Genomic DNA, 72,089 nt, shown 5'->3' with positions numbered 1-72,089 from the left:
TTGCTCACCATTTAATTTGATATGCCAATTTTGCTCATTGCGCACAAAAGGTTGGGGACCCCTGATCTAAGGCAAGCATCCTAGTAAACTCTACATAAATGGAATTTCTGGGAGGATTCAACATTTTGACATAGGCATTCATTTGGCACCATAAATGGCGCAAAGACAAACTTGACAAACCCAATTCTATGTGTATACACGCATTCGGAACAGATTTTGCCAGATTTAACACGTGTTTCCAAATGCGCCAAATGTACGGAGTTTATCAAATCATCAATGTTATGCAAGCATAAATCCCTATGGTACAAAAGTATTGGTTCGATCTTTAATAAGTAGAACTGAAGTGTAGGATTTAATGTGAATTTGCAAAATTTTTGACAGATTATTTTTAATAGTGAAATTAAAGGTCTGACTTTAGAAATATAGTTTAAACATTGTAATAAAATGCATTGGAAATGTGTTTTCATTTTGTGTTTTAGGATAAGTAATAACTTGCAGCTTCTTGCTCACGTGTTAAACCTCAGCAGTGCACAAATTAAACATTCTTCCGTAAACTGTTCCTTAACAATTTATTGCTGTAAAGTGCCACAGAAAACTATTCAACAAGCAAGGAATTTTAAAAGTGGGTCTTGCCTTTAACTGCTGCAGTGACAGCTGGAGTTCAGCTCTGTGCTAGCTCACGCAACAGGCATTGTGATGTCACAACTGGAGTGTCATAACTGATTACTAACCAGGTGTGTTGTCATTTTCCCATTACAGGTCACTTGCAATGTCACAACTAGCCTGTAATAAGAACATTGTATCCAGGCTTTTATACAGATATTTCTACAACTACAGAGTGTGACTGCACTCTGCTGCAAAGCTGTTTATTTTCCCAGAAGATTCTCCTTCAAGCAGCAGAGGTGCACGCCAATAGTGTTTTCTTTCATGTAACAAAAGGGTCTTGTTTTGTAAAAGGCACAGATCTAAGCAGAGGGGGATGGGGACATGGTGGAAAGAATGCCCACAGAGAAGGCAGAGAGTGCAGGAGGACAGGGGGAGGGACAGGCTGAACGAAGATACGCAGGGCAGTTGTACATCATGTGTACACGCTGGGATCATGTACCAGATTGATACAGTGCAAAGACTAAGCTGTTTGCAGAGACATTCTTAGGCCTGGGGTGCTGGCAGAGCTCATTATCTGAGGACAGTAAGATGAGGACAACTTTCAGTGGGTCATTTGCATGAGAAGGTCTAGTGTTACGAGGCTACACCTATGGCACGCTGGTAGAGCAGGCTCAGAATGTCTTCCATGTTGGTGTGCTTCTCCATCATTGCATCTTGTGGAAATCAATCAAATATTATGTAGAGAAATGTTCTGAGATGCCAGGACATGAGAAAGACCAGAATAGCTGGTGAATTGCCAGCCACATTTCTGGAGTGCTTCATGCATCCTTACATTCATCCAATGGAATGAACGATTTGCATTAAAAATAAAACTGTAGCAGAGTAAAGGTCTATCCAATGCGCCTACCACTCCCATTCTGATACAAACATTGCAAGTAAGTCCTTAGTTTATCAGTCTTAATATTTAATACAGTAGAATATTTTCATAATGTGCTTGGTCTTGCCAACACGTGTTTCAACCTCAACCCATTCAGGTCTTCATCAGGGCTGGTACATATCATAAAATAATATACAGTCATAAATGATTGCAGCAAACATTGCATCACCAGGATTTCACAGGTTATTAGATACACATATGACCGACCAGTCAGTGGATCAGTGACATGTCACACAGCAGGGGGGAGGGGAAGGCAAAATTAATGAAAAGAACAAAGACAGAAAAATACAATCATATTTTTGAACAGTAATATCTCATCACAAGTTCAGTATATTATGGTCACCACGGTGTGGTTGAAAAGACATTCTATTATTTCTACTAATGGGTGGGCATTTTGATTCACAGTGGTTGTGTGGTGCACCACACCCTGGTGACCTTCATGACTGGTATCTGGTCTGTTTTCTAGGTGGGTGTTTGTTGCAAGAACACCCACCTATGTTATGATCCCAAGCAGTTATTAACGCTCATGTCTGCCCCATGGCCTTGGATAAAGTAGTGCTCTGTTGGGCAGTGTGATGGGTGGAGCACATGGTTATCTGGGGATTGTTTGAGCAGCTGTAATCCTGTACAGTTTGCAAATGATTGGTCAGTGGCTGGTGAATGGGAAGTGGGAATTGAGAGATACCATTAGTGGGACATGTCGAGCGTGAGGTGGTCAAGGTGCTGGACTATCTTGGTGATTAATTAGGTGTAAATGTGTCTGGTACATTTTCCCCCAGTAATAATCTAGGATGCAATTCCTGGCAATTGATTATCATTCTAGGGCTGATGATATATGTATAGCTGACTGGGTAATGTTAAAAGGGACAATATCATCAGATCAGCTCTGAACAGGAAGTAGGGCGCGTTCAGTCATCCGATGTCATCTGTGCCTGACTCAGAATGTCATCCTCCTGAAGGGAGTACCATGAGCAGCAATGAGGTGGGTACTATTAAAAAGGGATTTGTCACCACAACCTTGAAAATATAGAACACTGGCAGAGCTGCCTGGAACATGGGCATGTGTGCCAGCTCAACCTTTCATCCTTCGGAGCACAGATGAGTAGCAATGTGTGGGATGGGATTTAAATGATCATAAATGTTGGATTCTGTGGAAGGCCCATTGTATGCACATGAGTGCAATGTTAATGGTAGCACTAGCATCCGAGGTTGCATGACTTTTGCCTCTGAAACTCACGTTGTACATGGCAGAGTCAGCCACATATATGTGCTTACATGAGAGTTATACATCCTCAGAGGGGTGTTTTAATAGTGGCTCGTGTGAAATGGTGAGATTATTGGGGAGGCTGGTATGAATGAGGAAAGTTGAGTCATACATTTGATGCTGCCTTCCAACTTGTGAGTTTATGAATGTGAGTTTCATTTAGGTGTGAACTATTACCATTTTCTATCTAAAGAAATTAATGACAATCATGTTTCTGGGATGCTCCCATTATATTTCTTTTTGTAAATAGAACTACCATGCATGAATTAATTAATTCAATAATCTTCATAATCCATGCATTCATTTGTTCGTGTTGTTGTGCGCTATATATATGAAGAAGCTTCGTTTTGCTTTTAAAAACGTTCTACTGTCTGCACAGCATTGCGAGCTATACACAGCTCCTGCTGGTGAAATTTTCATTCCTTGCCGCTTCCTGGAGGAGGCGGAGCCAGCCCGCAGCACGTGACGGATCACGTGACTTTACAGGACTATTTCAGGAGCCGTGAGTCGCTTGAGCAGGGTGACTGCAGCTTGAAGAAGCTTTGTTTTGCTTTTAAAAACGTTCTACTGTCTGCACAGCATTGCGAGCTATACACAGCTCCTGCTGGTGAAATTTTCATTCCTTGCCGCTTCCTGGAGGAGGCGGAGCCAGCCCGCAGCACGTGACGGATCACGTGACTTTACAGGACTATTTCAGGAGCCGTGAGTCACCCTCGCGGCGATAAGCCCGGCAGCGAAAAGGGCATTGCATTTCTGTTAGGCTGTTGGGCGGTTGAAGGGTGAAAGGGCAAAGATAAAACCATCACGCTTTACTGCTTCGGTCGATAGTCCAAGAGTGTGGTGAGTGCCTAGTTGTCCGTGCTCCACATTGCATTGAAGCCACTCTTGGCTATTATATCTGTTCCTGACTGCTTGTGCCTTGTAAAAATGAAACGAGGCATCAACTCTTTAAAAACAGGAATGCCTCCTGCTACTGCTGCTCTTTTTACGAATAGCATCCATGCCGTGCCAAACGTGGCTGCGGAAACTCTGAACAAAACGAGATTGAGTTCAACTCCTCGTGTGAGGACTCAAAAAGTGATGTCCAAAAGTAAAGCAGTGTTATCCGATGGGATGGACATTCGATCTTTTTGTTCTAAATCCATTTATGAGATCCCCTGTGATTCTAATAACAGGGATAACACTTTGAAAATAAATGACTGTTTGGTTGAATCTATTGCAGCTATAAAAAAGGATTCTTCACATCGACAACAAAATAAGAATAGTGTAATGGAGGATGTTTTGACGGGAGAGGTTGCAAAAGCTGTCTCTTCAACTGAACCTATAGTAAAGTTTGCCAAAGAAAATGTCTCGCTTACAGATAGCATTTTGCTTAATAACGTACTGACTGGTGCCGGTGTGCCCTGTGATAAAATAGCTTATAGTCCTGTTATATCTATAAGTGATGCATCAAACTTTAAGACATTTATTTCAGATAAGGGCGAAGTGCCAGTAATTGATCTTGACATAAATGCCTCTGGTTTATCAAATCATACTTTACCTGAAAATCTTTCCAAATCGCCCATCTTATTTACGAACATCAGCGTGGCAAATTCTGTAGCGAATCTATCCTTTTTAGCTCCAACTCCACGGAAAGTACCCTCACATAATATGCCAGAGTTTGGATGGGCAGAATCACAGAGTGTAAACATAGGATTTGCGCTTACCTCTTTGAATACGGCAATTATAGCGTTAGCAAAGTTGTTTGAAGTTTTAGTTACAAAAGCCGATGCACACTCAGATCAATTAAATCAGCTATTAGCTGAACAACTTGTACATTCTAACAAATTGACTGGTTTAGGGCATGCTGACTCCATCTCTAAAAAAAAGAAGTCTGTAATGTCTCAAACCTCGGCTCAAGTGTCATGTAATCTTCAACAAACATATCAACCCATACCAAGTTTTCCAGCACCTTTAGTTGACCCTTTCATTCCCACAATCCAAACTTTAGTTAAACAGCAAAAAAAAACACCATACCCATTGTTTGATGTCAACACAAGCTTAGCTGATCAAGTGAAAACAGGGCTGAATAAAGCTGTTTCTCAACCGAAAAAGACAAAAAACATCAAATCTGTGACTAAATGTGCCTTACAAATTAAATCTTTTGTGAAGAACCTGTCTATACCAGCTACAACCACTCTAGCTGCCGCTAAAGTAATATCAAAGAAATATGCTCTTCAGGCACAGTCAAAAAAAGCAAAATCAAATCCGGTGGTAGTTCCCCTGGTTGTACACCATAGTGCCCTAAATGAGCTGATACGTGTGGCTACTGACTTGTCTAAAAATAATTCCAAAAATCGGACACCCAGCGACTTTACTCTTACACCTGCTATTTTGTCAGGAGCGGGGGTTAGGGATGTACGGCTTAAAGAATTAAGGCAAGCAATTGATGACTATATGGTAGCCAGCCCTGCTCTTAAAAGTCTAACTTTCGCACCTTGTGAAACGGCTCTTGTTCATAAACCTGTTACGACGTTGATACAATCACCTCAAACAGCAAGTTTACAAGTTCCTACTAAAGTGAGCACAATACAAGCTGTGTCTCAGGCATCAGCCGTTAACGTACAAAACACCCCGGTACCTGAGCCCTTGTCTGCTAGTGACATCGAAAGGTTGATTCAGTCTTCGTTAATTAAATTCCTTGAGATTCCTCCCACGACCCAAGATAAAGTCTGTCCACCAGTCCAACCAATCTTGAACCCGCAGCCTCAGGTTGATACCTCAAAACGTGCGCGCATCTGTGCAAAGCGGCCAGCGATCCATGCTTTAACACTTAGTTGTTTGCCTGTACCTGTCAAGCAATATAACTTGAATCGTGCATCGGTGCTAGCTATATTTAGTGAGATTCCTGAGCTCGATGATATTGGGACGGTTGACATCGAGCTCGTTGAATTTGTTAACAACTCTAACTGGACTGCGTCAACTCTCTGGATTAATTCAAGGATTGTAGTAAATACACTCTGGTCTGTCAAATCACAATTGTTGGATCTGGGTTTCTCCCTTCAAATTAAATCTGATTTATTAGACTCTTCTGTACACTTACAACAATCGGCTAACTTAAAACAAACACCAAACAAAAATCAAGCGCTGTCTCATCCCGCATGCACTTGTGAGTTTAAAATCAATCAATGTTAGCATGCTGAAATTACAGAATCTTGTTTGTCATTTGTAAGCTGGAATTCGAGAGGGAACAGACATCTGCTAAATAATGGGAGTGTACAGCTATTAGAGTATGACGTAATTATGAAACAAGAGTCATGGTTTACTGGTGTTCCCACATGGAACAATTATGATGTCACTCTGATACCAGCTGAGAAGGGTCTTTGGGGACGTCCTACTTCTGGTCTACTAACGGGGGTGAAACAGACCGTGGGTCTGAAAATTGAACCTTGGTTTTCTCCAAATGCTTTTCTACAGATGACAAAGATCGGTGGCAACGACTTTGTGGGTGCCGCTATCAATGTGTACTGGAACCCGTTGCGCATTTATGATGAGTGTTTCTTGGATTCTGTGGTTAAGGCTATCGATATTGTGATGCTCGAGGGCTTGTCTCATTTTATTATTCTTGCTGGTGATTTAAATCTGCATTGCCTAGGCCCTCCAGGCAAATTGGAAAAAAATCGCTTGAGTAAGTGGTCAACTTTAGTCAAATCTCGAAATTTGTTCATGTTAAATGGTGCCTTCCCGCAAGACACGCCACCAAGATCTACTTGGCATCGTGCTAACAGCGAGGGCATCATTGACTTTATGTATGTTAATGCACAGATGTTTAACAAGGTAACAGCATTCAAAATAATTGACTCAGACATGAGCGACCATAATATGCTATGTATGCTTCTGTCTGTAAATGTTAGCATCGACCAATCAAAACCTTTCTTTCTTATGGGCTTGCATAACATAAATCCGGCTAGAAATAGATTAATATGGACCGAGTCTTCGTTGGGAGCCTTTAGGACACACTATTATGCTCAACTTAATGATGGAGCATCCCAAAACTCTCTACCAGTTACACCATATTATGATCTAATGCAGACATTCCAACCGGGGTCCATCAAACAGAAAGTGAAACAAACCCCCCATCTGCACATATTTGATCACCAAATTAGACTTGAGAAAGCTAGGGTACGTTCTGAGAGGAGAGCAGCCCTTAAGCTCCCTTTGCATATGCGACAAACTGTTCTGTCCCGTATCAAAACTAAATATAGAAATTGGGTAAGAGGAAGGAGGGCAAAGCTTTACCAAATTGATGGAATTAGCATATTAAAAACCTTGGCTTCAAAGAACACTGCTCAGTCATGGAATATCATAAATCAAGTGACTGCAGGGCATCAGGTGGCGGTTCAATCAAATGATGTGTCTGAAGCAAGGTGGATACAGCACTATGCTAAACTATTTGCTGAACCTCCGGTGCATTTCTCGAACATCTCATTTGATACTCTCCCTCCTTTCTACATACATTTTGACAGAGAAGACATCATGTATTTTATCAAGCGAGCCAATAATTCCAGAGCCCCAGGTCCGGATGGCTTATCCAATGCTCACCTTAAACGGTTTCCGGACATCTGGGCGGATATCCTTTGTCTCGTATTTGATCATGTTAACACCTCACAGAGAATTCCCCTGTCGTGGAAGCAATCTATTTTTGTCCCGATTTATAAGAAAGGTGAACGGGCCAACCCAACAAGTTACAGACCGATCTCTCTTTTGGATGTCCCGGGTAAGATCTTTTCTCAGCTGATCTTGCGCGAGCTGAAAAACTGGACAAAAAAATGCCTTAAGAGAGATCCTTTCCAATCAGGTTTTGTAAGTGGACTTGGCACACTTCCTAACATGATCACATTAAATATGTTGAAGTCGAAATATGCACTTAGGAAGCAACCTTTATATTTTGCGTTTATCGATTTTCGTTCTGCTTTTGATTCTATTAACAGAAACTTATTATTTTATAAGTTAAAAGTTTTTGGTTGCCCTTCTTCTCTCTTGTCAATTATCATTCAACTACACACGGACACGTCTAGGCGTGTTAGGCTCTCTTTTGAAGGTCTTCTATCTTCTTCCTTTTCAACGTTCCTGGGACTCAAACAGGGGTGCAGCTTAGCATCGATATTATTCAATTTGTTCATATTGGATATGGGGAGTTATTTCGTGCATACTTTGTCGGATGCTCCTGAACTTGGTGGTCAGCGCATACCATGGTTGCTTTATGCGGATGACCTTGTTTTAATATCGCAAACTCCTGGAGGTCTCCAGAACTTGCTGTCTGCATTGTCTAACTATTCTAAGGAGAACCAACTTCTAGTCAACTTGGAAAAATCTCAGATTCTAGTCTGTAAGTCAAGAGGGAAAGCTAAGAGCTTAAACATAGTGTGGTATTTACAACAACAACCAATAGAAATTGTGTCAGAATACAAATATCTGGGCCTATACATTCAAAATACCATCATCGATAATAGACACTCGACTGTGTTACAGTCAAAACTGTCAATGCTGCTGTCACAGGCGAAAATACTCGTTTATAAGTACGGGAAATTTACACTGAGGCATTTGTTTATGTATTATGAGCAAAAAGTCATCCCCATCTTGTTATATGGTGTAGAATCCAAGCTGTATTCTAATGACCAAGCTTGGGATAAACTTGAGGCCACATTTTGGAGAAAGGTTTTAAATTTGCCAAACTGCCTACCTTTGCCAATGCTGCGTTTTGAACTAGGGCTCAAATCATTATCTAGTAGGGTCAAATGGAGACTGTGTTCTTTCTTTCGGAAATGCATTCTTGGTGGTGGTGAGAACAATATAATGAGTACGATTGCTGGCTACTTGACCTCCTCCGGTTTGGCCTTTCCTAGTCAATGGCGTGGCTTTGTATTAAATGCTATGTCTGAAGCTGATATATCATTACAGCTGCTGATGGAGAACCCAATTCGTGCTAAAACAAAATATTATCAATGGGAGTGGATCCAGAACTATGAACGTTGCAGACAATATAAAGATTTTAATTCTAAAATCTTTGGCATTTTATGCTTGGGTCAAGCGCCAAGTTATCTACTAAAATGTCCCTCTGCGAAAATTCGGTCCAAGTTCTTGCGTTTGAGAATGAACTTGTGGCCTACGAGAGAAGTGTTGGTGAGGCGGAAGACTATTCCTCCTGAACTAAACTTTTGTCGGTTTTGTAATCGTCACAGTGTCAAAGAGACTTTACAACACGTGATAGTTGCATGCCACGCTTTGGAAGACATACGGGCAAAACACTTTACGAATCTGCTAAATGTGCACATGCAATGGGACGATTTGGAGATATGGAGTTCTCTAATCAACAGTACCAGATTTTCGGTTATAAAGGCACTGGCGCACTTTCTAGAATTTATATTACCTTGTGAATTTTTTTTATGAACAGTCATATTAATAATTGGTTGAATGTACATGAGTTGATGTGGTTTTCTATCTTTTGAGATTGTTTTTAATAGGGTAACTTGTGCTGAAGTAATTGTATTATTCTGCAAATTGTGGTATTTATTGTCGTTCAGCTTTCTTTACTATATGTCCTTAAGTGTATGCTAACTATGTATTGGGACCTTTTTATGGAATTATCATGTAATTTTGAAAAGTTGATTTTATTCAGCTATAACAAAATAAAAAAAAATAAAAAAATAAAAAAAAAAAAGATGAAAGGCTCTGCTATACTGTATTAATATGAGTGCTGCCAAACCAGTTATGTAACCTGTTGGTCATAGACATGATGATGGACCAGGGTGAAACCCCCTCACCCTTCTATGTGTGTAAAGTGCCCCAGAGTCAGGCTGCACAGGACCCCTTTCAGTAAGCTCCATGCCAAGAGCATAGTCTGTCATGTGCCCTGCTGCATCAGTCTTCTAATGTGCTACTCCTTCTCTCCAGAGGCACAGAGCAGGTTAGGTGGTCACAGGAGCCCTGGTTGACTGCTGCTGTGACAGCCAAGTAACTGCAGTGCAGATGTCACATTTAAGATAACAACGCTGTTCCAAGTTCTATGTAATTATGATACACTCACAACCTTGTGCCAGTTTAATATGCACATATAAGCCATACCTCTGTTCTGGGGGAGATGATCTCGCAAATATCCTCCACCAGCAAAATGAAGATTGGGGGTGACCTACTGCTGGAGCTAGTCCTGCCTTTCTGCCTTCCACACCAGTACCCAGGATATCACCTGTTTGGCTCAACCACCAGCTCATAACAGGACCTTGATTTGAACCCCTGGGAGTGTCACAACATGCATCCGTCTGAACCAGGAGCTGCCAATGTCTCGCAACCAGCTCAACATCAAACCTCTACCTCATAAAACTGCAACTTGCACCATCGAGACCACAGCTTGCAACCACCAACGGACCTTGACTCGACTCCCTTGAAGCATCACTCATCGCCCGGAAGCAGCTGTGACGAGACATCTCAAACTTTGGACTGACCTTAAAGACCCCTCCTAACTGCACAGCTTGAACTCCGCCTTAGAATTGCTTTGGGACCACTTTGAATTGACTCAACGGCCACTCCCCAATTGAACCTCCACGACTCACTGCATCGAACCTGGTTCGACCCGCTTCCACAATGATTGACACTGTCAAACCACAATGAACTGATTAGGGTACTCTGGAATGCCCAGTCCCCAAGTTCCTTTTTTGGGAGCATAGAGACTGGTTAAGCCTCCACTTTTTTTCCTCAAAAAGCAGATCCTTTGTGAACATTGTGCTGTGTTAATACCTTTATCCTCCTTTCTTTTTCCAGAATGATTGTATATTTGCATTCTGCATTTCTCTGTCTGCCTTTACGAGGGGTGGATTTTGTCAATGTGTTTAAGTTTAGTTTACTGCATTTTCTTGTGTTTAATTACGGTATGTACTGTTATAGAACCTTGACTGAAGATTTCTTTATTTTGGACTGCTGTACTATTGATGTTTGGGTTGAGAAAATAGGGGTGCATGGGAAGGTGAGGGAAAATAGGATGAGGATGCATGCAATGATGTGAGGGAGAAGTTGAGCGAGTGAGGGCAGAGATGAGTGAGGGCAGAGTGAAAGAGAAAGCGAGAGAGAAAGAGAGAGCACATGTGATGAGAGGGATACATAAGGTGTAAGGTGAGAGAGATAGAGACAGAGCGTGAGGGGATAGAGAGTGAGAGAAAGAGGGGGAGAGATCAAGTGAACGGAGTGAGAGTGAGTAAAGAGCATGTTTGAACATTGGGCGATAGAAAGACAGGGAAGCAGAGTGCAGGGAGGGAGAAAGCAGAGAAAGTGAATGAGGGAACAGAGGTAGGAAGAGATATAGAAAACGCCTGAGGAGTCGGGAGACAGAGAGAGCATGTGTGAGGAAGGACTGACAGAGAAAGTGCAAAGAGAGAGGACAAGGTACAAGTACGATTAGAGAAAGACTGCATGGGAAGGAAGAGAGTGAGAGTGAAAGGGCGAGGGGACAGAGAGAAACAAAGAGAGCGCAGGGGTTACATAGACAAGGAGAGAGAGAGAGAGAGAGACAGAGAGACAGAGAGACAGAGAGAGACAGAGAGAGGAAGGTGGACAAAGAGATTCCATAAAAGGAAACAGACGCAGGGTCTGCTTTACAAAAACATGTTCAATGGGGCTTTCCGATGTTAAAACATCTTTGTAGATCAGGCCCATAGAGTGAGCTTGTAAGGAGATAGAAATAGCGAGGAGAGAGTGGCAAAGGAAAAGAGCACATGAATGAGGCGAGAGAGACAGCCTGCAGACAGAGAGAGAGAGAGAGAGAGAGAGAGAGAGATTGTGAATAAGGATAGATAGTGTCAAAGAGGGGCATTGATCCTGAGAGCATCATTGTAGGAGTTTAAAATAATATGCTTCTACTGTCATCTAAGAACACAATAATACTGTCTTTGCACAATATGTCATGGGCAGAAAAGATTTCCTTGCAGACTCCTTCAATATATTTTAGTATTGCCACATAAGGAACATACTCATTTTGGCTACGCCCATAATGTATTAATACACCTGGATGAAGTCCATTCCATGGTGCCTGCAATGTTGCAAAGCTGGTGCTTTGTTCTTTCCTCATTGACCCCACAACATTCCCCAATCAGTGTCCTTCTGTAATGGAGGCCAAGCCACATCACAGTGCTCCTTGGCCATATCCTGTCTACATATTACAATTTGCACTCACTGGAACCTACATGCTCAGTCATTCCAATGTCTATACATTCACATTGGAACCCATACACACACACACACACCTATGGAAACAAAGCCCGGGGCATGCATGCACACGCACATTACACTTTGTTTTCCCATGCACATATGCAATCCCTTGTTAACATGCACATACTTCATTAATGTAATATTAAAAACACACACATCCCTAGCACGCATGAACTCATGCACACACATAAATGCATACTTTCTAGCTATGATTTTTTTCCTTGACACCTACTTTCTCATAGCCATCACCGCCCCGGTCTTCTGCCACCACACACACTGTTCCTGATGGCTCCTTCTTAGTCTGCCCAAAAATTTCTGAAACACGCACTCGTTGACTGAAATGGCACAAAGCCCCAAGAAACATGCTTTCCGGTTGCATGGTCAGGCTTTGTCAGGTGCCATGCCAACCAGCTATATGCTTCCGGGTGGAGTACTGTGTTACTGAATAGCAGTGTATTGTGAAGGCATCATGAAGCAGACACAGGCAACTGAACTGAGGTTTTGGTTAGAAACAGAAAAAAGGCTGGAAAAAGGCCTAAGGTGGGATTTCCCTACCTAAATGAAAACTAAGGAGAGTCTGTGTCAGGAAGTCCAAAGTAAAGGTCTGTCGGTGTCCAAAACCTATGCTTTGTGATGAATGCGGGTGCTTGGCAGGGCTGCCCAATGGCCTGCTTCTTTTTATTCTTTTTCTTTCAGTCTTTATGCTGAATCACTCGCAGCAGAGTTCTCTACCTTTTCCTTGTATATGCACATGATGCCATTTTATCAGATTTAATACCAAGAGGATCAAGGGCCGGCTTGAGCAATGCAACCAGATACTTTGGGGCGAACAGCTTGAGCTTAAATCTAAATAAAACAAAGATAGTGGCTTTTGGTGCCAAAAAAAAGAAATACAATCGGGTCATAAATTATACAGATATTAATACGGCAGTCTCATTATCGTGTAATTATCCTGTCTAGGTGGGCTTTTTATGAGCAACTATCTATTCTTCACATTTACAGCAGCTGCAAAATCGGCTACGCACTGGCATGGGGGGTTTTCGACGAGTTTATTATGAATATGGTCGCCTCTGTTTAGACAAATGTATACAGGTGACGGAAGCAAAGGTGTTTTCATCTGTTTTGTATTGTAGTGAATTCTGGGGCAGCTCAATGTTTATTGCCCTGAATCATATCTTGCACATTTACCTGAGGAAGTTACTAAGCCTGGGACCAAGCATCCCAGGCTTGGCTCTTGCCTTTCAATTTGGTGTTTTAAATATTGGCATGCGTGCCAAGTTTGGTTTCCTTGACTACTTTCGTAAAACACGCTTATGCTTGTCCAAAAATCTGAATTTTAGCAATGTTCTGGGCGAATTGGCAAACACTGTCAGCTACGGTGAATACCCCTGGTACAAGAAGTGTTGTGTATTATGTAAAATGTGAAGTGGGAAATCGATTTTAAACAGTTAAACGAAGGTCGGGTGTCCTTGTGTGATTTGAAAAAGAAAGCAAGGAAGTTAGAATTCAATCTTGCAGTACATAGCATGCTAAATCTCCGCTCTTTGAGCTATTTGGCAATCGCAAGGTGCTCACACCAGGATTTCAGCATGCTGACCAATATTCGGTCTCCCATTCATAGAACTATTTTTGCAATGGTGGGATTACATGTTTTACCACTCAGGGGCCGTATGTCGTGGCAGTGAAGATCTAAGCTCTGTACCTGTGGTAGTGGTGCAATTGAGGAGTTACAGAGCTTTTTGCTTATCTGTTCAAAATTTGTGGATCTAAGATGCCAATGGCTTAAAAGACATTGGGCCTCATTACATGATTGCCAGCCAGCTCACCGGTACCCTTGTTTCCGGACCAGAAAACGACAAGTCTGCCTGCCGGAGCCGATGTGCCCGACAGGTCTGACCCTCCTGGGCGCAACAGTAGGCAAACTTGTCACAGGAGCACCGGCACTGTTGCTAACAGTGCCGTTCCTCCTTTGTCCCCACTCCCATAGAGTGCCATAGGAATGGGGATTAACAAATGTACCAGCGCCTGACTTCCGCCCGCCAGACATGGAATAGCCCTTTGGCATCAGGAAGTAAGTCGCAGGTAAATAATTAATACAGGTCAAGTGGCAAACCGTCGGTAGCACCAGCAGTGTTACTGCAATACCCTCAATGCGGTCTTTTTTGTTGGTAATAGTGTTTGAACTCATTTGGAGGCCCTGTCAGTACTCTTTGAACATTTCAGGACTTGTTACGTTGGGGTTTGTGGTCAAAAGACACTTGGTATCATAGAAATTGGGTATCTTAGGGTTTAGTCAGTTATATGGGCTATAACTCGTGGTCAATCTGGAATGGGCCAGGTCATGCTTTGGCCAATGTGAGATAACCATGCCGGTAAGATAGCTCAGCGGGTTGAGCACTCTCTGCTACGATCTGAGCGTTATCTGCAGGTCGCAGGTTCGAATCCCGGCAAGGCCAACTCAGCCTTTCATCCTTCCGAGGTCGATAAATAAGTACCAATTTCGGTTGGGTGATATTGTATGTAAATATGTGCTCTGTAAAGCGCTTTGGAATTAAGGCACTATATAAATAATACATCATTATCATTATCGTTATAACATGCACACCAGGCCCCAGTCTCTGACCGCAGCCTTGTAGGGCACATTCTTCTTGGTTTAAAGACACATCTTTGCAACACTTTCAAGAACAATAAATACACAGTGTGGCTGGCTGGCATGTGGGGGTAGAAACTGTCCTCATGGGAGCTCAGGCATGACTGGAGATTTCTGTGACCTTGTGGATTTGAACCTGGTGCATTATACCTCGAATTATTACTATCTACACAAACTAGCGATCCCGCCACACTTGGGCACACCATGTAGTGAAACTGTAATTGATTATATTAAGTAATTGGTTATATTAACATGGGGTTGTGCTGGGTGGGAGGGCGTCCCTCTCAATGTTCCCTCTCCCCCTGGCTCATCACAGTGCCTCAAATGCATTGTGCTTTACTTTCATGAGCCTGGGGGTGAGGGGCTGCCCCCTTCCCAACACTTTGTACAAGACAAGTTCCTGCTCTACATTCCCGGATACACTCTCAGCTCTGGTAATGATGGCTTACTGATCATTCCCACATTTTGTGTATCTAGGGTTGGCACTCATGCCTTCTCAGTCTGAGCTGGTAAACTCTGGAACATCCTTCCCATTGCCCATAGGAGCATTGAGAACAATCTACAGTTCTGGCAGTCTTTAAAAACTATGTTACTCTATACTACAAGTGATTGTCAGTTAATGTCAGAGTCCTAGCAGCAAAATGCCCTTTGGGTGGACGTGCACAGCAGAGATTCTTTTAACATGACTTAACATAATGACTTTGAATAAATATTGGTTTGTGCAAGAGTTTGAAAAAATGGCACAAGAATATTGTCAGAGTTGCTTTTTGTGTCTACAAAACAATGTGCAAAAGACAATTCTTATGGCCCATCAATCTCGAGATACATGTTCTGCAGTATCTCTGTTGAAATCATTGGAAATATCTGCTGGTGGCATTGGATGTGTTCTCTGGTGGGGTGGAGGCATATCCTTGCGAAGAGCAGACACAATTTTGTTTTATTTTTTCATTGTGTTTTGGTGTCCACAGACCAGCAAATGGAAATGTATTTCATTTTATTTTTTTGCATTTTTAAAGCGCTCACAGAGCCCAGAGGCATTGGACGCTGTTACATGAATATGGGCCTCATTAGGACCCAGGCGGTAAGGGTTTACGGTGGCGTAAACAGCGCCGACCCTTACCGCCTGATTCCGAGGTCCCTTAGCGCCATAGAGGATTTAACACCTGCTTTTAGCAGGTGTTAAAATCCATGGCGCTAAGGGACCTTGTTGTTAATTACGCCACCGTAATTTACGGTGGCGTAATTAACGCCTTCCCCACTCCCATTATGCCCTATGGGGCAAAAATGGGAATGGGGAAGGGTAAATGGTTATTGGGGACTTACCGCCCCGCCAACCTCGGAATGGGGCAGTAAGTCCGCCAACCACCATGGCGTAAATGTAGTTTACGCCATGGTGGTAAAGGTACGACCCAGGCGGTAACTTAACGCCTGGGTCGTAATGAGGCCCTATGTCTCTTAGTTGAGTATTTATAACACGCTTAATACCCAGAGGTTTCTAAACGCAGGCCCGGGTATCAAACCTGTGTTGCTTCGTCTTGTTTCCAAGGCGAGCACATTGCCACGGAGCTATCATCCCGGGACAATGGGTATCTTTCACAAAACAAGGTTTAAAACAGCAATACATGATTCATAATGCATGTCTTTATTAATTAACAGCAGACACAATCAGTGTTGTTACATATTTGATTAGAGACTTGGTACCAAGATTTGGGATAACTGTTAGCATTTATAGCGATCAGGGCTCCTAGTTCATCAAAAATGTGGTGAATGGACCATAAACGGCCCTGAATGTACAATACATTGCACACTGTCTTCACCATGCACAATGCGGAGGAGGATTAAAGAGGAGAAATGGGGTAATTAAAAAGAAATTGTCAAAGCTCTGCCAAGAGACAGGGCTAAAGTGGCCAGATGACCTTCACCTGGTGTTGCTTTGTATTTAAAGCAACCATAATAGGAAGACCAGGCTAAGTCCACAAACAATTTTATATGGAGGACCTATGAGACTCCCTTAATCCCCACCTGTTTCAGTCCATTGACACTTACCTGCACCTCAATGATGAAAACTGTCTTGATTATGTGAGGTCCTTAATTCTATCTGTTAGTCATAGCTACAAACAGGTAAAGGATGCCTTGCCTAAAGTGCCAATGACGCCTTGCCCCTCCTTCTCGTCAGTGAAAATCAGTTCTAGCTTGATGTTGGCGAGGACGTTTACATATCATCCATGTGCCCAATTCGCAGTAAAGGTGAAAGAATGGCTTACCTTAGTGCATGCTGCCCAATATAAGAAGTGTTTACTAAACATAAACTAAAAAGGATGTCAGTTCTGTGGGTTTTTCTTGTTTATATTCCAGTTTGTTAACTTGTCTTATTTTCCACTTCTAGAGGGTTTACAATATGTATCCCGCAACAAATTGGGATCAGGAAAAGGGTTTAACCTCTCACAGATGATAACCACCTCAGAGATGTAATGTTTGCCCTGCTATAGGAAGAGGTATTTTGGGAGTTGGCAAGGGGCAACTGTGGGATTTTTGGGCAGTTGGGTGTGCGGATGGATTTGTTACTGCGATTCTTTCTGAAACCAGCTGATTGTGCACCAGGACAGGTCTCTCACCCTTGTGAGGCCCTCTAGTTTTGAATTTATAATGAGCACTACCTTAAAGGCCTTATTAGAAGACCATAGGTCCAGGAACCCCTTACCCTGTCTGGAAGTTCCAAAGGCAATGCTTTATTTTATACTAATTCTGTTGAACCGACAGAAGTATATCTTGAGCCATCCCATGTTTCTGACCTAATAGATTATTGCTATTCCATTGTGTACACTAGGAGAGAGAAAGAACAGACATTGAAGACCATCATATGGCGTTGATGCTTTTCACCTTCAACGGCTGTAGAGAGAGTGAGGCTTCAGAGCTTAAATTAGAGTAAGCGTGTTACTATAGTAGACTTATCGGTGAGCTTCACTAGAGTGGTTCTGCAGAGAAAGTGTTTCATAGAAGACCAAAGGCTAGATTTAGGAAATTATTTCAATGTGTCTATTGATTTTTTTTGTTTCTTTAAAACAACATTGACTTACCGGAACAACACTGTGGTGGTAAGTGTGTGTTCTAATTTTAGAAACGCTTTTTGTCAGTATAATACACAGAAAGAGAATAGAACATACAGGTTAACATAGCTCATGGCCTTTCAGGCCTTTGATGTAACTGAGTTTCACAATAGCATGAAGGTATCTCAACAGTCATTGTGGTACGACACAAAAAGCAAGGTCGATAGGTCAGGTTTGGCTATGTTGTGTCAAACACCTCCCTTATCACATTGATTTTTACCCTCCACTTGTGTACATTTCATGTTGCTGGACAGTTTAAAATTAGGACGTGTGTATTCATGGTTTAGAATTTAATGATGTGCAATTTAACAGTTGAATCAAATTAGCTGATGCACAAATGTCCATTTTTTACAATTTGTCTCTCCTGAATAGATATTTAGGTGAGCAAATAAAAATATTATTTGTCAAGCTAACATTTTACATGACAAGGGTGGGACTCACATTTGCAACCCCCCACACAGTTCAGGAGGCATTGGCATACAAAAGGTGAATTAATTAAGATATTTGACTTAATCATAACCACTAATCACACCTCTAGGCAGATTCAAAATCCATGGCTCCAGGGCAAAGGGTGCACATAGGCATCACAAAAGATTATAAAGTGTCAGGTTCCCTGAAGAGACAGCACATTTTGGTACATAGAGTTATCAAGAGCTATCACCAATAATTGTTACTCACTTAAGGATGGCGCCCCCCTCGCCTCCGCCTGTGCATGCTCTCCTCTTGTTTATCATGATGCAGGTCTGAAATGCAAGGAAGGGCATGAAAGCTAGTCACATAGTCAGGTTTGCATTTGAATTAGATATTGATGTAGAGGTGTGACTTCACTTTGTAAATTTTCACAATTCAGAGGTCCAAAATGGAAATTCTTGCCTTCAGAACTGAGCTCCTATTGTGAAGGGAGATCCAGATCACTTGAAGATCAAAAGATGCTTTCCATAAAAGATCCATTTTCCTAAATGCAACCATTGCAACTAAAGACTTCCTTTAATGTACACAATGAATCATAAGAAATGTAGAGATAAGCACTGCCAGAATAAAGAAAATAACTATTCATTAGTGTTTTCAGTTTTCCAAAAGATCATACTCCTTTATTTACTGCAAAAACTACCATTTTCCAGGCACTCAAGCCCAGCCACCTGTTTCAGCAATAATAATAATAATGACTTTGCTTGTTTGTTTATTTGCAGATCATCTTCAAATCCATCCCTGCAGTAGCTGCATTGGTCATTGAATGGAAACAGAACATCTAAATTCAACCGATATCCTGATTGTTGGCTTTTCAGATCTTCCACTCCTCCAAGCTCAACTCTTTGGTGTGTTTTTAGTGCTGTACCTGCTTACTCTGAGTGGAAACCTTCTTATTGTGGCAACAGTTTCCAATAACTCGCAGCTGCACACCCCTATGTACTTCTTTGTCGCTATTTTGTCACTAATTGACATCACATACACCTCGGTTGTTCTCCCAGCAATGCTAGCACACTTTTTTCTTAAAGATTTCTATGTTTCGCTCACAACGTGCCTCCTGCAGATGACTTTGTTTGTTTCCATGGCAGTCGCAGAGATTGTTTTGCTCACAGTGATGGCTTATGATCGGTATGTGGCCATCTGCAATCCTTTACATTACTCCTCCATCATGAATCTAGCTGTGTGTATATGGCTGGCTGCAGGAACCTGGCTTATTGGTCTCCTGCTTACTTTACCATGCACTTTAGCCGTGTCTGGGTTCTCATACTGTGGCTCCCACACCATCAATCACTTCTTCTGTGACGTGACAGCATTGATGAAGATCACATGCTCCAGCACTCACGTGATTGAATTATTAATCTATACTTTTGGAACCTCAGTGACACTGGGGTCGTTTATTTTGATCACCATTTCGTATGTCAACATTATCTCTTCTATTGTGAAAATCAAGGAAAAGGGGGGGAGTTGGAAGGCCTTCTCGACCTGTGCCTCCCACCTGACTGTGGTTGTTGTTTTCTATGCATCTGTCTGTGCTACATATATTCGTCCAAAATCATCAATGGGGGACAGCAAGATCTCCTCTTTGACTTACATCATAATCAGTCCTCTGTGTAACCCCCTTATATACAGTCTTAAGAACACAGACTTTAAAAATGCCCTAAGGAAGAAAAATAATAAATCATAGTCTATAGGATTGAACAGTAATGCACATCAACTATAGAGCAATAAACCCTTGATGTGCCGGGCATTACCTGATCGGTAATTCCCCTACACAGAGAGGTGTATTGCTATTGGCATGCTGGCATGCTTTACCAGGGTGATATTTTTATGTTGAGCTACATTGAGGTTGCTGTTTCCCACATTTTTTAAAAAAACGTACCAAACAGGATGGTAACCATGGAAAAGAGAGAAGGGATCTACACATAGTCCCTTAGCCCTTTCCATGTTGGCCAATGCCATACTGGGTAGCGTGGATATACTAAGTGTTCCAAGTGCTGGCGTGTGATGAGGCAGCTGCAAGTAAGTGGGGCAGGGGTAGAAGGTGAGGGGGAGTGGGCGACTGAGGTGGAAATTGGGGTAGGATGGAAGAGGGAACAGGAGTTGTTACTTGCTGGCGGCAGGGAAGATGACTGCCTCCCACTTTTGAGGAGGCTTGGAATGGGGGCTTTCCAAGATTCCAGGTTGGCTGGGAGTGGCATAATAAGAAGTTTGTATCATTGAAAAATATTACTCTCATACCGCTGTTGAAATTGCTCTGTCTTTCTGTGGTACCATTCCATATTTGCTGTTTTGCCCCCAAGATGCAACTTTGATTGCAGAATAAAATGTGCCAACCAGTCGTGAACAGGATTTGTACCGTATTTAAGATGTTGTAGCATTTAATGAACGGATACCTTTTAATTGGTTATGCAAGTATGTCTTCATTACAAAAGCTGTATGAATAATGCAAGGATGTGTTCCTGTCATTTTCATAGCAGCATTAATGGTGTCATAATGTTGCTACTATCCTTAACAACTCAACTCTTAAGTAGCACTCCTGGTATACGGGAAACGGGCGCCATTTTCTTTTTGCAGTAGGCTGATACACCATCCTATTCAAGAATTATAAGAGTATCCACTGCAACAAGACTTCAGCGGTCCAGTCGAAGAAATCAAAAACTTCATCTCAATTTCTAGCACCTGAAGGTCTGTCACTTTGGAAAAATCTGCTGAAAGAATTGCAGGACCAACATGTTTTCTTGAGCTTCAAAAGAGGTTTAAAAAGGAGATACTAGAGAGGACCTGTGATTACAATTAACTTAGAGTCCCAGTGAAGGCCATAGGGCCTCATTCCGAGTAGGGCAGTAAGGGATACCGGGCACTGTTAAGGAGACTGGTGCCAGTAATCCCTTACCGCCCTACTACGAGGTCCCTTAGCGGGTCCCTCCTTTAACGCCTGATCTGACCAAGTGCTATGAACGGGACCCGTTAAGGGACTTCAGAGCTAATAATGGTACTGCAATTTGTGGTACCGTTATTAGCGCCTTCCCAATTCCCATTGAGCCCTATGGGGGCTCAAATGGGGAATGACTTTTTCAATGGGGACTTACCGGTCCCGCAAAGGTCGGACTACACCGGTAAGTCCCCATTGAACCACAACGGTGCCAGACCCGTTATTGGAGGCAGTCATGGCGCAAATAGCGCCATGACTACCCCCAATCTAGGAATGAGGCCCATAGTCTGTATAATCTAATGTACTGTACTCCAAAGCGATTATGTATAGAGCACTTCTTCCATTTTGGTTGGCTCGCTATGCATGGCCTTGCATGAAGAGAGGGAGGGGGGTTGCTAGCAAAATAGAGAGAGAGACATATTTAAACCCTGTGGTGTAATTGCTTGCAAGCTGGAAGTACCCTAGTCTAGTGTGTGGGTGTGTTTCTAGGTGAGTGGTGGCCTATAGAACCGTGGGTGTGTTGTTCAGTCAGAAGGGAGAGCCCAAGATACATCGCTGGAAGTAAGTGCTGCTAATCCCAAGTTTGACGCTTGCGTGCAGGGGTGTGTGAGTGCTAGAAAGGTCAGCACTGCTGTTGCCCAGTTAGTGTGGTGTCCTTGTAGGCAGTTGCTGCTGCGTGATGGTTGTTTGTGTGAATAGTGTAAGGTAGAGATAGATGAGTGATGGAGTGTAAAGGAGCAACCTTTTGGTTTTTGTTTTGTTGGGGTATTTGCTTATTGTCGTTGAAAGCAAAGTTTAGTTTTCAGTTTAAAGGATGAACGGGCTCTCCAGTGTTTTTACCACAGACCTTTCACTTCTGATTATTTTACTGCACATTTTTCGCATGTTTGTCTTTCAACATTAAGGTGGTGGATTTTAGTGAGGCAATATGGGCTGAGACAGGGGTAAGGTCAAGGGGCAATGAGGCAGTATCCTCCCTAATTTTGTAGGAAATAAAATCGATAGAAAAATGCAGTGAAAGATGAGGTAACTTTTTTTCGTAAGACCGTTCCAAATTAATCTAATCTCCTGTGCATTATAGCCAACATGTTACATGCAGGGACTGTATGTTCATGTGAATGTCACTGTCATTCTTTTTAATTTGACTCAACACGGGAAACCTCACCTGGCCCGGACACGGAAAGGATTGACAGATTGATAGCTCTTTCTCGATTCTGTGGGTGGTGGTGCATGGCCATTTTTTGGTGGTGGAGCGATTGGTCTGGTTAATTCTGATAACTAACAAGACTCCTCCATGCTAACTAGTTACGTGACTCCCAGTGGCCAGTGTTTAACTTCTTAGAGGGACAAGTGGCGTTCAGCCACACAAGATCGAGCAATAACAGGTCTGTGATGCCATTCGACCCTTCGATTTCCGGGGCTGCATGAGCACTACACTGAATGGATCAGCGTGTGTCTACCCTTTGCCGACAGGTGCGGGTAACCCGCTGTACCCCTTTTGTTTTTAGGCATTGGGGATTGCAATTATTTCCCATGAACGAGGAATTCCCAGTAAGTGCAGGTCATAAGCTTGCGTTGATTAAGTCCCTGCCCTTTGTACACACCGCCTGTCGCTACTACCGATTGGATGGTTTAGTGAGGTCCTCGGATTGGCCCTGCCGGGTTCGGCAACGGCCCTGGCACAGCTCCGAGAAGACGATCAAACTTGACTATCTAGAGAAAGTAAAAGTCTTAACAAGGTTTCCGTAGGTGAGCCTGTGGAACCTGCGGAAGGATCATTAACGGCAGAGCAGCCGGAGGGAGAGGCACGGGCCCGACCTCGGTTGCATTCCAGACATGCACAACCCACAGCCCGAGGTGCCCCTCTAGCTACGGTCCGGCCAGCCGAGAGGTCCGCGGCCGGGGCACGTGGGGCTCAGGCACCATAGAGCGGGATTCCCTTCCTCCCGAGGGGGGTTCTGCGACCCAGCAGACAGACAGGGATGCCTGGCAGGGTTAGGTTAACCTGCCAGGGACACGCCCCATTGGAGAAAGGGAGCCCAGAGCAGCCCACCATCCTCTTGTCAATGGCCGTGGGCGCACTCTTCCACCACAACCTGCCAGCGGGCCGGGCGTTGGTGGGCACACCCCCGTCTGCAGGTAAGCCCTGAGTGGTAGCAGCTGGGAGCCGAGGGAAGCCCGGCTCTTCTCAAGGGATGCCTCCCCAGGGCAAACAGAGGCCCAGCACACTGGGTGAGCCCTGAGCCATGGCACATCCGGATTTACTCGACGGACGGGCATCGAGTTTCCAGCCACCCACATCCGCCGGCACAGTGGTCGACCTTCCCTATTGCCCAGGTACATGAAGCTTGGCCATGTGCGGCCGGGCTGCGGTTTGAAGACTGTAGCTTTCCCACCCAAGCCTCCCTCACCATGCCGTCTCTGGACCGCCTCTCCGTTCAGCTCCCCAAAAGAGGAGCGGCAGAGGGGTTTAGGGTGGGGGAATGATGAGCGGGAATTGGGCCGGATGGGCCGGCGGTGGAGCGGCCTGTCTCCATCACTGTGGGAAGCCCTGCCACCCTGCTGCTGCTGCAGGCAGTGGGCAGGCTTCCTGGGCTGAGCGACTGGAATTTAATTTTGTTTTGTCTTAAAACCCCTGATGGTTTCAGCCGACTCCCAAGTGGGGAAGCTAGATGGGGCGCCGGGCTGTCTCGTCCGCGGCGGGCAGGAGAGGCGGTGCTGCCTCCCTCCCAGCTTCTCCTGCACTGGCAAGTTCAAGGCTGACGTGTGGAACAAAAAAAAGGTTGCCTGTGACTGGATCACTCGGCTTGCGTGTCGATGATGAACACAGCTAGCTACAAGAATTAGTGTGAATTGCAGGACACATTGATCATCGACACTTCCAATGCATCTTTCGGCCCCGGGTTCCTTCTGTGGCTACGCCTTTCTGAGGGTTGCTTGAATGTTAATCGCCCTTGTTTCCCTCCCGGGGGCGTGGCTGGGGCTGTCACAGGGACCCTGTTCCCTTTGTCCCCCTAAGGTCAGCCCCCGATCAGCACCGTCGCAGGATCCCTGGACCTGGCTGCGCAGGCTTGTGGCTGGCGTATCCCGGCCTCCCCGTCTACCTAACTCGCGCAGCTTGCAGGAGGGCTGGGCATCCGGCAGGCCCCAGCAGCAGCGGTGGAGGCAGGCCTTGAAAAAGCCTGGTGCACCTTCACCCTGCCCCGGGGCACCAGGCTGTGCTGTGTGTGGTGTCCCACAGCTGCTGGCGTGGGACATCACGGAGCACGGGACTCGTGACTAGGTGGGTTTTGGCCGCGGATCGGGAAAGCGCACGCTGGGAAGCACCAGATGTGCAAGGCTGGGGCTAAACCCCTCGTACAGCCCCGGGCCCGAGGCCGGCCACCCACGCAGCTCTTCTGCTCCCTCGACTATAACCTCAGATCAGACATGCCGACCTGCTGAATTTAAACATATTACTAAGCGGAGGAAAATAAACTAACCAGAATTCCCTCAGTAACGATGATTGAACAGGGAAGAACACAGCGCTGAATCCCCGTCGGGGGCAGGCACGGGAAATGTGGCATACAGTAGAATGATTCCTTGACGTCGCTCAGGGGGCCCAGGTCCTTCTGATTGAGGCTAACCCGGCAGACAGCGCACCGGGATCGGGTCTTCTCTGAGTCGCGTTGCTTGGGAATGCAGCCCAAAGCAGATAGTAGACTCCATCTAAGGCTAAATACAGGCGCGAGACGGATAGCCAACAAGTACGGTAAGGGAAAGTAGAAAAGAACTTTTAAGAGAGAGTCCAAGAGGCTGTGAAACCGTTGAGAGGTAAACGGGTGAGGTCCGTGCAGTCCGCCCGGTGGATTCAACATGACAGGCAGGTCGGTCGTCTGGAACAGTAGATTCCCTCGCTGGACCGCCACCCGGGCGCACCCGGCCCCCGCAGGGTGCATTTCCTCCATGGCGGTGCACCGCGACGGGCTCAGGGTGAGCTGGGAAGGCCCCCGGGGGCAGGAGGATCTCCGTTCCGGCGGAGAGTGTTACAGCCTCCTGGCAGCAGGGCCGAGGGAGATTGACTGCCGCCGCGCCCCATTTCTGGCAACCAAAAATGTCCCTTTCAGGGGTCACTAGGGTGGCGATGGAGACAGGGTCCCCTGCTGCCGGTGCGACTGTCAACTGGGGTGGACTGTCAACAGGGCCCCCAACAGCGTCGCCCCACCGGGCGGGGAGGTCCACGAAGGGTGCCAGAGGTCTGCAGTGATGTCGGTTACCCACCCGACCCGTCTTGAAACATGGAGCATGGAGTCCAACACGTGCGTATGTTGGAGGGCCGAACAAAACCCTGTGACGCAATGTGGCGCAATGAAGGTGAGGGCCATCGCGTGCCAGCTGAGGTGGTATCCCGATGCAGCGAGCGCACCACCGGCCCATCTCACCCGCTCTGTCCACAGGGAAAAGCTGTAAAGGGGCCACACTGAAGCCCCAGGGTGACTGGAGGGGCTGGCCTTGGGTGCCTGCCTCATGAGCAGGTTAACCGTGCCCAAGCCCGGCGGCAGCCCCGGGGAGATTCGGCGTGGTCCCCATCGCTCCCCGGAGGGAAAATCTCAAACGTGGTGAGAAAGCTCTAAGGCGACCCAGGCCGGAGCTCCAGGGAAGGGCTGCTGTAACCCAGCCTTGGGAACCTGATGGACATCCCCAAGCCCGACTGCGGCCCATCGGAGCCCGGCATTGTCCCCATCTTTCCCCGGAAGGGAAAAGCTCTAACATGGCGGGAGAAGCTCTAAGGCAGCCCGGGCCAGAGCTCCAGGCAGAGAGGCGGTGCTGCCTCCCTCCCAGCTTCTCCTGCACTGGCAGGTTCAGGCTGACATGTGGAACAAAAAAAGGTTGCCTGTGACTGGATCACTCGGCTCGCGTGTCGATGATGAACACAGCTAGCTACAAGAATTAGTGTGAATTGCAGGACACATTGATCATCGACACTTCAAATGCACCTTCCGGCCCCGGGTTCCTTCTGTGGCTATGCCTTTCTGTGGGTTGCTTGAACGTTAATCGCCCTTGGTTCCCTCCCGGGGGCATGGCTGGGGCTGTCACAGGGACCCTGTTCCCTTCGTCCCCCTAAGGTCAGACCCCAATCAGCCCCGTCGCAGGATCCCTGGACCTGGCTGCGCAGACTTGTGGCTGGCGTGTCCCGGCCTCCCCGTCTACCTAACTCGCGCGGCTTGCAGGAGGGCTGGGCATCCGGCAGGCCCCAGCAGCAGTGGTGGAGGCGGGCCTTGAAAAAGCCTGGTGCACCTTCACCCTGACCCGGGGCACCAGGCTGTGCTGTGTGTGGTGTCCCACAGCTGCTGGCGTGGGACATCACAGAGCACGGGACTCGTGACTAGGTGGGTTTTGGCCGCGGACCGAGAAATTGCACGATGGGAAGCACCAGAAGTGCAAGGCTGGGGCTAATACCCCCGTACAGCCCCGGGCCCGAGGCCGGCCACGCACGCAGCTCTTCTGCTCCCTCGACTACAACCTCAGATCAGACATGCTGACCTGCTGAATTTAAGCATATTACTAAGCGGAGGAAAAGAAACTAACCAGGATTCCCTTAGTAACGATGATTGAACAGGGAAGAACCCAGCGCTGAATCCCCGTCGGGGGGCAGGCACGGGAAATGTGGCATACAGTAGAATGACTCCCTGGCGTCTCTCAGCGGGCCCAGGTCCTTCTGATCGAGGCTCACCCGGCGGACGGCGCGCTGAGATCGGGTCTTCTCGGAGTCGCGTTGCTTGGGAATGCAGCCCGAAGCGGATGGTAAACTCCATCTAAGTCTAAATACGGGCGCGAGACGGATAGCCAACAAGTACCGTAAGGGAAAGTAGAAAAGAACTTTGAAGAGAGAGTTCAAGAGGCTGTGAAACCGTTGAGAGGTAAACGGGTGGGGTCAGTGCATTCCGCCCGGTGCATTCAACATGACAGGCAGGTCGGTCGTCTGGAACAGTAGATTCCCTCAATGGACCGCCACCCGGGCGCACCCGGCCCCCGCAGGGTGCATTTCCTCCATGGCGGTGCACCGCGACAGGCTCAGGGTCAGCTGGGAAGGCCCCGGGGGGCAGGAGGCTCTCCGTTCCGGCGGAGAGTGTTACAGCTTCCTGGAAGCAGGGCCGAGGGAGATTGACTGCCGCTGCGCCCCATTTCTGGCAACTAAAAATGTCCCTTTCAGGTGTCACTAGGGTGGCGATCGGGAAAGGGTCCCCTGCTCCCGGTGCGACTGTCAACTGGGGTGGACTGTCTGCAGGGCCCCCCAACAGTGACGCCCCACCGGGCGGGGAGGTCCACGAAGGGCGCCAGAGATCTGCAGTGATGTTGGTTACCCACCCGACCCGTCTTAAAACATGGAGCATGAAGTCTAGCACGTGCGTGAGTTGGAGGGCCGAACAAAACCCTGTGACGCAATGTGGCGCAATGAAGGTGAGGGCCATCGCGCGCCAGCTGGGTATAGGGGCAAAAGACTAATCGAACCATCTAGTAGCTGGTTCCCTCCGAAGTTTCCCTCAGGATAGCTGGCGCTCAGAAAACCAAGCTTTATCTGGTAAAGCGAATGATTAGAGGTCTTGGGGCCGAAACAATCTCAACCTATTCTCAAACTTTAAATGGGTAAGAAGCCTGGCTCGCTGGTGTGGATCCAGGCATAGAGTGCGAGTGCCCAGTGGGCCACTTTCGGTAAGCAGAACTGGAGCTGTGGTATGAACCAAACGCTGGGTTAAGATGCCTGATGCTGACACTTATCAGACCCCAGAAAAGGTGTTGGTTGATATAGACAGCAGGACGGTGGCCATGGAAGTCAGAATCCGCTAAGGAGTGTGTAAGAACTCACCTGCTAAATCAACTAGCCCTGAAAATGGATGGCGCTGGACCTTCGGGCCCATACCCGGCTGTCGCCGGCGCTGAGAGCTGCAGGGGCTGAGCGGCAAAGAGTAGAAGGGCTGCTGCAGTGTGCACGGAAGCCAGGGGTGAGGGCTCGGGTGGAGCTGCCGCAGGTGCAGATCTTGGTGGTAGTAGCAAATATTCAAATGAGAACTTTGAAGGCCGAAGTGGAGAAGGGTTCCATGTCAACAGCAGTTGAACATGGTTCAGTCAGTCCTAAGAGATGGCCGAGCGCCATTCGGAAGGGATGGGCGATGGCCTCCGTTGCCCTCAGTCGGTCGAAAGGGAGTTGGGTTAAGATCCCTGAACCCGGAGTGGGAGAGACGGGTGCCCTTGCGGCGTCCAGTGCAGTAACGCATATGATCCCGGAGATTCTGGTGGGAGCCCCGGGATAATTCTCTTTTCTTTGTGAGGGGCAGGGCACCCTGGAATGTGTTTGTCACGAGAGAGGCACCCAAGCCTTGAAAAGCATTGCTGTTCCAGCAGCGTCCGGTGAGTTCTCCCTGATCCCTGAAAATCTGGGGGAGATGGTGTAAAACTTGCTCCGGGACGTTCCCATATCCGCAGCAGGTCTCCAAGGTGAACATCCTCTGGCATGTTGGAACAATGTAGGTAAAGGAAGTTGGCAAGTCAGATCTGTGACTTCAGGATAAGGATTGGCACTAAGGGCTGGGTCGGTCAGGCTGGGCATGAGCCATGGCTGGACGAGGCGTCTCCTCCCCGGGCGCGGCGCCGACTCTGGACATGAGCTGGGTCCTTCCATTGGATCACCTGATGTGCGGTGGTCGCCTCTCTCCCTTCCCCTACTGAGGTTCGGGGGACGGCATTCTGCCTCGGCCGACACCCAGCAGCTGACTTGAACTGGTGCGGGCCAGGGGAATCCGACTGTTTTATTAAAAAAAGCATCACAAAGGCCCGCGGTGGGTGTTGACACAATGTGATTTCTGCTGAGTGCTCTGCATGTGAAAGTGAAGAAATTCAATGAACGCGGGTAAACATCAGGAGTAACTATGACTCTCTTAAGGTAGCCAAATGCCTCGTCATCTAATTAGTGATGCGCATGAATGGATGAATGAGATTCCCACTGTCCCTGCCTTCTAACTAGTGAAACCACAGCCACAGGAACAGGCTTGGTGGAATCAGCGGGGAAGGAATACCATGTTGCGCTTGACTCTAGTCTTGCACCATGAAGAGACATGAGCCGTGTAGGAAAAGTGGAACGCTGTCGGGCCGCCAGTGAAATAGAACTACTCTTATCGTTTTTTCACTTACTCGCTTCTGGCTCCAAGCACCCGCGCACACTGGGCACGACCCGCTCTGAGGACAGTGGCAGGTGGGGAGTTTGACTGGACCGGTACACTTGTCAAACGATAATGCATGTGTCCTAAGGCGAGCTCAGGGAGAAGAGAAACCTCTGTGGAGCAGAAGGACAAAAGCGTCCTTGAGCTCGAATTATCAGTATGAATACAGACTGTGAAAGCGGGGCCTCACGATCCTTCTGACTTTTTGGGTTTCAAGCAGGAGGTGTCAGAAAAGTTACCACAGGGATAACTGGATTGTTGCGGCCAAGCGTTAATAGCGATGTCGCTTTTGATCCTTCGATGTTGGCTCTTCCTATCATTGTGAAGCAGATTTCACCAAGCATTGGATTGTTCACCCACTAATTGGGAACGTGAGCTGGGTTTAGACCGTCGTGAGACAGGCTAGTTTTACCCTACTGCTGATGTGTTGTTGCAATAGTAATCCTGCTCAGTACGAGAGGATCCAAAGTTACAGACATTTGGTGTATGTGCTTGGCTGAGGAGCCAATGGGGGGAAGCTACCATCTGTGGGATTATGACTGAATGCCTCTAAGTCAGAATCCCCCCTAAACCATAACGATACAGCAGTGCTGTGGAGCCTTGGTTGGCCTAGGATAGCCGGCCTCTGGGCCGGTGCGTAGACCCATTCGCCTCAGGAACCGAGTGTGGACAGAAGGGGGCTGCCTCTTTCGCTCGTAGTGAACCGCATGTCCGTGGGGAACCTGGTGCTAAATCATTTGTAGATGACCTGATTCTGGGTCAGGGTTTTTTAAGTGGCAGAGAAGCTACCCTCGCTGCGATCTATTGAAAGTCATTCTCTGAGCCAAGCTTTTGTCACATGGCGGTGGCACTGCCGCTCCAAAGGTCTCCATCCTTCTTCCTGCTGTGCCGTGGGGTGCACAGGAAACTCCCACCACCATAGGTACACACCCGCAGACTGGCAGACCTGATGGCCTCAACCCGGGCCGTCAAGGTGGTGCCCTAAGCCCCTGGACAGGGCGAGGGAAGAGAGGCTTCAAGATATCCCAAGGGGTGTGCAGGCTTGGTACCTTAAGCCTGTGCCCCTGGATGGTGGGGTCGGGGCAGGCACGGCCAGCAGGGCACCGGGCCAACTGGCCTGGGGAGTAAGCCCAGATGGCCCGAGTTGCGACCGGTGGACCAGATGGCCTGAGATGCGGTTGGCGTGGATGGCTCCTGTATTTGTCTCTGGTCGGGGTCTTTAAGGCCCCACCTCGTGGGTGCTTAATAGTCAGTGCGGAAGTGTCTCCTCAGCCCCGGCTCGAGTGCGCAGAGGTGGTGCCTTAAGCCCCAGGCAGGGTGGGAAAAAGAGTCTGCGGCTTAAGCCCCCACCCTGGCGCGCAGGGGGGTGGCACCTTAAGCCAGTGCACCTGGACTGTAGGACCTGGGCAGGCGTGGCCGGTGGGCCGCCAGCCCATCTGGCCCGGGGTGTAGGACCAGATAGCCCGAGTTGCGGCCGGCGGGGCAGATGGCCCGAGTTTTGGCTGGCACAGCTGGCTCCTACATTTGTCTCGGGTCGGGTTCCATGAGCGCCCACTGCGTGGGGGCTTAATGCTCGGCGTAGATGTGCCACTCCACTGTTACCGGCCTTGGTTCCATGGCATTCGTGGGCTGGTTCCGGTCCTCGGGCAAGTGTCACCCACGTGCGGTCAAGTCCAAAATGCGGTGCGTGTGTCAAGGTGTGCCTTGAGCGGGTCCCTTCCCTCCACGTGGCTATAACCGCTTATAGCGTCCGCCTTGAGTTCCATGGCGTTCTTGGGTGTCTCCTGGTCCTCGGTCCAGTGCCTCCCGTGTGCGATCTAAGTACAAAACAGGGTGCGTGTGTCAAGAGGTGCTTGTAGTGGCCGCCCCTGAGTTCCACTGTGTTTCTGTGTTAATCCCGGCAGCCCCGGGGAGCTTCGGCAGGGTCCCTGTCCCTCCCCGGAGGGAAAATCTCAAACGTGGTGAGAAAGCTCTAAGGCGACCCAGGCCAGAGCTCCAGGGAGGGGCTGCTACAAACCAGCATTGGGAACCTGATGGACATCCCCAAGCCCGACTGCGGCCCATCGGAGCCCGGCAGTGTCCCCATCTTTACCAGGAAGGGAAAAGCTCTAACGTGACGGGAGAAGCTCTAAGACAGCCGGGCCAGAGCTCCAGGCAGGGGGCTGGGTCTGTTACAACCCGGCCTTGGGCGCCTGTCGGCCGACCCCTAGCCCGGCGCGGCCCCGGCAGGGTCCCCATCCCTCCCTGGAGGGAAAAGCTCTAGCATGGAGGGAGAAGCTCCAAGGCGGACCAGGCCAGAACTCCGAGGAGGCGACCAGGGCTGCTGCAACTCGGCCATGGGCACCTGTTGGCCATCCCCAAACCCGGCGGCGGCCCCCGGGGAACTCCTTGCTGGAAAAGCTCTAATGTGGAGGGCGAAGCTCTAAGGTGGCCCGGGCCCGAGCTCCAGTATGGTTGGGGCTGCTGCCCCCCTCCCGGGCCTTGGGCGTCTGCCTCATGTGTGTGGGTTGAGAGTCTCCAAGCCTGGAGGCGGTCGCAGGGAGCCCCGGTGGCGGTCCCCATCCCTCCTCGGAGGGAAAAGATCTAAAGGGGCCCTGCTAAAGTGCCAGGGCCACTAGGGTCGGGGGTGTTGCCCCCCCGCCCTTGGGCGCCTGCCTCACATGTGGCCCGACTGTCCCTCCCCAAAGGGACAAGCTCTAAGGCGGACGGGAATCCTCTTACGTGGATGGGGTGGGGGAAATCTCTAAGGCGGCCTGGCCAGAGCTCGAGGATGACCGTTGATGCTGGCCCATGCCCTTGGGCACCTGCCGGCCCTCGGTCCTTTTTCAGGAGGGGGGGCAAAGGCCCTTCCCGTCCAGGCTCATTGGGATGCATTGCCCTACCAGATGGCCACTCTCCGAGCCCAGCCATCTGGTCGTTGGCCATAGGAATAACTGCAAGGACGAGATGCCGGGGCTGCTCTGGAAGTCCCGACGGGTTTTCAGAGAGATCCCCTCTGTCACTCTGGGTACACAGATTACAAGAAAGCTTAGTCACCTTCCTCCAGATTACTATAGACAGGGTGAGAGGGACCTGTCTGCGCTCCCTTCCAGGTTCTCGCTGCCCAACCCTGGCTCTATGGTGAAACCACCGCACCTCCACCAGCTAGATGGGGGGCTGTGCCCCACGCAGCACTCCAGCAGCGATTGGCCTGCTGGGGGTGCTCTTCCGAGCACTCCATGGGATCGATTTGGTGCACTTGGTCTGTCTACAGTTGGACTGCTTGGCCAGCCTCGGATGTTGTTTCAAGCAATTCACTTACACCCGCCTTGGGACCGTGTATGCCCCGCCCCTTTGGGAGAGTCCCCTTAAGTGGGCGGCTCTCCCCTCCGAGCAAAGGCCGAGCAGCCCAGCAGCTCCCCAGTGGTAAGATCAGAGTGGATGGGGTCGGGTGGTGCTTGCCCCATTCTGGGCCTACCGCAAGCCATGACATGGCCCCTGCTCCGCCAAGCACCTTTCTCCAGAAGTTTAGAACGCACGTTCTGCAGGGTGCTGACACCCTCCGTCGCCACTCTGGGGGCGGCATGTGGGCAAACCCCCTACCACTGCATTCGGATGTCTGCCCTATCAACTTTCGATGGTACTTTCTGTGCCTACCATGGTGACCACGGGTAGCAGGGAATCAGGGTACGATTCCGGAGACGGAGCTTGAGTAACGGCTACCACATCCAAGGAAGGCAGCAGGCATGCAAATTACCCACTCTTGACTCGGGGAGGTAGTGATGAAAAATAACAATACAGGACTCTTTTGAGGCCCTGTAATTGGAATGAGTACACTTTAAATCTTTTAACGAGGAACCCTTGGAAAGCAAGTCTGGTTCCAGCAGCCGTAGTAATTCCAACTCCAATGGCGTATATTAAAGTTGCTTCAGTTAAAAAGCTTGTAGTTGGATCTTGGGATCGAGCTGATGATCAACCGTGAGGCGTGCAACTGCCTGTCCCAGCCCATGCCTCTCAGCGCCCCCTTGATGCTTTTGACTGAGTGTCCTGGGGGGTCTGAAGCGTTAACTTTGAAAAAAATAGGGTTTTCAAAGCAGGCCTGTCACCTGAATACTTCAGATAGGAATAATGGAATAGAACTCTGGTTTTATTTTGTTGATTTTCAGAACTGGGGCCATGATTTAGAGGGACGGCTGTGGGCATTCATATTGTGCCGCCAGAGGTGAAATTCTTGGACCGGCGCAAGAGGAACGAAAGCAAAAGCATTTGCCAAGAATGTTTTCATTAATCAAGAACGAAAGTCGGAAGTTCGCAGACGATCAGATACCATTGTAGTTGCAACCTTAACCGATGTTGACTAGCGATCCGGTGGCGTTAGTCCTATGACCCGCTGAGCAGCTTCCGGGAAACCAAAGTCTTTGGATGCTGGGGGAGTATGGTTGCAAAGCTGAAACTTAAAGGAATTGACAGAAGGGCACCACCAGGAGTGGAGCCTGTAGCTTACTTTGACTCAACACAGTAAACCTCAACCAGCCCGGACACAGACAGGATTGACAGATTGATAGCTCTTTCTCAATTCTGTGGGTGGTGGTGCATGGCCGTTCTTAGTTGGTGGAGCGATTTGTCTGGTTAATTCCGATAGCGAACGAGACTCCTCCATGCTAACTAGTTGTGCGACCCCAGCAGGCAATGTTCAACTTCCTAGAGGGACAAGTGGCGTTCAGCCACACAAGATCGAGCAATAACAGGTCTGTGATGCCCTTAGATGTCCGGGGCTGCAGGCAGGCTACACTGAATGGATCAGCGTGTGTCTACACTTCACCGACAGGTGCGGGTCCCCCACTGAACCCTGTTCGTGATAGGAATTGGGATTGCAATTATTTCCCATGAATGAGGAATTCCCAGTAAGTGCGGGTCATAAGCTTATATTGATTTAGTCCCTGCCCTTTGTACACACCGCCCATCGCTACTACCGATTGGCTGGTTTAGTGAGGTCCTCGGATCGACCCCGCTGGGGTCCGCAAGGGCCCTGGCGGGGCGCCGAGAATATGACAAAATTTGACTATCTAGAGGAAGTAAAAGTCATAAAAAGGTTTCCGTAGGTGAACCTGCGGAAGGATCATTAACGGCAGAGCAGACAGAGGGAGAGCTGCGTGCTCGACCACGGTTATGTCCCAGATGTGCACAACTCACAGCCCGGGGTGCCCCTCGTGCTACGGTCCGGCCAGCCGAGCGGTCTACGGACGGGGTGTGTGGGGGACTAGGTGCCGGGAGGGGGGATCTGCGACCCAGCAGACGGACGGGGAAAGGCGACAGGGTTGGGTTAACCTGCTGGGGACGTCCCCCCACCGGAGAGACAGAGCACCGAGCAGCCCCCGTCCTCTCCTCACTGATTGAGCCCCTGAGCCGTCATGCTGGGCGGAGGTGCGCTCTTCCAACCGACACACCAGCGGGCCGGGCGTTGGTGGGCACACCCCAGTCGGCAGGGAAGCCCCGAGTGGAAGCAGCCGGGAGCTGGGGGAAGCCAGGACGTTCTCGGGGGATGCCTCCCCAGGGTGGACAGGGACCCGGCATGCCAGGCGAGCCCTGAGCCATGGCGCAGCCGGGCTTACTCGATGGGTGGGCGTCGAGGTTCTGGCCACCGACGTCCGGGGGCAAGCATTGGCCAGGCCCACCGGCGCAGCGGGGGACTTTCCTCTTGCCCAGGTACCTGGAGCTCGGCCACGGGCTGCGTTTTGAAGACTCTAGCGGTCCCACATGACCCCCCCGTGCCTGTGTTGTCTCTGGCCCGCCTCTCCGTCCGGCTCCCCAAAAGGGGAGCGGCGGACAGGGTCAGGGAAGGACGAACGGGAATTGGGCCAGGTGGGCTGGCAGCAGAGCAGCCTGCCTCCGTCGCTGTGTGAAGCTCTGCTGTCCTGCTGCTGCTGCAGACCGCGTGCATGCTTCCCAGGCTGAGCACCAGGATTTTTGTTTGTTTTGTCTTAAAATCCTTATGGTCTCGGCTGACTCCTGAATGGGGAAGCTAGACGGGGTGGCGGGCTGTCTCGTCCGCGGCGGGCGGGACAGGTGGCGCTGCCCCCCCCAACCTCTCCTGCACTTGCAAGTTCGGGCCAAGTTCGGGCCAATGTCTGGAACAAAAAAAATTTGCCTGTGACTCTTGGCGGTGGATCATTCGGCTCGCTCATCGAAGACGAACACAGCTAGCTGCTAGAATTAGTGTGAATTGTAGCACACATTGATCAGCGATACTTCAAACGCACCTTGCAGCCCCAGGTTCCTCCCGGGGCTATGCCTCTTTGAAGGTTGCTCGAACATCAATTGCCCCGGGACGCCCTCCTGGCTGGGGCTGTCGCAGGGACCCCTTTCCCTTTTTCCACCCGGTGGCCTACGGGGAGGCCGTTGTGCTGTTACAGGCTTGATTCTATGACATTCGTGGGCTGGTCCCGGTCCTCGGGAAAGTGTCACTCATGTGCGGTCAAGACCAAAACGGGGTGTGTGTGTCAAGGGCGCCCTGAGTGGGCCCCTTCATTCCACGGGGCTATAACCGCTTATAGCGTCCGGCCTTGAGTTCCATGGCGTTCATGGGTTGCTCCCGGTCAGTGCTTAATTTGTAAAAAAAGAAGTGCCAGTGCCCAAGAAATATTGGCCCCATAATTCCCGGCGCGGTGCAGCCCGCAGTGTGGGTGCAGCACCGCCCTCAGCGCGGGCGCGCCAGCCGCGCCAGTTCAGTGCTAGACCTACCTAGATCGGCACACCACCAGCCCATCACACTGCTGCTGCTCCATGCCACATGTTTGGCGCTGCAGCAACTGCTGACACAGGCTAGTAGTTGGATGGATGGGGAAGGGCACACATGGGTTGAGAAAGTATAATGCTTTAAAGTTGGAAAACACTTGTTATGGTAGGTGTAGTGGTTCTAGCATTCCGGCAAACCCAGTGGCAAAAGTATGCATTTGAACACACTTCTAAGTTCTAGACCACACTTGTTAGAGGTCTGGCCCATACTTGCTGTCCTCGAAGTGATAATGCATTTGATAAAATTGTTGCAAACCTGTGGATGTTATCTTAATTGTCAATTTTGTAGAATGAATGGCCCATCCCCTCCCACCGCCTTGTTTCCCAAATTGCTCTGAGTGGAGCTACGTTGCAATCATTGTCCCGGGACTCAGGATAGCTCAGCAGCAACGTGCTCGATTGGAAGCAAGACGACACGAAGCAACACAAGTTTGATCCCTGACTTTTTAGTTATAAATACGCAACTAAGACATGCTCCTCCTGTAACTGCGCCTCGATGCCCCCGGGCTGTGTGAGCACTTTAAAAATGCAAATAAATAAAAAAGTATTCTGTTTCAGTCACTGTTGCACTGTTTTTGTCTCTTCCCCTTCTGCCCCATCTGACAGTCAGTTAAAGTACACCAATTATTGTTAATCATTTATCTCAGGAAGTGCACCCTCCCCTCAGCCCGTTCCTCAGTCACCTCATCCAGGTGTTTTGTGTAATCAATTTACTCTCAAGCCCTTATCAGTCATCACATAAATGCATCCTCCTTCACCCTTCCTTCAAGCATGAGCATGGTGTTGTATAACTTGGAACAAGTAATTTCTGCAAGACATTGTTGTGAAATCAACGGCCTGTGCTACTTCTCCTTTAGTGCCTCTTTCCACCTTAACACATATTAAAAAACTAAATATGTTTTGTCACCCAATATTCAGGAGCCAGAGGAGAGTGCATATTCGGATATCTCCTTCCCACTGACATGTTCTTGACATACTTCACTAAACTGCGGGGTGTAACAGACACCCACCTCTATATGAGGATTCCTATCTGAGGACTGCATGTGCTATCATTCGGAGCACATGCTTGGAGTGTATTGTACCCAGGTTAAGGGGCCACATCTGGTGTATAAACCACACATCAGGATAGAAAACATGCACTGGAATTTTGTAAAAAAATGACAGCAAAAGACGTTTGAGAATTATACACGAATACTTAACTAGTGCTTTTATTTATGAGGACAGATTAGTGGGCACGTGCACCATGTTTATCCCCGTCTAGTTTCCATGTGTGTATCTTTGCCTGAAATGACATTTCAGAAGTTCGTCTTTGCATGGGCTTTTCTCGCGAAGTGCAGCCGGTTCGTTTTTGGCCCAATACGTGCACTGTTCAGGACTGGGTGCCCTCGCTAAAGCTCGTTTGTGAACTAATGAATCCGATAACATTAAAAGGAAGAACGGAAACACCCAGGCAAAAATACACAGTTCATGTTTTGTTTAGATGAATGCTATCCAGTGTCGGACTTGGGCATACAAATGTCTCCTTATGTGACAGACTAGTGGGACCACACTGCCGCCTGTGCCCCGCACGGTCCTGGGCCTTGTCCTACCTTGTCTCAATCACGTAGGCTACCTTCCGTGGGGCCGCCACTGCCATGTCCATGCTGAGCCTGATGATGACAAAAATAGGTGGGCGGCGCAGCGCCCCACGGAACGTAAGATTTAAAAGAAAAAACGTATATTTGGTCGGCTGGGGCCCATCACTTTCAAAGTGATGTGCCACAGCTGCCACTCAAAATAAGTTATTTCTTTTAAAACCTACCTTCCGTGGGGTGGGGCGGGGCCCCGGCCACCGGCCCCACGGAAGGCCAGGTTTTCAAAGAAAAAAGTAAAAACGTACTTTTGGGCACAATCCACGGGCCCGACCACCTGCGGCAGAGTCATCCAACTCAGTCTGCGGCAGCCGGCAGCCCCTGGACACAGAAATTGACCTGGGCCTGGCACTGACTGCAGTCAGCAGTACACTGCACACAGGTCACACAGACAGAAGCCCGGTCGCAGACGGGCCCCTGGTGGGGTCCTGACTCCTGGGCAGTCAGGACACCACCAGGGGACTGTGCTGCCACCCAGGCCTCGACCTGGGCCTTGCCTGATCATTTGACTATGACAGGCTGAGGCTGCACTGCACGCAACAACAAGTGACTTACCAGCCAGCCATTAAGGCAGGTCACAGACACAGTCACCCAGGAGTCCACCAGGGACCAAGCTGCCAGTGCCACCTGTGCCCCGCCCGGTCCTGGGCCTTGCCCTTGCCTCAATCATGTAGGCTACCTTCCATGGGGGCACCACCGCCACGGCCATGCTGAGCCTGATGACAAAAATAGGTGCGTGTGTGCGCAGAGGCCCCATGGAAGGTAAGATTTTAAAAGAAAAAGCATATATTTGGGCAGCTGGGGCCCATCACTTTCAAAGTGATGGGCCACAGCCGCCACTCAAAATAAGTTATTTCTTCTGTGGGGAGGGGTCCCAGCCACCGGCCCCACGGAAGGTCAAGTTTTCAAAGAAAAAAGTAAAAAACAACTTTTGGGCACAATCCATGGGCCTGGCAGCCCACGGCAGAGTCATCCGACTCAGTCTGCGGTAGCCAGCAGCCCCTGGTCACAGAAATCGGCCTGGGCCTGGCACTGACTGCAGTCAGCAGCACACTGCACTCCAGTCACACAGACAGACGCCCGGGCGCAGACGGGCCCCTGGTGGGGTCCTGACTCCTGGTCAGTCAGGACAGCACCAGGGGACCGTGCCGCCACCCGGGCCCCGACCTGGGCCTTGCCTGATCACTTGACTGTGACAGGCTCAGGCTGCAACGCACGCAACAACAAGTGACTTACCTGCTTTGCCGGCTGGGACTTGGTCTCCTGTCGGGGCCTCAGGGTGGGGTGGCCGGGTGCGCACACTGGCACCCGCACAAATGAAAAAGCAGGCAGAGGGGGCCCCAGGAAGCAACTAGGCTGCACCACGCAGGGCAGGCTCTCTCTCTCACAAGTCAGGACCGACGACGCCACGCCTCGACACCTTCACTTCACAGTAACTCATGAAATGAAGGTGGTGCCACGCTGCCTCCTGTGGCAACAAAAACACGTCACCATGTAATTTCACTGGCTCAGAAGAACAGCCAATGAAAACTGCACATTCTGTGTTACTATACAGAATGTATCAAATACTGCATAGTAACAACAGAATGGTAGTTTTCATTGGCTGTTTTTTGTAACAGTTTGTTGTTCATTGCTATTGCTGGCCCCTCCAAGTCCCAGCCAGCCATGGCCTGCAACCTGCAAGCACGAGAGAGATTGAGATCAGAATGACAAATCACAATGATTTATAATCTAAGCAAAGCGATGTGGAATAACAAAGCAATTGCACATGCGCTGGCCCCGCATGAGTTCCGGTGCCCAAAAAAGAGTGCTGGTGTTGGCCACTGGCAACCACCCCCACAAATTAAGCACTGCTCCTGGTCCTCGGTCCGGTGCCTCCCGTGTGCGGTCAAGTCTAAAACCATGTGCGTGTGTCAAGGGGCGCTCGTACTGGCCGGCCCTGAGTTCCACATTGTTTGTGGGTTAGTCCCGGAGGGAAAGGCTCTAGTGTGGATGGAGAAGCTCTAAGGGGTCCGGCCAGAGCTCCCGGGAGGTGGCTGGGGCTGCTGGACACCTTGGGCGCCAGTCTCAAAAGTCCCCAAGCCCAGTGATGGTCGCAGGGAGCCCCGTTGGGGTCCCCATCGCGCCCCACATGGAAAAGCTCTAAAGGGGCCATGCTGAAGCCCCAGGGCGGGTGGAGGGGCTAGCCTTGGGTGCCCACCTCACGAGCGGGTTAACCATTCCTAGGCCTGGGCGGCAGCCCTGGGGAGCCCCAGCGGGGTCCCTGTACATCCCCGGACGGATCATCTCTAATGTGACGGGAGAAGCTATAAGGCGGCACAGGCCAGAGCTCCAGGGTGGGGGCCGGGGCTGCTGCAACCCGGCCTTGGGCGCCTGTCGGATGTCCTCAAGCCCGCTGACAGCCCCAGCAGGGTCCCCATCCCTCCCCAGAGGGAAAAGCTGTAACATGGAGGGAGAAGCTCTAAGGCGGCCCGGGCCAGAGCACAAGGGAAGGGAAATGGAATGTGATGGAAAGGAGGGAGGCCCTATCCCCGCCACCCAAAATTGGGGGGGGAATCTCATGCAGCCCCCCCTGGGGACAGATATCTGCTCCTAGGAAGCGGCATCTGATCCCAGGGAGGGCTGCATGAGATGGCCCCCCCATCTATTTGGGGTGGGGAGGAATGGGCCACCACAAAATGTGCTACAGGCCCCCCAATGGATGGGGCAGTAGGATTAGGGCACCCTGGGGGCAGATGGCCACACTAATGTACCCATCTGCCCCGAGGGAAGTTGAGTAAATAAAACAAACATTTAAAAGGCTAGGGTGTGTTTTAGGGGGGCAAAGGAGGGATCGCTCAAAAGTATAATCCCACCCCCGGGCTATGTGAGGGGGAGGTCCCTCTTCATGGCACGGGGGTTGGATTACCTTCAGTTTCACTTAATGCACGCCAATATGATACTGAAAGTATTTTCACAGCGGCAGCCATTTTCGGCTGCCACAGTGAAAAGGGAAGGTAATATCCCTTCTCCCTCTACCTCGATCTCCGGTTGTATTACAAGCCGGAGATCGAGGGAGGTTTCGTTGGAGAGGGGAGACTCTCCCCTTCCCAACAACATCTTTTTTCAAAGCATTGCTGGTCGCGGCACCGGCCCAAGCAATGCCACTGGGATCCGTGTGTGACTTGTGGAGGAGAGGGGGCTACTTACTATGTAATCAGCCCTCTCCTCCCCGGCCCCCAAAGCATGGGGGCACACGTATTGAGAACCCTGGGTGCAGATGGGTGATCATCTGCCCCCAGGAAAGGGGGCACAACAATAAAAAAAAAGATTTGGGTGGGGGACCACATGCCACCAGGTTTTTCTTTCCCCATGAAAGGGGGGTGGTCCTCTCCCCCCACCCTCAGTGGATGGGGGCACCTCTTGTAGCCCACCATGGGGGCAGATTTCTGCCCTATCTGCCCCCAGGGAGGTATAAATGAGATGCCCCTCATCCACTTGGGGTGGGGGGAGGGCCACCAGAAATATTGGGGCAGCCAGTATCCCCCCCCCGAGGGCAGATGGGTAACCCCAGGGGGGAAAAACTGTAACGTGGAGGGAGAAGCTCTAAGGCGGCCCGGGCCAGAGCACAAGGGAAGGGAAATGGAATGTAATGGAAAGGGGGGAGGAAAAACCCCCTGCCCAAAATGGAGGGGGGGAATCTCAAGCAGAACCCCCTGCGGGCAGATATCTGCTCCTAGGAAGGGGCACCTGATCCCAGGGAAGGCTGCATGAGATGCCCCCCCATCCATTTGAGGTGGGGGGGAGAGGGCCACCACAAAACGTGGGACAGCCCCCCAATGGGACAGCCCCCCAGGGTGCCCTGAACCTACGGGTGGGGCCGTAGGTTCAGGGCACCCTGGGGGCAGATGGCCACACTGCCATTTTCGGCTGTCGTAGTTAAGATCCCTTCCCCCTCTCCCTCGATCTCCGATGTATTGCAAGCAGGAGATAGAGGGAGGTGTTGTTGGAGAGGGGAGACTCTCCCCTTTCCAACGACACCTTTTTTGAAAGCATTGCTGGTCACGGCACCGGCGGCAGCCATGCCACTGGGATCCGTTTGTCACGTGTGGGGAAGAGAGGGCTACTTACTATACTTAAAGCATGGGGGCACATGTATTGAGAACCCTGCCCCTAGGAAGGGGCGTCTGCCCCTAGGGAGGGCTACATGAGATGCCCCCATCCATTTGTGGTGGGGGGGGGGGGAGGGTCACTGTTAGGAGAATTTTCAAGAATGTGTAAATTTCCCTTACCTTTTGAGACCCCCAGCAACTTTGCTGGATTTCTAGGATTTGATTTTTTACCTGGGAAGTGTATGAGCCTTTTTTTCCCACTCTTCCATGTATTTTGTGTGAGTTTTACTTTTGTGTTCTTTGGTTATGGAGTTTTAAAACAACTCCATAGGCATCATCTTGTTCTGTGTGTCACACAGCACCCTCATTGCAGTGGCACATGGGTGTCTTTCAGACTCCCCATGGTTTAAATACCTTCTCTGGGACTGACTACTGTCTCCCAAGAATGTAAAGTTAAATTGACTTTACTAGTCTTTTTAGCCTGAATGCACTCTGGCCTGATTGGCCGGCTGGCTGTCTGGCAAGGACAGCCACCAAGCTGTGTGAGTGACAACCAGGCTGGAATGAATGGGGGAAAACTATTTAAAAGCAGGTCTCTGGGACCTGGAAAACAGAGTCGACCACTGGAACGAAAGAACCGAAGATAAGCTGAAGGAAGAGGACTGCTGCAACTCCTGGACGTCCGGTGAAGCCCTGCTGCAGGTCCGAATTGCCTGAAATTCTATCGACAGAGAAGCCCTTCAAGGTTAACTTCTTCCCTTGAGTTTGGTGGGAATAACCAACTCACAAGCCACCTGACACTGTCCCCATCCTGGACGAATTTTCATCAGAGTGCTGTTGAACACCAGATAGCCATAGGGAAGGAAACCAGCTCATGGATTTTAAGGCACTCGCACCTTAAATTGATGTTTAGCCAAGCTTTTGGCCTCATCCCTGGGCAGTGCAGGAACCTCCCAACGTCCTCCTTCTTGTCCCCACGACTGAAGCTCAGGAACAGCGAGATCTGCTCGAACTGCCAGGAACAACTACCTCAACTACAGCTTTTCTTCAACACTAAGGTACTGTGCAAACGCGGTCCGGAAATCTTTTTGGCCTCGGCAACATTTTGTCAAACTTTCCCGACTTCGAAGGCTTGTCCTTCCCTAAACATTTGTCTAACTTTTAGTCTGACCAAATTCTTCTAATATCTGTGGCAAAGACTTAACCGTTTACTACCAGAACTGTGTATTCCATACAAAGACTGACTTTGGCCCAGGACTACGAACTGAATTGCTGGTTGTAGTTCACTGAAACCCTTTGCACTGCCTATGCAAGTATTTGTGCTGCTGAGTCTAATAACCTTGTCTTTTTATTCCTTTTTAAACTATCTGAAGTGCCATTTTGCTCCCACTTCAGGGTAGCTGAACTTGTTCAGTAACGTATTCCGTGTGTATTTGTAGTGTATGAGTATATGATATTGAGCTGCTCTGGCTAGTGTAATGTTTACCAAAAGATTGTGTAAATAAATGTATATTCTTTTACCAAGAAACCTTGAGTAAGTGTTCGATTATTTGTTTGTTTGTTTATTTATTGTGCGTGCCGGACCCTGAGGTAGCAGGGCGCATTTGACAAGAGGGTTTACAGCTTGGTTACAGAAGTTACAAAAATACAGAGCATGGAGAAACACGTTGTGATGTACATATACAAAAATGGTTACAGAAGTTACATCTGTACAGAGTATAGTAGAAGCAGTTCTCTTAGCTCCACAGGTGGAGGTGAGGCGGTGACGTACATATACAAAAATGGTTACAGAAGTTACATCTGTACAGAGTATAGTAGAAGCAGTTCTCTTAGCTCCACAGGTGGAGGTGAGGCGGTAGGGTACATATACAAAACGGTTTGCAGACAGCAGGTCAATGAAGTTGACGTTAACAAAGTAGCAAATCTATAGCAGGTGTAGTTACATAGCATTCTCAATGAGCCATTTTATTGTGTTCATTCTGAATTTGTCAAACATTTGGTCAGCTCTGAGAGTGTAGGGTAGGGAGTTCCACAATTGAGCTGCCCTGACAGGGAAGCTAGATCCTCCAATAGTGGTCAGTTTAAATCTGGGCACGAGGAGGCAGTTAGGACTTACTGTTCTTGTAGGTCTAGTGGTGGTTTTTCTGGTAAAGCGTTCTGTTAGGTAGAGAGGAGCTTTGTTATTTAAACATTTGTGGATGAGGGAGGCAGATTTGAGGTTATTTTTTTCCTGGGTAGAAAGCCATTTATGTTTCCATCTTATTTCTGAAATGTGTACTCTTCTAAGAATAATTAGAGCCGCTCTGAGTGCATTATTTTGGAGGACTTGTATTCTGTTGATGGTTTGTTTAGTTGCCCCTATGTAGAGGGAGTTGCAATAATCTAATTTTGATAGGATAAGCGCTCTGCATAGGATAAGGCAACTCTCATCTGAAAGGAATAGTTTCCTGGCTCGTATTAATTTACATGTATAGGCCGTGGATGAGGCCAGTGAGTTTACCTGTTTGGTGAGGGATAGGGTTGAGTTAAGGTAGAAAGCTAACGTTTTTACTTCTCTAGCGACCTTGATAGTGTTGCCATCAATGATAAAAGCTGAGTAATTTGGGTTGAGTTTAGAAATGCAAGCAATCGTGCCCATGATGATGAGCTCCGTTTTGTCATCATTCAGGCATAGGCCATGGTTGGCCATCCATGCCTGAACAATGCTATAGACTCTGTTCACCAAAGCCAGATCTTCCCCGTAATCCCCAGTAAGTTGTAGGAGAATCTGGGTATTGTCTGCGTAATTGGTGTAGGTGATTCCCAGATTATCAAGATCGTCAAAGAGTGGCTTGGTGAAAATGTTGTATAGTGTAGGCGAGACACAAGATCCCTGGGGCACTCCACATGTAATGGGTATCGGGTCTGCTGCCGCCAGGGGGGTGAATACCCTCATGGTCCTGTCACTGAGGAATGACTGTATCCAGACTATAGCTTCCCCTGAAAAGTGGGCCACAGAGTCAAGGTGATTACACAGGACCCTATGGTCCACCAGATCAAAAGCGGCTGAGAGGTCTAGTAGGAGGAGGAGTGCTAATTTACCTTAATCTCTGAGTGTGTCAATTTGGCCCTTTAAATTAATGAGGGCAGTCTCTGTGCCGTGTTGAGGGCGGAAACCAGATTGGCGGGCGCCAAGGAGATGGTTCACCTCGAGGAAATTCTGAATTTGGGTGTATGCTACCTTGTCTAGTATTTTTAGTAAGAATGGCACCGTGGTGATGGGCCTGTAGTTTGTGGGAATGTTGGGGTCCAGTGTTTGTTTTTTCAGAAGGGGGAGTACCCATGATTCCTTTAGGTTGTGCGGGATGATGCCAGTAGTGAAGGAGGCATTAGTATATTTGGTGATGAAGGGAGCTAGATCTCTAGCAGCGTCCTTGATCAATTGTGCTGGGCATTGGTCGCCTTTGCAATTAGATGGTTTAAGTCCAAGAATGGTTTTCTCTACCTCGATCACTGAGACCTTAGAGAAGTTGAATTGTGTGAGTTCTTTGGGTGTAGGTATAGATATTTTGTTAAGGGGGATTTGGGTTTGGGTTTGGGGTGATAATGAGGCTTTTTTTAGAGCAATTTTTGTTTGGAGGTTGGCTACTTTGTTGGTTAGTGCCAACTCTATGTTTGTGCACCAAGTTTTATCTTTCATGGAATCGGCCTGAACTGCAATAGGGGTTTCCAGTTCCTTTAGAATAGAGAAGAGCTCTTTCATACTGGAATTGGCTTGGGAAAGCCTATTATTATACGTTTCTTGTTTGGCCAAAATGATATCCTTTTTGTTTTGCGTTGAGATATTTATTAGATTTGTTTTTTTTTTTTTGCGGTAGGATGTAGGTTCCATGCCGTTTCGCATTTTCTTTTCTGTAGTCTTAGGATTTTTAGGTGGGGTGTAAACCAAGAGTTAAGATGCTTTTTGGGTTTACTGTTCCTAAGTTTAAGTGGAGCGGTGCTGTTGAGGGCCGTGGTCATGGCTTTATTGAATTCCTCCACTAGGAGGCATGGGTCAATATGGTCTGGTAGGGAGTTAAGATTCGGTAGGATGTGGGGCAGGATATTGTCTACTGTGATATTTTTCTTGTTTCTAGTTAAGGTAGGAGTGGTGAGGGGTAGTGTTAGAGCAGTGGGTCTTTTGGTATTGAGAGTAAAGGAAATTAAGTGATGGTCCGTCCATATTTGGGGGCGATGGAGGTAATGGAGAGGTTGCAGTTGTGACTGGCAATCCAGTCTAGAGTTCTCCCTTTAGTATGGGTGGACATATTCACTTTCTGCGTGAAGCCTAGTTCTGCCAGGATGTTGGCTACAGTGGTGGCTTGGAGATCATTGATATCATTGTAACCTAAGTTAAAATCTCCTAGCACTAATGTTTGTGAGGAATTTTTTAACTTCTCAGAGATAATAGTAGTAAAATCTTCATTAAATGTGCTGCTTGGGCCTGGGGGTCTGTAGACGAGATGGATATTTAAGGTTTGAGAATTGGCAGTGGGTAGTTTAATGGAGAGAGATTCTCATGATTTAAGGTTAGGTGCAGAGGTGACTCACATGGAGAATTAGTTTTGGCGATGATCGCTATTCCTCCACCTCATGCGTCTAGTCTATCAGCTCTAAGGATAGTATAGTTGTCTGGGACTGCTAGCGTAAGTGCTGGACCTGTTGCCTCGTGGAGCCAGGATTCAGTAATGGCGATGAAGTCAAGGTCATTTTCCAGGATAGTGTCTGCTATGCCTGTAGCATGAGCGACTAGAGATCTAGCATTGATTAATGCACCTTTCAGGTCAGGTTCTACCTGTGGTATAGGACTCCGGTTAACGGTGTCAGGTCGGTTGGTGGTGGTCTTATTTCTTTTTAGGGGGGGTTTGCAGCTAGGAAGAGTGGTAGTTTCCAAAGGGCCTTTTGGTCGGAGGTGATTCAAGTTAATGTTGTATTTTTTAACAGGTTCGAATATTTTAGGTAGTCGTGCCCTGAGTCTAAGGTTTCTCTGTGCTGTGCTACAAGGGAATATGGAGGTAAGTTGCATGGGAGAGGCTCCTGCACCCTCTGGGGATGGTGTGGAAGGCATGGTGAAATATACAGTAATAATAAATAGAGCTATAAAGATAATGAATGTTGCTCGATAGGCTGAGGCAGACAAGTGAGAGTACATATTGTTATGATTAGTTGAACTAGAATCTGCTGGATCAAATGTTAGGCATCGTGGGGCTAGATGAAGGGCAGAGTAGGCTGAGTATTGTCAATGTGGGCTAAAAGCAACAATCAACTATAGTGCACAGAGTGTCAGTCGCCTATATTACAGAATAGGCTAAATGCAGCAATCAGCTGTAGGGCAGAATGGGCTAAATGTATCAATCCGCTACAGGATGGAATATGCTAGATGCAGCAGTCAGGTATTGAGAAAAATAGGCTAAATGCAGGCAATCAGCAAATAGGGCAATGTAGGCTAAATGCAGTAGTCAACTAAAGGGCAGAGTGGGCTAGATGCAGCAATCAACTGTTGGGCAGAGAAAGCTAAATACATCAAGCTAAATATATTAGGCTAAATACATCAATCAACTATAGGACAAGATATGCTAGATGCAGCAGTCAAATATTAAGCAAAAATAGGCTAGATGCATCAATCAGCTATGGGACAAAATAGGCTAGATGCAGCAGTCAAATATTGAGCAAAAATAGGCTAAATGCATCAATCAGCTATAGGACAAAATAGGCTAAATGCAGCAGTTGAGTATTAGGCAGAATAGGCTAGATCCGACCATCAACTGTAGGACAAGATATGCTAAAAGTAGCAATCAGGGAGTGGACAGAGTTCTGACAGTATGCTGGTAGGTCATTTGGACCTTGCAGCGTCATAGGATGAATAGCGTGGGTCGTTGGAGGAGAGGTATAAGGAGGAGGTATGGTTGTGCCACCTGGTATAGGGTTGTATTATGGCAGGGCACAGTTAGTAGATCTTAGGAGGGCACTATGCTGGTGTACAGGCATGAACCGGGATAGGACAGAATGAGCAAGATCGAGTGTGGCTGCATACTATGGTCTAAGGCATAAAGTAGATCACAGTAGTTGGTTAGGTACATTTAGGGTTGTACTTACATCAGTTGGGCAAGAACCTGGGACTAAATGTCTGCAGACTATGTCCGTACAGATAGTGTCAAAGTAGGTTTGCTGTGACCGCAGTAGATGTTACCTTCCGCTCATATGTTCCAAAGCGGTGCGAACACAAGATGAAGCCTAGGTGGAGTTGGTTTTCAGTTGGTGGGCGAAGAGGGGTTGGCCACGTCACGCTGCAAGCGCGTAACAGGCGCAGAACAGGCCTTTTCTTCAGAGGCCTTCTCTGAGTGAGGCCGGCTTCCGCCTGCTGGCATGGGGCTTGTGGGTAAGTTTAGAGGCTGTTGCTTGGCAACAATAGGGGCAGCCTCGTTTTCGAGCCGAGATTCAGGTCGACCATTTTAGGATCAGGCGTGTGGCTCCGGTGTGAAGAACAACAGCTGATCACAAGCTACGAGCGTCGCTGTAGCTCACCTGTAATGGAACAGGGACTGCTGAAGTTGCGGCGTCGGTCTGGGCAGCCTGGCCATCTGTATCTTAAGTTGGATGGCTATCCGGCAGTGCGGATGCTGCAGGCTGATGGGGTTGCTCGTGTTGGGGGGAGCAGTGAATGGGCTCCTGCCCGCTCTGGAGATCTGTCTTGTTTGTTTGAATCGCTGTAGTTGTTGGTCCTTTGTGTAACTTGTTCTACTGCTCACTTTACTCTTGAGATAAGTCTGGCTGCTCAGCCATCGCTACCACTTTACTGTGTAGTACAGGCTTGTACCAAAGGTGAAATTGTACTTAAACTTGTAGTCTTAATTGTATGTAGTGTTCCCAAAGGGTACTGCATATGATTCTGCCTAACAGCCACCAGAAAGGCCCCCCAAAGCATGGGGCTGCAGGTGTGCGCCCCACGGGGGGCAGATGTGTGCCAATCTGCCCCTAGGGAAGGTGCAACAAATAAAAGTAATTCAAATACATTAAAAAAAGGATTTGGGTGGAGGTGGGGTGAGGAGGGCGCACTACACCACATGATTTTGTGTGCGTTGAAAGGGGGGCTGGCCCTCTCCACCCCAACCCTGGGGGTAGATTTCAGGCCCTAGGAAGGGGCATCTGCTCCGAGGAAGGGCAACATGAGATGCCCCACATATATTTGGGACCCCCAATAGATGGGGCAGTAGGTTTAGGGCACTCTGGGGGCAGATGGGCGCACTAATGTGCCCATCTGCCGCAAGGGAAGTTGGGTAAACAAACCAGAATATTCAAAATGTTTGGGCGCAGTTGAGGGGGGCTCAGGGGCACCCTAAACCACCAGGGAAAATGGTACAGGAAAGGGCGTAGCTCTCTCCCCCTACCCAAAATGAGGGGGATCTCATGCAGCCCCCCCTGGGGGCAGATATCTGCTCCTAGGAAGGGGCATCTGACCCCAGCGAGGGCTGCATGAGATGACCCCCATCCATTTGAGGTGGGGGCGAGAGGCCCACCTCAAAACATGGGACAGGCCCCCCCAATGGATGGGGCAGTACATTTAGGGCACCGTGGGGGCAGATGAGAACACTAATCTGGCCATCTTTCCCAAGGGAAGTTGGGTAAACAAAATAGACATTCAAAATATGTGGGCGCAGTTGAGGGGGGGCTGAGGGGCACACTAAACCACCAAGGAAAATGGTAAGGGAAAGAGCAGGTGGCCCTCTCCCCACCTAAAATGGAAGGGGGTCATCTCATGCAGCACCCCCCTGGGGACAGATATCTGCTCCTAGGAAGGAGCACCTGACCCCAGCGAGGGCTGCATGAGATGCCCCCCGAATACATTTGGGGTGGGGAGAGACTGACACCACAAAACGTGGGACAGGCCCCCCCAATGGATGGGTTAGTAGGTTTAGGGCACCTTGGGGGCAGATGGGCACACTAATGTGTCCGTCTGCCCCAAGGGAAGATGGATAAACACAAAAAATAAAATCCAAATGTTGGGCACAGGTGAGAGGGGGCTGAGGGGCACCCTAAACCAGCAAGGAAAATGGTAAAGGAAAGGGGGGTAGCCCTCTCCACCTCACCCAAAATGTGGGGCACCCTGGGGCAGATTGGCACAGTAATATGCCCATTTGCCCTAAGGGAAGTTGGGTAAACAAAACAAAAAAACAAAATATTTGGGCGCAGTTGAGGGGGCTGAAGGGCACCCTAAAGCTCCAGGGAAAATGGCAAAGGAAGGGAGGGTGCCCCCCACCCAAAATGGAGGGGGGGCATCTCATGCAGCCCCCCCTGGGGGCAGATATCTGATCCTCATAAGCGGCACCTGACCCCAGCACGGGCTGCATGAGATGCCCCGCCCATCCGTTTGGAGTGGGGGGAGAGGGCCACCACAAAACATGGGGCAGGCCCCCAATGGATGAGGCAGTAGGTTTAGGGCACCATGGGGGCATATGGGCACCCAAGGGAAGTTCGGTAAATAAAATAAAAAAAATAAAAAAACTTTAAAATGTATGGGCGCAGTTGAGGGAGGGATGAGGGGCACCCTAAACCACCAGGGAAAATGGTAAAGGAAAGGGGGAGTGGCCCTCTCCCCTCCCCAAAATGGAGGGGGAACCTCATGTAGCCCTCCCTGGGGTTAGATTTCTGCCCCTAGGAAGGGGAAAATGTGTTTTTTACTCAGGGTGTAAGGGTCAGTAGACCACGAGGAATGGCTTGAAAGGGGGGCTGTGATCGGAGAGTAGTACTGATGACTTGTTTTTTGCTGGGGTGACCATAGCGAACAAATATTTTTTTTTTCGTTTACACAGGTTTTTCTACGCGAGCTGATGCAACATTATGTGAGTACTGTTTTTTATTATTCTGCGCTTAGGGCCCATTGTCAGTGGAGTGGGTGAGACTGGGGCTGGATTGTTGGTGGTGTGGGTGGGAGTGGCCGTGTGGGGAGATATTTCGGTTGGCTGGGACACAATTGCAGGGGAAGGCCACAAATTACCCCCATGCCAGCAGAACAGTGGTTGTCTCCCATGTGGGTTGACAGTCCGCAAGGCCAGGCTGTACCTCTGGTTGTGCTACATTACAGATGTCACCTCCGATGAGGAATGGGGATCCTGCCGGGGCTCCCTGGGACTGCCGCTGCACTTGGGGATGGTCAACCCACTTGAAAGACGGGTGCCCAAGGCCAGGTATGTGATCCCCAACCATGCTGGTATTGTGGCTGGCCTGCGTTACAGCTTCTCCCTCTGGGAAAGGATGGGGATTATCTCAGGCATCACGGGAATCACCGCTGGGCTTGGGGACGTTCAACCCACACTGGAAGTCAGCCACCCAAGGTCAGGGATGTGACCCCCTTTACCTCTGGAGCTCTGGCTGGGTTGCGTTACAGCTTCTCCCCTCTGGGAAATGACAGGGACCCTGCCGAGGCTCCCAGGGACTGATGCTGCACTTGGGGATGGTCATTCCACATGGGCGACAGCTGCCCAAGGCCAGGGACATTACCCCTGACTTTCCTGGAGCTCTGGCTGGCCTGCGGTGCAGCTTCTCCCTCTGGGAAAGGTCAGGCACCCTGCCGGAAGTCCCTGAAACCGTTGCTGGGCTTGGGGACACAGAAACCACAAGGGAGACAGCCGGCCAAGGCCAGAGACATCTGCTCCGACTATCCTGGAGTGCGGGCTGGGCTGCGATACAGATTTTCACTTGGGAGAGGGAAGGAGACCCTGCTGCGGCTCCCTGGAGCTGCCGCTGTGCTTGGGGACGGTACCCACATGGTAGATGGATGTCCAAGGCCAGGGACATCACCTCCAACCTTCCTGGAGTTCTGGATGGGCTATGCTGCATCTTTTCTTTTCAGGGAGGTATGCCGGGACTCCCTGTGTGGACACAGATGTGAGGTATCATTTTCACAAATTCCTGAAAATCTGCTGTCCAAAAAGACTTGGGGTTACCCCTGTTTTAGACTCCTCCCTTTGCACCCAAGTAGGTGTACACACACATGTGAGGTACCCTTTTTGTCGGGACACCTTTGGGAATGCGGGAAGGTAGGCCATATGGTGTTGACGGCGTGTTTCGGTGGGTGAGCCAAGTGAAATGTGTGCAAATTGTTTTTTTTTGCCACATTTCAGACTTTGCCGGGGGTTCTGGGTAATAAATTCAGGGAAGATTTGCGTGAGTCAGACCTCTGTGGATTCCCACAGGTGTCCTCTTTTCAGAAATGCATGGGGTTCCCAGTTTTCCTTGATGGCTTGGAGACCCTAGGCAAAGTGGGGTAACACAAGCTCTGGGGCCCCCCTGCAAGCCATTGTCGCGCCTTGAAACACTTGTGTATAGGCGCGTTACAAATGCCATATCATATCATATCATATCATGCTGCAGGGGCTCCCCCCAACTCTGCAACAAATCACGAGTCGCGCCACACTCTGGGCCACCCTAGATTACCACGCTTGCTCAATATGCACAAATGTGTTGCTGAAGCGGTATGCCACACACTGCACTAGGAGAAAGATATACATATGTGTTTAAATGCAATATACAGCACACTTTCTGAGAAAAAAGGTACTAAAAAGCCACAGTGTTTGCTATTGTTGTGTAGGGTAACAGCAATCCAAAACATGCAAATCACCAACAGTGCACATGAACATTAATGCTTTGCTATTAAAAATGCCATGCCACAATAAAAACATGTCCAACGGGCTGCACAATGTAGACCAGTGCAGACACATAATAACATTACAGTAACATTAAGACATACCTAGACTCGTTGCACCAAAATGCCAGTCGAAGCAATAAGACTCATCAAGAAGAGAGCACACATTCAAGCCTGCATCTCTACGGCCTCAAACAACACAGCCAAACTCTTTAAAATCTGCAAGGAACTGGCCAATCCTGTTGCGGTTTCTACCCCTCCTGTTCCCTCAACAGGCCCTCTGTACGGCTTTGGCCTCTCGCTTCTCTGCTAAAACTCAGGACATCCTGTCCACTATCTCCTTTTCCTCTCCCTCTTCCTCTCTCGGCCCCCTTTGGCCATCTCTCCCTCTCCTCTTCCTTTCTCCTCTTTCTCTCTAACACCTGACAAGGTTATCTAGACAAGTCCCATATATGCAAGTGTCATCAAAACAGATGCTTGCCTGCTCCTCCAGAACCATCAAGGACCACATTGACACGATCCAGCCTTGGCCGATTTCTGTAATCATTCTTTTGCCACTGGAACTTTCCCCTCTCCCAAATTCTTGGAAAAGCTGGCCAACTGCCAGCTTACACTCCAAACTGAATCTGTTGGTTGTCTCCATGACCATCATCTGGCTTAAGAGCTGCCAGAGGCACGGAAACTGCTCTCCTGAACACCTGTGAAGATCTGATCTCTAACCTTGATTCCAGCATTCCTTCTGTGCTCATCATTCCTCTGCTTTCGACACGGTCAACCACGTCATCCTGATCAATTGACTCTGTTAGAACCTGGGCATCATGGATCAGGCCCTGGAGTGGCTGACCTGCTTCCTCTTGGACTGCACCTCCCAGGTCAAACTTTGTCCCTTTCACTCTGCCACCAATCTCTACATGTGGCGTTCTCCAGGGCTCTATCCTCTCACCCTGGTTTTTCAACCTCGACTTGGCCCCTTTGACCCACGTGATCTCTACCTTCTCCTCTAACTTACAGTGTTGTGCCGATAACACTCAGCTTTCCTTCAGGCTCCCCTCAGCCTACTCTCATCTCTTGCTCATAACCTGGTCTCATCTTCAACTCCACTCTCTCTTTCTCTCCTCACATCTCGGATGTCACCAAGAAATCCCACTATCAGCTGCACCTCCTCAAAGGGACTCTTCCATTTCTCACTTTCCCCCAGAAGCTCACTGTCTCCAGAGCTCTGGTTCTCTCTAGGCTGGACTACTGCAACAGCCACTTTCTAAATCTGCCTTCCTCTACTCTCCACCCTCTGCAACTAATCCAGAACAGGACTGCAAGACTTATCCTTCGCCTCAAGCCCAGGGACTGTATCTCTCCAGCCATGGAATCTCTCCACTGGCTCTCTGTGGCTGCAAGGATCAAGTTCAAGACCCTTTTCATTGTGCACAAGGCTTTCTAGTGCTGGTATCTGAACTACATCCAACGCTATCTTCCAAAATACCTTCCTTCTCGAGCCCTAAGGGTTAAATACTTCTCCAGGCAGAGAGTGGGGGAGTAGATCCTTCTCCCCTGCAGGCGCCTCCCTCTGAAATGGCCTCCCTGACCCTCCCAAACCTGAGCCGGACAACCTGAAGTTCCGGAAGCAGCTCAAACGTTCCTCTTCTCATCTGTGTTCTCTCTCTCCCTCCCCTGCTGACCTACCTGCTGACCTACCTGTCTGCTGGACCAACTGGTTGTTTGGCTACCCTCTGTCTCACTGAGTCCATGCTCTTTCTTGATCAGTCACACTTGCACTTCCTCCAGGCCTACCATGCAGTTATGGGATGTAACTGTAACCCTACAGTCCCTTGTTCTCCTTGCACTACCCAGAGCCGTGCTGCCCTGGCAGCACTTACTCAGAGCATTGCTGCCCTGTTTTCCCCTCCCCTCTCCCTTGCACTTCCCCCCTCCCTTTCCCCTTGCACTTCTTGTTCTCGCACTTGCACAATCTGAATGACACAAGGCTTAGTAAGATCATTTGTCTTGTCCTCCCTCAGTTTTCCTTCTCTTGTCTTGTCGTGCCTAAAAACACTTGTGTATAGGTGCGTTATATATGACTTATCATATCATAACATATTTTATCACAGATGCCCAGAAAAATATACAGTGCCGCAGTAAGAAACGGTTAGAATGGCAGAACCCAAATGCCAGACTAGCCAGGTAATAAAACCTAGCAGGGCTGCTTTATCAGGAATGCCCAGTTAAAAAAAGTCATACCAAACTGAAGAATGACTAGACTGGCTGCACCAAAATGCCTCTCTAGCCACTAATACCACATATCATGCCTGCTTAGCATGGACATGGACGACCATTATGATTTACTGCACAACCCCCCACATCCCATCCCCTACCCCAACCTCCAAAATCTGCTCATTGGCCCAGAATTACCTCCACGTCCCTATTCCTTGTCCCAGTGCTAACGTATGAGGCTCCTTGCCTCACTGGTAAGTACTGGAGGAAGAGTGGGACTAGGAGTAATGAAGATTACAGGTAGCTAAATCAGGCATTACCTTCATGTACCTCTACCTTATCCCAGTAATTGTGTATGAGGCATAGTGCCTAAAATGCATAAAGAAGTTAGATGCCCCCACACAAATACGTTTGCTCCTCCCCACCACACGTGAAGTTAGCACCTCTCCCAACATTTGAAAAGTTAGCCCCCCTGAAATATAGGTTTTGTTGCGCCCCTGAACACAAGCACACAGACCATTTACAATATATACACACGCACACCCAGGCATCCACATATTTAAGTGTGCACCCTTTCACCATACAGGCACACCCAGGCAGACGCCTGTACATTTAAATGTGCAACTTTTCACCACACAGGCACACACACCCAGGCACCTACCCATACATGTAAGTGTGCACCCTTTCACCATACAGGCACACCCAGGCGGCCTCCCACACATTTCAGTGTGCATCCTTTCACCATACACGCACACCCAGCCACCCATACATTTGTGTGCACCCTTTCACCATACACTCACATAGGCTGTCGCCTATATATTTAAGTGTGCACCCTTTCACCATACCCTCACACAGTCACCTATACATTTAAGTGTGGACACTTTCACCATACAGGCACACCCAGGCAGCCACCCATACATTTCAGTGTGCATCCTTTCACAGTACATGGACACACACATACCCAGCCACCCATACATTTGTGTGTACTCTTTCACTATACGTGGTGTCCACACGGGCAATGTTCCCTGCTGCTACAGGATCTCATTCAAACAGATTACCAAACAAAAACTGCCATAATATTTGCAAGAGGCCTATTAGAGAAAGTAATTGATTAATAAATATACCTACATTTGAACTAATTAAGTTTGTCAAGATTCTTCAATGTACATCAATGCATAATTGAATGAACTCAATAATGATTAGTGGGAGTGCCCACACAGGTCCTTCCAGCAGACTGGAACAACCAATCCAGCCACCAGTATATCATTAGTTCTTACCACCCCCTGCAAATGGGGAGGCATCTGGCGACAGGACCAAATACTTTTTTCAAATAACAGTAATTTGATAACAAAGCAAAGAAAACTAGTTGTGCCCACTCTACTCTTTCACCATACACTCACACATGCACACGTCATGGGTTGATGGGAGCCATAATACTTTAGAAATTCATTGGGCCTCATTAGGACCCTGGCGGTGACGGTATGAACCGTGGCGGTAAGGCACCGGCACCGTCCATACCGTCCCACCGCATTACGAGTTCTGTTTGTGGGTTCCTGATAGCCCGCCAGGTGATACTTGTTATCAATGGTGCTGGCGCAACCATGCTCCCCAACCCCATTCTGCCCTATTGGGCAGAATGGGGATCGGGAGCCCGGCAATACCGACACCGGCAAATGGGCAATCACCGGCCCATTCATCTTGTAATGGGCCGGTTATTGCCCAATCGCGGGAGGCAGTGCCGGTAGTGAGCATGTCAGTAGCCGTGCCTGCTATACAGGCACGGCTACCGCCATGCTCGTTATGAGGCCCATTGTTTCTTTTTGAAGTCAACCTGACTTCATTAAGAAAATATTTCTGTTAAGGACTGAACCACAACGGAAATAATTTCTTTATGAAGGCAGAGTGACTTCAAAAATAAAATATTTATTTTTGAAGTTATAGGGCTTCCCCCACCCCATGACATGGAGGCCTCCAGCCTAGGGTCTTCATGTCATGGGGTGGGGGTAGCCACCGGACTTTTTGTATTCACTCTGCCTTCATAAAGAAATGATTTCTGTTACAGAAATCCTTTCTTTAGAAATGCAGAGTGAATTCAAAAAGAAAATGTAAAAAAAAAATATATATATTTTTTGTGGGGCCCGCTTCCAGAACATGTGGTCGCGGGGCCCCCCACACCGCAGGGGGTGCAGGAGCTCCTGTTAGGCCAGTGCCTAGGCACACATCTGTATGGTGTGCACATGAGCCAAATTCCTGAAAATCTGCTGTGCGAAAAGACTTGGGGTTACCCGTGTTTTAGACTTTCCCTTTGCGCCCAGGTAGGTGCACCCACACATGTGAGGTACCGTTTTCATCAGGGCAGCTGTGGGAATGTGGGACGATAGGCTATGTGTTGTTGGCGGCGTGTTTCGGTGTGTGACCAGTGTGAAATGTGCAGAAATTATTTTCTTTCTACAAATTTGGACTTTTCCGGTGGTTCTAGGTAATAGATTCTGGGCCGATTTGCGTGAGTCAGACCTCTGTGGATTCCCACAGGTGTCCTCTTTTTGGAAATGCATGGGGTTGCCAGTTTTCCTTGGTGACTTGGACACCTTAGGCCCATATCTGTATGGTGTGCACATGAGCAAAATTCCTGAAAATCCTGCCGTCCGAAAAGACTTAGGGTTACCCATGTTTTAGGCTTTCCCCTTTGCGCCCAGGTAGGTGCACCCACACATGTGAGGTATCATTTTCGTTGGGACACCTGTGGGAACGGGGGAAGGTATGAGATTTGTTGTGTTTGATTGGTTTTTTCTAACGTTTCGACCTGTTTGCTGCTTCCCTTTCTCACACAACCCTTTCATTTTCCCAAAAGTGACCTACATTTAGTCGCTGCTTTAGACATTAGCTTGCCCTTCCTTACCACATTTGTTTTCCTTTTTTACACATGCTAAGTATGTCTGTTCAGGCCGTAAGCCTAAAACTCCTGTGTCCCATGGCTCCCCTTTTGGCTTGTGGTAATGCTTGTTTTATGAAACATTATAAAAATTGTGTGATTTCCTAACTGCAAGAGTCGGGGGAATGTAGCAGAGCATTGTTTTTCTCAAAATTCATAGAAGTCATTGCCGTACTAGGCCAACCATGTCCACCCCACACCTTTTTTTGGTAATTTTCCCGCTTTTTCGCCAAACTATAGAATTTTTCTCTACATAGTTGTTGACTGACCGGCGCAAATGACCCCTTCCTAAACTTGGAATTGTGTCTACTTTTCAGAAATGTATGCCTTTCTGGCCTCCCATTCAGCTTTCCTACTCTTTTCTTCCATTCTGTCCACGCATGTCCTATTGGAAACAAAGGCCAAAATCGCCTACCTCTCACAAATAGTTTTATTTTGTTTCCACTCAACCTGTTCTTGAAAGCATGGAAAATGGGGAATTCAGCTCAGTAAACCATTGGTTCCTAGCTCTAACAAGGAAATGAACACAGGATTCTTTGTACATTATTTTATTGGCATTTTTTGAAAAAACTAAATTTTCTCACTTTTTGGTTATTTACTCTTACCCCCCTACAGCAAAATAGCATTCCTGGGTGCCGTTATGACCGCCTACATATGGTAAAAAAAGGGCCAAATTTGGCCAAGATGTCTATTGTAACAAAAATGTTACAAGGGATTGAATGGCAACATACCGAAATCACCAAAAAAGGCCTTGGCACTGGGGGTGGGGGGACCCATGGCAGTTAAGGATTTAAGTAAAGTTTGCCTCCCTCTTCACTGTACCAGTTCCCATTCATTAAGGTATTACACTACTCTTGCCTACCTCTTCCGTATCCCATTTACACCTTTGGTAATCCATTATATTACCCTACCTGCATCACTCTCTTTCTATAATAATCCATTACATCACTGCCCACCTTAATCCTTGTCCAATACCCCTTATTATTCCTTTATATTATCCCCACCACCCTAATACTTGCACCAGTATCCTATTACCAATCCATTTCCCCCACCTCCCACTTTATTGTGCTGATACTTATTTATAAATCCATTACATTATCCACACCTCTCTCTACCTCAATCTGGCAACCCATTCTTAATTCATTACATTACCCCCACTTCTTTTGTCCTCATCCCATTTCTCCTTTAGCAATCCATTACAATACCCCACCTCACTCTTCCTCGTCATGGTACCCCACTTTTAATCAATTTTATGACCTTCACCTCACTCTTTCTCATCCCTGTAGTAATCCTGGAACCAAAATAGTAATGCATTCATTTATCCCTGCTTCCCTTTTCCTTGTCCCAGTACCCCATTCTGATAAATGATCAACACCTTGGTATTTCTCGCCCCGGTGCACAATTAAAAATTCCTTACATTTCCCAAAACTCCCTCTTCCTTATCTGCATAGCCCATATGTAATCCATGACATCACCCCCTCCTCCATCTTCCTTGTCATTGTACCCCATTAGTAATCCCTGAGATTGCCTTCACATCCCCTGTTGTCATATAAAACACTGGCAGAGCTGCCTGGGACATGGGCATGTGTGCCTGGATCACCCTTTCATCCTTTGGAGCACAGATGAGCACCATTGTGTCAGATGGTATTTAAACTAGCATACATGCTGGACTCTGTGGAAGGCCCATTGTGTTACATGAGTGCAATGCAAACAGTAGAACTGTTTGTTAATAATGGCTCATGTGAAATGGTGAGATTATTGGGGAGGCTGGTATGACTGAGGAAAGGTGAGTCATATATTAAATGCTGCCTTCCAACTTGTGGGTTTAGGAAAGTCAGTACCATTTAGGTGCGAAATATTTGCATTTTTTATCTACACAAATCTATGACAATTATGTTTCTGGTCTTTACTTTTAAGTAAGTAGAGCTATCATGTATTCATTCATTCATTTATGTTCATACTCCATGCATTCTTTTTTTGTGTTGATGTGCGCTATGTAGATGTCCGTTACCATCACTTTCACTTCTTCACACTGTGCATTTTTGTTGTCATGAAAGCCTCAGCTATATTGTATTAATGTGAGTGCTGCCAAGACATGTGTGTAACCTGCTGGTCATAGATACGATGCTGGAAAGGGGTAAAAACCCCTTCACTCTGCTATGGGTCTAAAGTGCACAAGAGTCAGGTTGAACAGAGCCCCTTTTCAGATCATAGTCTGTCATGTGCCCTGCTGAATCAGTCTCCTAATGTGCTGCTCCTTCTCTCTAGAGGCACAGAGGAGGTGTGGTGGTTGGGGAGCCCTGTTTGACAGCTGCTGTGACAGCCAATTAATGGCAAAGCAGTTGTTACATTTAAGACAACAGCTCTGTTCCAAGTTCTATGTAATTATGATACACTCACAACCTTGCGCCAGGGTAATCTGGAAATATAAGCCATACCTCTGTTGGTATGGTGGTGGGGAGTTCACAAAACGATTAAGAGTCACATAGGATCTGTATCATACACATGTCAACACCATGTGCCCAAGTCAACTGTTGAAGGGTTTTGTGTTTTCAAGTGAGACAGCCTGTCTCTGCTCAGCCAGCAGAACATGTGCTTGAAAGACTATGGGCCTCATTACAAGGTTGCCTGGCAGCTATTCTTTCCTCACTTTATAGACCCAACTTGTCATCCATCGTCTTGGGGGATTTCATTAGGTGGTTGGGAAATAAACTGGATGTAGAGGCCTCCCTCTTAGTCCAATTGTTTGAGTCTAACAGATTCTCCATAGATAACCGTATGGACCCCACACATAAATTAGGTAATGTGTTAGACTGAGTCACTAGTAGGAATTTGCAATTGAGTAGGCTGTTGGTCCACAAAAAGAATCCCTCTTCTACTGCCCTAAGTGGGAATTACAATAAAATGTGTTACAAAGATTTAGAACCATGTGTAGTAATTCTCATGCAAGGTACTTCAGACTCAGATTCCCCCGACAACTTATTCCTGGAATACAATAGACTGTTTCTGGAGTTATTGAACCACATAGATCCTACGACCTTTAAGAAAGTCAGAGAAAGGTCTAATGACCAGAAATGGTTCTCTGACGCTTTTCAGGATCGTAAAAGAGAAAAAAGGAAAGCAGAACATGACTGGGTGAAGGATCAATACCTGGCCAATAGAGCCTGATGGAAACTATTAGAAAAGGTGCACCGCTCTGAGATTCTACTTGCTAAAAAAACATATTTTGATAACCAAATAACACAAGCTGAAAATAACTCTAAGAAACTTTTCCAAGTTCTCAGGTAACTTGAGAAACCTAAGACGATGTTGCAAGAATTTTCCCCTAGTACTCATGATTGTGATGCCTTTCAGGAAGCATTTGTGCAGAAATAACCACTGCACAGTCTTTGATTGCTGATAAGCTGTGTAGCTCAGAGCTGTCTGGTGACTATCCTGATGAAAAAACCCGATTGTGGGTAATAAATCTCTTTTTTTACATTTCTGACACGTCTAGTGAATCCCTGGCTGACATTTTGAAAGTAATTAGGGCCACTACCTGTCTGGGGGACACGCTACCCTCTAGAGTTATTCTTGCCAATAGGGATTTAATCTTGCCTTTCGTTGTGCATCTCACCAAGGGTAGTTTAAGAGACTGGCAGGTTCCGAAAGCCTTAAAGATGGACTCGGTTACCCCTTTACTAAAAAGTCTGGGCTGGACCCTAAGATATATTCGAAGTTTAGACCTACCTCTTTTTGCTTAGGCTGCTGGATAAAGTGGCTACGTCACAATTCCTGACTCCTCCCTTTCCTTTTCCCCATCACATTACTCTTACTGCTCGCGCCTGTCGCTACCACCTTTTTAACATTCGTAAAGCGTCCTTCCACGCTACTAAACTTGTAATCTCCTCCCTCATCTTCTCTCGCCTCTTCTATTGCTCTTCTATACTCTTTGGACTCCCTGCCTCCCATCCCACCCCCCTCAAATACCTCTACCACTCTGCTATTCGTACTCTGTGTCTCCTTGCTCCTCATGACTCCATTTCCTCCTCGCTCTCTTACCTCAGCTGGCTTCCCTTTCATTCCCAACTTAAATTCTATTTCCTATGTCTTGTCTTTAAATCTCTTCACAACCTTGCTGCCCCTTATCTCTCCTCTCTCCTATCATTCTACACCCCTTCCTGCTGCCTCCGTTCTGCCGACCTCTTCCTACCCTCCACCATGTGCCTCTTCTCGCTTTTGCTCCTTTCAGCACCTTGCCCCCCTATATTGGAACTCCCTACCTCTCAAAATCCGCTCCATCCCCAGCTTTTCCTCCTTCCGTGCTTCCTTGAAATCTCTCCTTCTCCATTTCCCGGCCTGAAAGCTCTCTTTCTCTCTCCTCCTACTTACCTCTACCTACCTACTTCCTCTTCTCCTACACTCACCTGTCGTCTATCTTACAGGCAAATTGCTCTATACACTGTATTGTTGGTTTGACTCATGTTTTATAAATTGTTTCTACTGTTATAATCTTCTATGTATCTTGTTGTTATAATGTGAAGCGCTTTGGAGTACAGCGCTATATAAACAAAATAAATATAAATACAAATACAAATGCAACTGCAGGCATTTTTGGAGACATCTGGAGTGCTTCATCCCCAGCAGTCGGGCTTCAGAGCCTTCTTTGGCACGTAAAGTGCCTTGTTCAACATGCAATCAGAGATGCTTCAGATTATGGACGAGGGCAAGGCGGGCTGCTAGTGTTTTTGGATTTGTCAGCAGCCTTCGACCTTGTCGACCACAATACACTCTTTATAAGCTCTTAAGCTCTTGATGAACATGAAAGGGTCTGGTATTCATTCACCCAAAAGTTATTACCTGGATACATTTTTTCTTATCATACCGAGTCTCTCAGATTGTTAGGGGTAATGTTGTCTCATCTGACAAAGTGCTAAAATGTGGAGTTCCACAGGGTGCATGCTTGTCTCCCTCTCTCATTAATGTGTTATGTCGCCCTTTCTGTGAACTCCTGAAAGGACTAGGAGTCCACTTTACCAATTATGCCGATGACACTCAGCTCGAGTTCGAGCTGAGTGGCTCTCACACCATAGATTGTGAGAGGATAAACATGGTATACCCCAAAATCCAGAATTGGATGACTAATAATGGCATGTGCCTAAATGCTGGCTCCTCCCAGGCTAGAGCGAAGCTGCACTGTCAGTATAAACGTTTCATGATCAAGCAACACCATATTGAGGTGGTGGGCATTGTTACATTTGAATTGTCTTTAAATTTGGATGCTCACATTACAAAAGCCTCTAATAAAACACAATATTTGCCCAGACTTTTGAGATTGATTAAGCCTTATGTCTCCGAGGCTAATTGTGCTACATTGGTGCGTGCACATGTGGCACGTAGACTAGATGATTGTAATGCGCTCATGGTCATAATCAGCACTAACGGGCTGAGACTCTTGCAGGTTATTCATATATGATGCTGTGCGGATAGTAAAACATTTCCTCAGACATGGCCCATTTCAGCACACAGAAGGAGTCCACATTGGTTTCCTGTGAAATCACGCATTCAGTTTCACGCATTCACGCAAGCGTTGACCTTGATTCATAAATGTCTTTATTTATTTATTTTTTTATTTTATTTAAACAGATTGTGTGGTTTCCTTATTTGAAACCTTTAACCTATAATGTCTTTATAGTAATGCCCCAATGTACCTGAAAGCAGAGCCTAACCGCTAACTCATCATGGCGAACTACAAGGTCAAGTAATGGACGCATTTGCTGTCACCCCGGTGTAAAAGAGCAAGAGGCCTGGGCAGAGTGTTCTCTGTCCTGGCATCTAAAAAGTGGAATGAACTCCCCACGCAACTATGGTTGGATGAAAACCTTTTGAGTTTTAGAAAGAAATTGAAAACCCTTCTTTTTGAATAACCTGCTTTCTTTGTCCTCTTTTGTCATGGCTTTTTGCCCTCTTTATCCTCATTCTTTTCCTGTTCCCTGCGCCCTGATGCCTGTGGGCTCCGGCACTTTATAAATGTATAAATAAATAAAAACCGTGCAACCCTGATTCTGGCGCCTGACTCCACCAGGACATTACAAGTCAGGTGCGGATTTGGTTGCATGTTCAGGCATTGTCAGTTGCCATGCCAACCAGGTACTTGCTTCCAGGTGGAGTACTGACTTATTGAATAACAGTGTATTGTGAAGGCATCATTAAGTAGACACAGGCAACTGAACTGAGGTTTTGGTTACAAACAGAAGAAAAGGCTGGAAAAAGGCCTAACATGCCCTATGCTAAGGTGGGATTTCCCCACCTAAATGAAAACCAAGGATAGTCTATGTCAGGAAGTCCAAAGTAGAGGTCTGTCCATGTCGAACACCTATTCTTTGTGCTGAATAAGGGTGTTTGGCAGGCTTTATGCTGAATAACTTGCAGCAACGTCTGTTTTCGCAGAGTCTAAAGGGAGTTCTCTACCCTTTCCTTTTATATGCAGATGATGCCATTTTCAAGCAACTGTCTATGGTCTGCACATTTACAGCCAGCTGCAGAATCAGCTACGCACTGGCCTGGGGGGTCTTCTGAGATTTTATTATAAATATGGTATCCTCTGTTTAGACAAATGTATCCAGGTGCTGGAAGCAAAGGTGTTTTCATCTGTTTTGTAATGTAGTGAATTCTGGGGCAGCTCATCGTGTATTGCCCTGGATCATATCTTGCACATTTACCTGAGGAAGTTACTAAGCCTGGGAACAAGAACCCCTGGCTTGGCACTTGCCTTTCAATTTGGTGTTTTAAATATTGGCGTGCATGCCGAATTTGGTTTCCTTGACTACTTTCTTAAAACACACTTAGGATTGTCCAAAAATCCAAATATTAGCAATATCCTGGGCGAATTGACAAATGCTGTCAGCTACGGTGAATACCCCTGGTACAAGAAGTGTTGTGTGTTATGTAAAATGTGAATCTGTAATCAATTCCACCTCCCTTTTCCTCATCCCATTTATCCATTAGTAATCCTTTACCCCACATCTGCCTCCCTCTTCCTCATCATAGTAACCCATTAGTAATGCATTATTTTACTTTCTCCTTCCTCTTTCTCATCCCTGTAGTAACCCATTGTATTACACATGTTGCCTTCTTCCTTGTCCTGGTACTCAATCATTAAACTGTTACATGATCCACCAGCCCTATCTAGTCTTTGTTTCAGAATGTCATTAGTAATACATTACATTTCCCCTGACTCCTTCTTCCTCATCACAGTACCACATACGTCATGCCTAACATTACCCTTTTATCTTATTTATATGATTATACAACTGGTGATCTATTACTTTACCCCACCACCCTCTTCCTAGACCTGGAACCTCTCCCCTCTTCTTCTCGGTAACCCATTTGAAATCCATAACATTAACCCTGCCTCCCGCCTCCCCATCCTGGTGCTTCCTTAGTAATGTGTTACAACACCCCCAGCTCTCCTTGCCTCATCTTCGTACTTGATCCCTAACTCCCTCTTCCTTGTCCCAATACCCTATTAGTATGCATTTACATTAACCATACCTCCTTCACCCGCATATCCACACCCCTTTACTCCCCCAATTCATTCACACCACCCCCCTCTTCTTCATCCATGTCCCCATTTGTAATTATTCCATCACCACCACCACCACCTGGACATCATTAGTAATCGAGTTCATGAATCTGCTTCTTTGTCCCGAGACCTCGTTATCCCATCATTAATCAATTACATTAACCCTGCCTTCCTCTTCCCCATCCTGTTGCCCTTTAGTAATCCATTATGTTACCCCCAACTCCTCCGTCTGCACCTCAGTAGAATTATATTCCATTACCCTGACTTTCATCTTCTTTGTCCTGGTATCCCATTAGTGATTCATTGCATTACCACTGTCTCCCTATTCCATGTCCCGGTCCCCCATTAGTATTCCATTACAATTCCTTCACTTCCCTCATCTTCATCCCGGTACACCATTTTGTAGTGCATTCCATTAACTCTGCCACCCTCTTCTTCAAACTGTTACCATGTATTTCTTCCATTGCATTACCCTGCTACTCTTCCTTATGCTGGCACCTCATTGGTTATCCATCACATTAATCTGCCTCCCTTTTCCTCATCCTCTTACACCATTAGTAATCAATTACATTACACCGACTCACTCTTCTTCGTCTAGGTACTACTTTAATAATCCACTGCACAACTCCAGCCTGCCTCTTCCTTGCCTCGTGCCCTAAAAATCATCCATTACATGACTTGTGTCTCTCTTTTCACTATTCCGGTATATCTTTAGTAATTCATTACATTTCCCTTTGCACATCTTCCTTCGTCCGTTACCCTATTAGTAGTCCGATAAATTACCCTTACATCTCCCTTTCTCGTCCCAGGCTCCTCTAGTCATCTCTCACAGTGTGGCAAAACCATAGTAATCCAGTTCCTTATCCCTTCCTCACCATCCCAAAAGGCCATTTCTAACCCATTGCATTATTCACACTTCCCACTTCCTCTTCTGTGATCCTGTTAGTAAATCATTACTTTACCTATGCCTCCCTCTTCCTTGTCTCGGTACCCCTTAAATAATCCATTATGTTGCCTGTGCCCCTTGATTCCTCAGCCCGTTACCTCATTTGTAAAACATTACATTACATTACCCCCACTTCCTACTATATTGTCTCAGTACACCTATAGTCAAATATTACATTACCTGTGCCTCCCTCCTCCTTTTCATGGTGCATCTTTAGTAATCCATTACATTACATCTGCCTACCTCCTCCTCATCCCTGCAGTAATCCTTTACATTTCCCCTGCATCCCTATTCCTTGTACTGATACCCCATTAGTAATCCATTACATTAACCCTATCTCCATCTTCCTCTTAGTGATACCCCATAAATAATTCTTTACATTTAACCCACCTCCCTAGTCCTCATCCTGGCACCCCATTAATAATCCATTACATTTCCCCTTCCTCTCTATTCCTCGTCCTGGTACCTCATTATTAATCCATTACATTAACCCTATCTTCCCATTGGTTGTCCCGGTCTCTATTAGTAATATGTTACCATTATCATTGCCTCACTCTTCCTCATCCCAGATCCACACTAGTATGCAATCATGTTATCATAGCCTCCCTTGTACATTACTCCTGCCTTCCTCTTCCTCGTCCCAGTTCCCCATTAGTAATCATTCATCATGAAATCATCACCTTTAATCTTTTTAACTAAAGCTTTGTGTTTTGTGGGCTTTGGGGAATGCTGGGCATGTGCAGAACTGTGCAGCCTGGAAACCACCAGTAGTGTGGAGTGTCATCATACGGGAGAGGAAACATCTTTTCAAACAAGAAGCAGGGCAGCCCTCAGACATAACTGAATGACAGTTGTTGCAACTGCTACTGAATACTTAGGCTGTTAGAAAGTATATATATGGTTCACTGTTAAAAAAACAAACAAAAAAAAAACATTTGTTTTAGGGTTAGTGTTTTGAAAATAAAATGTGCACCAAGCCTATTGGTCAACCTGAAAACCTTTTGAATCACAGAGATGTTTGTCCAATATAAATATCTGTGGTCATTATTATGTTCCTTGACTTTATGCAAAGCAGTCAGGAACCCGCTTAGTTAATATTTATCTGTATTGCCATGAAGTCTGCAATTACCTGTTTCTGAAAAATGCAATAGTAATTTACCAGACTGTCTATCTTGTAATGATACACTACTGTCAGAAGAATAACCATATGTCTGTTCTAGGAATGTTCTGCAAGACATGTTTAATATTCATTGAATTGCAATCATTTTTAACATATATATATGTCAGCATCCCAGCACTTCCTACTTAGCACATCTGTGCCCCCCTTGACTTCCCCCTATGGGCCATGTGTTCTCATTGTGATAATGACATTTCTGCAGAACACATGTGATGTGAATATATGTCTCCAAATACCAGGCCCAGCCATCAAGGGGAATAATACCAGGCCCAGCCACCAGGGGGAATAATACCAGGCCCAGCCATACCAGGCCCAGCCATCAGGGGGAATTATACCAGGCCCAGCCATCAGGGGGAATAATACCAGGCCCAGCCATCAGGGGGAATAATACCAGGCCCAGCCATCATGGGCAATACTCTCATTCTATTTTACACCACAAAAAATCAGCAGCCTCCTCTTTCCTCTCTCTCAAAATATGTGTGATTTTCCACTGGTCATGCTGTAGTCAGCTATGGCTTGTGTCTGTCTAGCAAATGCACACTTGACAACTTGGCTTTTGCCCACATAGAGAGAAAGAGAGGAAGAGTAATAATGAGTCATAAATGTGCAGGATCTATGTCAGAAGGCCGTTACAAAAGGCCAACATTGCAGATTTCAGAAATAAAGCTGCATTCTGCAGGATCAGGCTTTTGTAACAAGACCCCTCCAGTCCCTTTCCCAAATGCCCCGCTGCTCTGCCTCCCTCCACTGGCTCCCATCCCCCTTCCCCCTAGTTCTCTCTTGTGGCCTCTGGCTGTCTCCTCATCACTGTCTTTCTTAATACAATACTGCAACCCTGGAAGCCGAACGTAAAGCATGTCACATCCTTTTTTGTCTCTGGCTTGTTGGCCTGCGGTATCTATACTGCAAATGAAATGTGAGACAGAGTTGGAAAAAGCAAAAGAGCATGAGAAAAAGAGATTGAGTGGAAGAACACTAGATAGCATATTATATGCAGAGCATACACACACTTATACACATCTATGATAAAATGGTGTAGTCCAGCCAGGTAAGATGCACTTCATTAACCAGACATGGGCAGGTGTGAGGTACAACAGAATTCTTTTTCTCGCAGAATTGATATACTCAGCTGAGGCCACACCTGCACTGCCATTCACCACATCTGCCAGCTTCACTCTTGTCAGGCTTCAGGATGATGGGGTAAATGTTACCACATGTGTGGCACTGCATCTGGGCCTGTAAAAAATGCAATGGGCCTCGTTACGAGCATAGCGGTAGCCGTGCCTGTATGGCAGGCACGACTACCGCATTGCTCGCTACCGGCACCGCTCACACGATTGGGTAATAACCGGCCCATTACGAGATGAGTGGGCCAGTAATTGCCCATTCGCCGAGTCGGTAATGCCGGGCTCCCGATCCCCATTCGGCCCCATAGGGGCCGTTATTAACCTGGCGGGCTGTCAGGTACCCCCGAGCAGAACTCGTAATGCGACGGTCCGGTATGAACAGTGCTGGTGCCATTCTGCCACCGTTCATACCGTGACCGCCACTGTTATAATGAGGCCCAATGTGTTCTACAATGTTGACCACATCATAGTGGGGTGCAGCATGTCATAATAGAGCCCATGTATTCTGAAAGGCTTCTTGACTGTTCCAAACTACTTCCTGGCTAGCCATACCACCAACATTAAGTCAGGGTAAAAGGTGACCCAGTTGCTAATGCATTGGATGTCTTCCTGGGAGGATGGTCTCTCTACCCTTATTATTTAAGATTAGCTGTTAGCAGTGTAATATACGCCATTCCGGGATATCTTAAAGGTCAATATCAGTCGATAATTCATAGGGTCACTTCTGTCCCCCTTCTAAACGTATCAGCTGGAATGAGAGGTATGCACTGTATAAGAACAGTATCTAAGTACCATCTATCAGACAGGCCTCTATGATATGTCTTTGTAGACGTGTAATTGTCAACCTTGTTCCATTGCAGAGTCTCTCTGATGGCAGGAGATTGTGTGGTAGCATAATTAAAGCACCTACTTTCAGTTTTAGGTCGTGAGGAGGCATTCATCATTCAGTGTTTTGCTCATTAGAGACTAAAATATTGAGCCACTAAGTTCATTGACACTGGAACGGCCATGCCCTGTCTGAAAGATGTGGGGGTGGAAAGAAGTAACCCGAAATTCCAAATGTTTGCAATAGTGGAAGGTGAAGGTGCCCGTGTAAAACCATGCTCATTCTCCTTGTTGAAATTATAGCTGTTTTTGAAGTGAGTGCACTTTGCCATTTGGAAAGCAGAGAGCAACCTAACATTGGGATATTGCATCAGCTGAGTATGAAAACACACCTACGAATTATATATATATTTAGATACTGGCAATGATTGATCTGGACTGCTGCACAAGGAGGGTTTGGGGATCCAATGGCAGGTCTTCTGTCTCCACCAGAAAAAAGCTTAAACAGATTGCCTTGGGTAAAATATTGTTCACTATTATATCCACTGGACCTTGTGGATTTATCTTAAAGGCCCCCAGGACATTTATGGTGACTTCTGATACATCCTTCATGCTCCTCCACTCTGGAATTAATGCTCTTTATTTAATCTATAAGCAAGTGGTTTGCCTCTTCCCATTGCATCATGCATTCGCCTGTGTTACTAATCCCTTGTTTCTCTTCTCTCCTGTAGGACTTCAGCTGAGGACAGGCTCAGAAGCTCTTGCCTCTCCAGCACCTGCCGTTGGATCTGGTGCTGCTGATACTTTCATAGTAAATCAAACAAGGGCAAACAAAATGTACCTCTTATATTCACTATCTCTACCTTTAGGGGGTATCAGAATATATTTAAACAAAGAGATAGGACACAACACTTCTAAAGTACAGGTGATATACTGAGACCCTACCAGTATTCCAGAATGGAACACTAGTACTTATATCTTGAAAGAATAGATAAAGTACAACTAAGTACAAAAATATATGAATTTATTTATACATCACAATTCGAAAAATACGAACAATTAAGAAAAATAGACCCATATTTCAGCACAACAACTGATCATAAAAATACAGTTCAAATATTCAATTTCGACCATTCATCATAAAACATTTATACCACATACACAAACACAACCTTAGCAACAAACCACAATATCATAAAACAAATGTGTTCTCAACAATGTATATAATCCCATATACATTGTTGAGAACACATTTGTTTTATTTGAATGGTCGAAATTGAATATTTGAACTGTATTTTTATGATCAGTTGTGCTGAAATATGGGTCTATTTTTCTAATTGTTCGTATATTTCGAATTGTGGTGTATAAATAAATTCATATATTTTTGTACTTAGTTGTACTTTATCTATGCTGATACTTTCGTCCCATCATGTGCCAGAATTAGGGACACACATTTTTCAATTCTCTTTTGCTTTTTCTTTGGGTTGGCAACCACCCATGTTTGGTGCTGTGAGACAATCAGGATTTTGCCACTCATCAGCTGTTTAGCATTGTTATTAGGTGTTTAATGTATTATGTTATCTAGGAGGTGGGAGTTGCTGTGGAAAACATGCCCATCTGGATCTGCTGCATCACATGATCCACACTGCTCCCATTTGCCTTTCTAGTGTTCAACCCTCTACAGTATCAATGCTAACATTGTGTTTATAAAGTGTTTACACGCATTTGCAAGCTTAAATTCAACATGGCATGCACATTGTTCTCAGCGTCACCTTGGTGCCAAAGGATCATCACTTTCTCGAGTGCTTTGGACTGTCTCTTCCTCTTTTTCCTCCCCGGTGATCTTTTTACATTATTGCTGTAAACCTTAGGATATCTTCCCAGCTTGTTTGAGTAGAATTTTAAATGAGTTGGGCCTATAATTCAATATTTTCATTGATAAAGTACATACACTATTGGTATGCTCTCCACAGCAATGGCTCAGTAATATATTCCTCTCCTTTAATATTACTTAGCACAGCTATACTGCATTATATGCCAGTCTTTGTCTGCCTGTTTGTAATGGGAAAGCCAGCACTGAAAGGTAATATTTAGAAATGTAAAATCCCTGTCATGCCGCAGGTGCACAGACACATGTATCAGTGCAGCAACATCGAAAACGTGAGCTTTAGACTTCAACGTCACATCAGGAGATAAAAGCCACGAGACTATCGTCTTCATTACACCTACTGAAAACGTTTGGAAACAAACTGAGCCAAAAACTGTTGGCTATTGAGGCCATAAGCACAACTTTTAATGAAGCATTAATTATGGTGCAGTTGCCATGAGCAGCTGTGCCTCTTGCAATCTGTGTCCCTTTTTGGAGCTTTGGGAATCATCTCCCTGGTTGGCCAGTGATGATTCTGAACTTCTGATGGGTCTTCAACAGTATATTTAACAGTGAAAGAGGAACTGAGGGAAGGCTGTTTAGGGGGTGCATACCTGTTCTTCTCTATTGACTCTGTGTAAGGTTCTACATGAGTTTTCCGCTGACCCTGTTGCAGCCATTGTATTTGCATACCAGTAGCAAAACTGACCATTCTGGTCATCTGGAACAGCACTGCAACTCCTCTGCTGAACTTGTCTGCCCAGCTTTGCAAAACGTAAACTTTTTAAAGTCGTAAAATTCCCAAGAATTTCTGGCATTCTGCTCCCTGAGTCTTGGCTTGCGCTCCCTCATTCAAATGTTTGGTTTCTTTTCTCTGAGGTATGTACA

General features: G+C 47.5%; 1 protein-coding gene, 1 non-coding gene and 1 pseudogene across 2 annotated transcripts; all 3 read left to right on the top strand.

Moving 5' to 3' along the window:
* The first annotated feature begins 19,035 nt into the window (after positions 1-19,035).
* LOC138562818 (olfactory receptor 2D2-like) lies at positions 19,036-19,953 on the top strand. The gene has a single exon (XM_069642793.1). It carries the CDS (start codon positions 19,036-19,038, stop codon positions 19,951-19,953), a length of 918 nt encoding a protein of 305 aa, XP_069498894.1.
* A 6,747-nt stretch (positions 19,954-26,700) lies between these two features.
* LOC138562827 (28S ribosomal RNA) lies at positions 26,701-30,234 on the top strand. The gene has a single exon (XR_011299348.1). It is a non-coding gene; the product is annotated as a 28S ribosomal RNA (ribosomal RNA).
* Positions 30,235-35,530: 5,296 nt separating this feature from the next.
* On the top strand, positions 35,531-35,684 carry LOC138562824 (5.8S ribosomal RNA; annotated as a pseudogene).
* The last annotated feature ends 36,405 nt before the right edge of the window (positions 35,685-72,089 follow it).

Source organism: Ambystoma mexicanum, unplaced genomic scaffold, assembly GCF_040938575.1.
Source record: "Ambystoma mexicanum isolate Mex_15411 unplaced genomic scaffold, UKY_AmexF1_1 Mex_scaf69, whole genome shotgun sequence".
In the NCBI taxonomy this organism is placed as follows: Eukaryota; Metazoa; Chordata; class Amphibia; order Caudata; family Ambystomatidae; genus Ambystoma; species Ambystoma mexicanum.
This window is presented reverse-complemented; position numbering and strand designations above follow the sequence as displayed.

Coding starts and splice junctions, on each gene's coding strand:
- LOC138562818 (XM_069642793.1), top strand. CDS start 19,036: ATGGAAACAGAACATCTAAATTCAACCGATATCCTGATTGTTGGCTTT.